Source organism: Callithrix jacchus, chromosome 11, assembly GCF_049354715.1.
Source record: "Callithrix jacchus isolate 240 chromosome 11, calJac240_pri, whole genome shotgun sequence".
In the NCBI taxonomy this organism is placed as follows: Eukaryota; Metazoa; Chordata; class Mammalia; order Primates; family Cebidae; genus Callithrix; species Callithrix jacchus.
Window position 1 is genome coordinate 41,666,644 of NC_133512.1, and position 63,892 is coordinate 41,730,535.

The window sequence follows — 63,892 nt, forward strand, 5'->3', positions numbered from 1 at the left end:
CCCCTTTAAAAGCACTGAAGAAACACAGAGCATGAGTCATTAATTGACTTTGTCCCAGTCTCCTCCACTACTGAGAATTTATCCTAAGGAAATCATTCAACAGAAACAATTCTGTGAAGATGCCAATGGTAGCATTATTTAAATGTACCAAAGAAAAGCAACCTCCAAAAAATATAATGGCACCATGATATATTAAGACAAAATACACTATGTTGTCATCTGTTAAAATTATAAACATAATGGTAAAACAGATAAGGCCTAAGTAAAAAAGAATTTAAGACCCTCTATGGTATATTGCAACTACAGGAAATGTGTACATACAAGGTTAAAAATAGAACTGAGGTCAGTCGTGGTGGCTCATGCCTGTAATCCCAGAACTTTGAGAGGTAGAGGCAGGCAGATCGCTTGAACCCAGAAGTTCGAGACCAGCCTGGCCAACATGGAGAAATCCTGACTCTACCAGGAGCACAAAAAAAATTAGCTGGGCACAGTGCCCCATGCCTGTAATCCCAGCTACTCGGGAGGTTGAGGCACAAGAATCCAAGGGAGGTGGAAGTAGCAGTGACCCGAGATCACACCTCTGCACTCCAGCCTGGGCGACAGAGAGAGACTGTCTGCCCCTCCCAAAAATAGTCAGAAGATACAAACATGGAAATGGTTGTTCTAAACTCACTGAAATATTAGCAATGCCTTTCTTCCTAACGAACCCCTCTATTGTCATCTCACAATCTTTCCTTTGCATTTAAATTTTTACGTGAAAGTATATCTTCACTATTTCTCTGACTACAGAGAAATAGAAGAGTATTAGAAGACTGAAGAGTACTATTTCAAACAGCCAAATAAAAATATGAATAATGTAGTAGGAAAGTAAAATAGTGCAGCCATTTTTTGTTTTGTGGAAAACAATATGGTGGTCCCTCAAAAAACTAAACATAGTGCTACCAACCATCCCAGTAATTCCACTCTTGGGTATATGCTTACAAACTGAAAGCAGGGAACAGGTATTTATACACCCATGTTCATAGCAGCATTATTCACAAGAGCTAAAAGGTGGAAGCAACTCAAGCATCCATCAATGGATGAATGTAAACAAAATGTGACCTATACATACAATGAAATATTATCCAACCTTAAAAGAGAATAAAATTCATGGCTGGACCTCATGGCTCATGCCTGTAATCCCAGCATTTTGGGAGGCTGAGGTGGGAGAACTGCTTGAGCCCAGGAGTTCAAGACCAGCCTGTGCAACAGAGCAAGACCCCAGCTCAATGGAAAAAAAGAAGAAAATTCTGGCATATATAACAACATGGATGAACTTTGAGGACATTATGCTCAATAAATAAGCCAGTCACAAAAGGACAACTATGATACAATTCCACTTATATGGGGTACCCAGTTTTCACATAGAGAGTGGAGTGGAGGTTGCCAGGGGCTGTGGGGAAGTGGGGAATGAGGAGTTACTGTTTAATGGGTGCAGAAGGTAAAAAGTTATGGAAATGCATGGGGGCAATGGTTGCATGACAACATGAATGTATTTACTGCCACTGAACTATAAGCTTATGAACGGTTAAAATGATAATGCTATATATATTTACCACAATAAAAAAATCAGTTTTATCTGATATCCAACAGCTTGGGGGGAAAAAACAGGAATTAACTGTAAAACAAAATGTAGCTAACATAAATCATCTGTACAAGCCATTTACACAGATGGTCAACATGCCTAATTAAACCATTTTTACCTATTTCAGAGCAACAATCTTCTTCAAATGATCAGCTATGACTGTCTAACTCTGTTTTCTTTCTTTCTTTCTGGAATCCAGTAATTCTAAGTAGTCTACTGAAAACCCTCTAACTAGCAATCACTGAAGAATACAAGTCAGGAGAAAATCATTAAAAGCTCTAAGGCAAGAATAGAACTTTCTTCAGTTCAAGGACCTTGACTTCAAAGTCCAACTCAAGTCAACTTACCCTATTAAAAGGCTACTTGTCGGCTGGGAGCAATGGCTCATGCCTATAATCCCAGCACTTTGGGAGGCCGAGACAGGTGGATCACGAGGTCAGGAGATAAGACACCATCCTGGCAAACATGTTGAAGCCCCATCTCTACTAAAATACAAAAATTGGCTGGATGTGGTGGTGCATGCCTGTAATCCCAGCTACTCAGGAGGCTGAGGCAGGAGAATCACTTGAACCAGGGTGGTGGAGGGTGCAGTGAGCTGAGATTGCGCCACTGCGCTCCAGCCTGGCAACCAGAGCAAGACTCCGTCTAAAAAATGAAGGTACTTGTCAAGTTAGGACTCCATGACCTGTGACAAGCAAGATCCTAAAAGTAAGCAAAGTGGTTTCACCCTCCAAGTGATGCCAAAGTCCATTCTTTGACCTATGTTTTAACTCACAGGACTCAAACCCTCATTTGAAAATGAATTCCAAACGCTGGTTTTCAAAGGAGAGTGAAGAGAAGTGGCCTGGCGCATGGCAGAGGAATTTAATGTTCCCCTTTCTTATATTTTCAAGAGGTATTTCAATGACTACAATTTCTCAGTTGTGACATTTAAGGAAAACATTAACATGACAAGCCCCGTTCCCTTCTCTCCCTCTCCTCTTCTCATGGAGTGGAAGTACTGGGGGGAAGGATGGAGTGCCCTCTTAAATGTATTTAGAACATATTCACTAACACATATTGTAATTTCATCTGGCATAGAAAGGCTGGCCTAAACTTTATCTGTTAACCCCAAACGTACCAAATACAGAAAAAAACTTTACAGCAACCCCCTCACTTATCCAGAACACAGGAAAAGTTGGTTTTTAACTTTCTTGTCATCTCTAATAAAATAATTCACATGCGAAGGATCATGTGTGTACAATCACAATAACTAAAAGTGTTTTTCTCCTATGAATACTATGCAAAAAATGCGATTCTAACTTTTTTAGTACCAGCTAAAAATTGAAAACAGTTTCACATATTTAGTGTATTTTCAAAAGAATGAATAAAAATTTTAATAGAGTTAAACAAATATTTAGAAAAACTGTAGAAGGAGGTTTTGGCTCAAGGAAATGAGGAACTAAAAGCCACACTTCTGGTTTCCTTTCCTTCTCTGAAAGGTTCCATTCAGCAGCCTATAACTTAGGTTTAGCATGCAAAACTGGTTTTCATACCAAACACATTGTTGCTTAGATAACAGAGTATCTGAGATGAATTTAAGCCACAATGAGCTCAGATTTTAGAAATTACAGCTGAACTCTTTTTTCCTTTGCATTAGTATTATGTTTTCTATTTAAAATTTAACCCTTAACATCAAGGCAGACTGGGCAAATGTTCCAAGAAACATTCCTCAAAACGAATGTGCAAACAGAGAATAAAGGAGTTTTTTTTTTTTTTTAAGTGCTATAGTTCCTTTTTAAAGAAACGCTAGGTTTGGGAAGAAAGGACATCCAGGGTCTGGGTTTGCCTTACAGCCCTTTGTTGTAATTCAAGGACAGACCCTGATCTGAAACTCACCCTGTCTGACATTACATGTTTGTGGCAGCATTTCTGTGCACGTGGGCAGTGGCCCTCTCTAATCCTGGGATCAAGCTGACCTTTGCAGGATCAGAGCAGGGCCATCTGGGATTCAGGATGGACTTATTCAGAGGTTTTTGTCCACTGAGTATGCACCCAGACACAAAGATCACAGGAAGCATCATAGAAGGTGTTGGGTAATCTATCAACTTCAACTCTCCCTGAGAGAACACAAAAGCCCAGATTTATTTCACAGAGACAACCTTGGTGCTAGAAAACGCATTATTTCTTGAATGGCTGTCATTACCCACTCTTATAATCCTATAGTTTAGTAGTCCTAAAGATTCATACTTCCCAGACCCTGACTTTCTTTTTCATTAACTTATTTTACTAAAATCTGAACATCTTTTTAGATATCTTAGATATCTTTACATATTTATTTAATATTTAGATATACATGTTTTTCTTAGCCACAGCATTTTAAAATCCTAATTTAACGAACTCAATTTCATGAAGCCTTGAGCATGATTCAATGCATTTTGTCAGTACCAGGCTACTTTCAAAAACGTGTTTAGACTTCTCACCCTGACGGCTATTCTCTTTGCACTTTGCTTTTTAAGTAACACACTTGAGACAGGCCGACATCAGTCACTCTATATTTGAATAGAAGAGAGACCTTCCTTTGTTAGAATTTCCAGGATTCATCATTTAACTTCAGATGATGCATAAAGCATCCTGGGTTGACCCACATAAGGCCACTGCAATCAGAGCACAAACCAAGGTGAGGGCTGATTCTCTATGGAACAGTGCTTCCCACGTATAATCATTTGTACCAAGGAAAGTATTACATTAGGAGATTCCAGAGCCTTATAAGAATTTCAAAATGTAACAAAACAAACATGAAAAATGCCAAATGCCTTTAAAAAAGGACAGAATTTTAAAATCTCCCACCTAGATGACAGGTTGATAGGTGCAGCAAACCACCATGGCACATTTATACCTATGTAACAAACCTGCACATTCTGCATATGTATCCCGTAACTTAATGTATAATAATAAAAAATATTAATAAAATCTCCCTTCATGCGCCACTTATAATCAATCACATCTTTTTGTATAAGTGGGGACATTGTTAAGGCTACCCCAGAGCTCACAGGATATCGTGAAAATGGCACAATTCTGTTTTCTTGGAAGATTAGCTAGTGTTACAAAGTGATGAAAGTGAAAAACCTACAAAATCCTCTAAAATTCTACAGATCAATCACTTGGTCTAAAACCTAGTAAGACAATAAAATACCACATGCTGCCTAGAATGTAAAACAAGAAATTAACATTTTTTGGTAATGGGAAAAAAATTACATATTTTTCCCAAATAAATATTAATGGCTCCTCTTTTTAGAAAAACTTTTTCTCACCATGGAGATATTAGCCACTGCAACGTTTCAAGAAAGGATTTGTGGATGACTACCAACAGATACTAATGCTGGAAATTTATTTCCATCGCTTGATTATACACTAAAATAGCAATAACCAGCTCTAAGTCCAACAAAGAGAACACAAGCAAAAAGAAAAGAATTCCACCTCACATAATTCATCAATCAATTCTTCCATTACTTTCTTTTAATTCAAACATGCATACACAAAGAAAGGTTTCTGTCCTTTAATTGTTTAACAGAATATACAGAGCCACACAATACAATTTCCATTTCAAATTATTGGGAATCACATTCAAATATGCTTAGGTTTGACAAGTTGCTGTTACAATACTGAGAAATTTCATGAAAAAGGTAATTAACAATTTTTAAGATAATTGAGTATCTTTTTGCTACATGGGCCAACACATTAATAGTAACTTGTTTAAAAATGCAGTCTCTTAGACTTCAAATTATTATAAAACAATATCAAGATTATATTCCATTCTGATGGAAATGTTATGCATTAGAACATTTCATGAAACCACTTCTCCCTCACACTTACCTGTAAAAGTCAAAAACTGAATCACAATTTCCTAAGACGTAACTATTTCTAGAGTACATTGGTGTAATCATAAAAGACTACTACAAGTAAATCATCATTTTTATACTAACACATTTTATCACAACACCTCTTTCCTAAAAAGACAAAAAAAAAAAAAAAAAACAAATTGGGAATTTGGATTTCCCTTAACATAATAGAATCTCATACTTTGATTTTAATAAACATCAACTCTTTCTCCAGTAGGAACTATCTACACAGCACAGTGCTACATATAATTATACCAGTGAAATGTATACCAGTGAGATGTACGTTTAGATTCACCAAATGATCAACACAGTGGTGCCAGACAAAGTTTTTCTGCAGGTAAAAATGCTAAGAAAGGCCACAGTGGACAGTGCCCAACACTGAATACAATAAATTCCAGGTGCCACTGAGCTTCAAAGACCACAAGTTTCAAATATTTTTCAGCAACAGAAAAAGAAAAAAACATTTAGAGAAACACAGAGTAAAAATATATAATTCCGCTATGTATAATGTAATTTTCCAGACAGTGTTTCCTTCCTTCAACTGGCAAATTGAGCTTAACATAAAACTACAGAAAGTAAACAGGATCAGAATACGAAAGAAAATCTTCTTTGTTTTCTCATCAAAGGAATGCACTAGGATTAGCACGGGGATCTTTCTGGTTCCTGTATCTGTAGGTCAGCCAAACACCCAGGATCTGGAACGGGAAAAAAAAAGAAGAAAAAGAAAGTAACATTTATGTATATTTATTCAGTTTATCAACAAAATAACTCTGGAACCTCTGAATCCCTTTGCTTCTTTTGTTCAAAGGGGAGAGATTTTTCTTCTTTTTGAAATGAAGGAAACCCAACGAGAGGCATTAAGAAAAAATTAAAATGAACACTGTGGTAAACTGCCCTCAAAGGCTATTGTGTCCTAACTCCTACAACCTGCAAATATGTTCCCTTACAGAGTAACACAGGCTTTCCAGGCGTGGTTAAGGGTCTCAAGATAAAGCGATTATTACCCAGGTGGGCTCAATGATATAATTACAGGGTGCCTTATATGAGGGAGGCAGGAAGGACAGAAACTTGGAGAGAAGTCACTGTGATGGCAGACGTAAAGGGAAATAGAAAGAGAAGCTGCAACTCTACCGGCTTTGAAGATGTAAAGGGAACTGTGAGCCTAACCTCCAGAAGGTGCCTTTATTTTAAACTTTTGATCTCCAGAACTATAAGACCACACATTTGTTGTTTGTTTGTTTTGAGATGGTGTCTCGCTCTGTTGCCTAGCCTGGAGTGCAGTGGATCACTGCAACCTCCGTCTCCAGGTTCAAGTGATTCCCCTGCCTCAGCCTCCAGAGTCGCTGGGACTATAGGCGTGCCACCATACCCAGCTAATTTTTTGTATTTTTAGGAGAGACGGATTTCACCATGTTAGCCAGGATGGTCTCAATCCCCTGACCTTGTGATCTGCCCACCTTAGCCTCCCAAAGTGCTAGGATTACAGGTGAGAGCCACCACACCCAGCCAAAATTTGTGTTGTTTTAATCAACTAAGTGTGCGGTAACTTGTTACAGCAGAAATATAGAAAACTAATCCAAAGTCTCAGTAGTCTAAATAGCTAAAATAGCATATATTTTGATAATTCAGGAATAAACTAGGTTCAGTTTATTCCTGAACAAAAATCTTAAAATGCATAAATCTTAAGCAACAGCAAAAATCTTAAAATGAATAAATTTTCCAACACAGAAATTTAAAATTTAAAATGTTGTAATTCCTACCTCTCTTGGTAGGAAGAGATTAAGTTGTTATTGTGCTATTTCCCACACCAAGTCTACTAAACTGTTAGCCAGCATAGCTTTTTCCATTAAGAAATGTGTGCTCTGCTTCCGTTTTAAAGTTGGTTTATTTTAAATAATTGAAAATTCTAACTTTATAGACTAAAAAAGATACAAAATTTTAATAGAATAAAATGAAATTTAAACTATATCTCCCGCTTTACATGTGTGACAACTTTTAACCTAAATTGTTTATGTGACTTCATAGCCACCATTAGCCCTTTTAAACTACTTCTAGAGAATTAGGTAAGTCCCAGAGTCTCCCATTGACCACAATAAAAATCCACGAATCACTGTAAGATTCGTAACTAGCAGTGTTTATAGCTACAATATGTATGGGCTGAGGGACTGAGGTTTGCATGTTGAATCAAAGAAAGGTAAGTCTGATTCGAAGATGTGGAAAGTCATCTCTTTTGGAATCCATCTAATGGGGGAAAATAAATTTATTTAACAAACATAACAAAGAGTTCTTTGTGAAAGGCACCATTCTACAAACTACAAATTCATATAATCCTCCCAAAGCCTTCACAAAATAGACACTATCGATATCGTCATTTTAGCAGTGAGGAAACTGAGGCAACAAGAGGTTAAATAACTGGCGAATAATTACACAGGTCCTCAGTGGTAGAGCCCATGTTCCAACCTGAAGCCCATACCCTACCCCACTTTGGTGGTTTTATGCTGCAATCTGACATATCACTGGCTGTCCTCAGCCACGCCAACTGTTACAACACGGAAATACTTATGTATCTGTTGTAAACTACTTCTTTGAGGCCCATCCCGACCTCAACCTGCCCAACCATCATTTGCCAAAGCCCCTCACCTTGGAAATCTGCCACAGGGAGCTTCTGGTCAGAATTTTTGAAGATGTTAATATTTTGGTTATCACCCCTAGATATATGCCAAGTGTAAATCACAGTCCCTAGGGGAAGCAACACTACGCATGATCTGAAGCCACATTTTACCAGAATTGTATTCCTCCAGCTCAGCTCTTAGTGACAAAACGGGAAAATCTCTCCCCTGCCTTGCCCCACTGTTCAGAGGAATGGAAAGGGAGGCCATACCCAAAATGCAAAAAGATCAGAATTGGATAATTATTGAACTTCAAGCTTACAAAAGTGCTCATGATTTACAGAGCACTTTTCAAAGGTAATTTTCATTAGACATCATCATCAACTTTGCTGTCTCTAGACAGCCCAGTGTGCAAGAGGTCACCAAAATATATTGCTCGTAACATGAAAACGTGTATGTAGAAAAATAAAGTATATGTATATGTAGAAAATATGCAGTAAGTTTGTACTCATTTTATTAAATATAGTACAGGCAGAAGGAAACATGCCAAAATACAAATGATTATTTCTGAGTAGATAATTTTAGTAGCTACATTTAATTTTTCATCTTCCTAATTTCTTGCATTTTCTCAAGTTTCTACAAAGAACATATTTTAATCATCATCGCTTTTTTCAGATTCTAAATCAATGTTTCTCTTCTGGTTTAAATTTATTTAAATAAATACTTCAAATCAAATCTTTCTGTTTCACCTGTGAGAAGTCAACAGCTAAGTAACCTCATCCCTTCAAATTCTCAGAATTCATGATTTTGTGAAATATGGAGCAAAATATGAACTTAAAAAGTGAGAGAGCCTACCAAATATTCACCATCCAAAAAAATACCAGGTTGCATAATATAAAAATCTCTAGCCAGGTTTCAAAAGGAGATAGTATGTAAGATACAAAGCAGGATTCCATGAAGGAACACTTTAGAAATCTAAGACTCATGAGTTCTATTTTTAAAGAATTCATATTTTAAAAAATAGCATAACTGAAGGCAGTGTGATCTGATGACAAGGAAACTGGGCTGCTCAAAAGAACTAAATTCTCAAAATAAATTCCAGATATAAAAAAGAAGCCACGAGGCAAAATTCTGATAACTGCTGACTCTAGCTGATGTGAGGAGAGAAATTACTCCAATTTTTCTCTATCTGTATTTTTAAGTTTTTATAACAAAAATCTATGGTTTTTAAATGAAAAAAACAAAAATGCACAGAATTATTTTCAAGCTGTGTATAATTTTCCTAGAATTTTATGTCACAACAAACTCACAAGTCAGCTTTTTCTGAGAAAAACTAAAATGAAAAAATGGTCAGAGGAAAAACAGAAGTCAGAGGAAACTTTAAAAAAATGAATACTGGCCTGGGGGCAATGGCTCACGCCTATATTCCCAGCACTTTGGGAGGCTGAGGTGGGCAGACCACTTGAGGCCAGGAGTTCCAGACCATCCTGGCCAACATGGTGAAACCCCATCTCTACTAAAAATACAAAAATTAGCTAAGCCTTGTGGCGCATGCTTATAATCCCAGCTACTCAGGAGCCTGAGGTGGGAGAATCGCTTGAACCCAGGAGGTGGAGTTTGCAGTAAGCCAAGATTACACCACTGCACTTCAGCCTAAGCGACAGAGCAAGTCTCTGTCTCAAAATAAATAAATAAAATAAATATTTAAAAAAATAAATACTAATCTTGGTCTCTTTTTCCCTATGCTGTTAATGACATCCAAATGTACATATTTCATTCTTGATGAGGAAAAAAAAACTAAATTTGAATAAAATATATGATAAATACACATACATATATAATGTACTATATATGACCATATATTATATACAATACATTATACATATATAGACATTATGTATATACTATATGTACAAATGCAATTCATGTATTACATACATTTTACACACACACACAATATCAAAACAAGAAAGGACTTTCTAAGCATAAAATCAAAGAAATAACCCATGGAAGGAAAAAATGATCATTTGAATTTACACTTACATGAAAAGTAAAATCTTTATATATATAAAAAGTCATTAAAAAAACATAAGGTAGGTAAATGCCAAAGACACTGAAAGCAGAACAAAGCAAAGTACACGGCAAAATGGAGAGGAAGGAGGAAAGGGAGGTAAGGAAGTAGGAAATACAAGCGGAGCAGAGCCTGGACTTCCAGGTCCAGCCTTCACAGGACAAGCTGTACGTGGCCTCTCACACAGCCCACCTCCAGAGGTTAACCTGGGTTTTCTTATAAAAATTCTTCTGTTTTGCATATGGTATTTTGAGTTTGTTACATGCAATCCAAAGGGCCTAAGACAGACTGGGCTCAGTGAAATAACACCTATAATCCCAGCACTTTGGGAGGCCAAAGCAGGTGGATCACCTGGGGTGAGGAGTTTGAGACCAGCCCAGCCAACATGGTGAAACCCTGTCTCTACCAAAAGTGCAAAAATCAGCTGTACATAGTGGTGGGCGCCTGTAACGCCAGCTACTCGGGAAGCTGAGGCAGGAGAATTGCTTGCACCCGAGAGACAGCAATTGCAATGAGCTGAAATGGTGCCACTGCACTCTAGACTAGGTAACAGGATGAGACTCCTTCTCAAAAAAAGAAAAAACAATTGCATATATGGTCAAATTAATGAGCCTCGTTTTCATAGTGCCTAATAGTAATACTATGTTTACCTCAGACTGTCAAAATATGTTTTATAATAAAAATATAGAGATTCAGTGCTGATTCAAAAGTTGGTGGGATTTCCCCATCAGGCAATTAGGTAAAATTTACCAAAATCTGGCCAGGTGTGGTGGCTCATGCCTATAATCCCAGCACTTTGGGAGCCAAGGCCCACACAGGCAAATCACTTGAGACCAAGAGTTTGAGAACAGCCTGGCAATATGGTGAAACCCCTTCTCTACTAAAAATACAAAAAATTAGCTGGGTGTAGTGGTGCGCACCTGTACTCCCAGCTACTTGGGAGGCTGATGCACAAGAATCACTTGAGCCCAAGAGGCAGAGGTTGCAGTGAGCTGATATGGCACCACTGCACTCCAGCCTGGGCGACAGAGCAAGACCAGCCTAAAAAAAAAAAAAAAAATCCAAAATCTTTAAAAATATCCATATACCGTGTTATATGTTACTTCAAGAAATGTATTATAAGGAAAAAAGCTAGAGAATACAGATACCTTATACAAGGATGTTGACCATGAAATGTTTTTACTATAGTGACATGTTAAAGAGGAAATTAAATGCCCAACTGATTAAATAAACACACTAAACTCCAACCATAAAAATCACTTGCAATTTTTCTGATTTTCTTTTAAAGATACATGCTTATTCTTACAAACTGCCTACCACATATTTCTACAATGATGTACACAATGTCTTCCTTAAAAGAATTATTCTCTACATGTTATTCTGTTATCTGTTTTAAACAGGACTGTGACATGGGCATTTAAGCATGACAGTAATGGGTGTCTCACAGTGTTTTTTTATTTTTATTATTATTATAATTATTATTTCGAGATGGAGTTTTGCTCTTGTTGCCTAGACTGGAGTGTCCGTGGCGTGATCTCGGCTCACCACAACCACCTTCTCCTGGGTTCAAGCCATTTTCCTGCCTCAGCCTCCCGAGTAGCTAGGATTACAAGCATATACCACCACACCTAGCTAATTCTGTATTTTTAGTAGAGACAGGGTTTCTCCATGTTGGTCAGGCTGGTCTCGAACTCCCGACATCAGGTGATCTGCCCATCTCAGCTTCCCAAAGTGCTGGGATTACAGGCGTGAGCCACCGTACCTGGCTCAGTCTTTTTTATTTAATGGGGCATAATATGCTGAGGATTAATTTATTAATGGCCACAAGATGTCACAAGTTTCACAGGTACTGATTCCTTTCACCATCACAACGATCCTGTGAAGTAGAGGCTATCATTAGCCCATTTTTAAAAGTTGCTCTTTTTAAAGATGAGGAAAGAAGAGCACTGAAAAGTTAAGTGACTTGCCAAGTTCACACAATTAATGAGCAGCAGCACTAGGTTTTCAACCCAGACAGTGCCACTCCAAGCCCATGCTTTACCCACTGCTCCTCTGCAACAGGCCTCAATTTAACCAGTGTGCTGCTGAGGAACACGGGCTGGCTCAAATGTTTCCTGTTACAAACAATAAACGTTATTGTGTATTCGTTTTACATAGTTATACAACAGTCTCAATGAAATAAAGTACTATAAGTGGAACTGATGAGTAAAAAAAAAAATTTAATCTAGGCTGAGTACAGTCACTCACACCTGTAATCCTAGCAATTCAGGAGTGTAAGGCAGGTGGACCACTTGAGTCTAGGAGTTCAAGACCAGCTTGGCCAATGTGGTGAAACCCCATCTCTACTAAAAATACAAAAAATTAGCTGGGCATGGTGGTTCATGCCTGTAATCCCAGCAATCCGGAAGGCTGAGGCAAGTGAATCACTTGAGGCCAGACGTTTGAGATCAGTCTGGCCAACATGGTGAAACCGCATCTCTACTACAAATATAAAAACTTAGCTGGGCATAGTGGCTCACGCCTGCAATTCCAGCTACTCAGGAGGCTGAGGCATGAGAATCGCTGGAACCTGGGAGGTAGAAGTTGCAATGAGATGAGGTCATACTACTGCACTCTAGCCTCAGTGACAGAGTGAGATTCAGTCTCAACAAACAACAAAAATTGATCTTGACACATATTGCCAACTCAGTAGCATCAAAAAATGTCTACAGATGCTGAGTTTAATAAAGACATTGAGGAATTAGCACTCCTTAAAATTATCAAATAATGTATGAGTGGTTTTATTTATAGATATATAGAATAGAATGCATTAATTGGTACAAATACGAATGTAGTGTATGATATAGTATATATTAATATAGTACATATATGAATGTATACTATATTCCTATATGAATATAGCATACATTTATGTATATATGCTTATATATACATATATGAAAATGATAACAGTGATCACCTACAGGTTTTAGAAGGCTGGGAACAAAGAAGAGTGAAAAAAGTATTGGAAGGCAATTTTCCAAAGCACATCTTTTTATATATGTATGTCTATGTATTATAGATACTAACATACATATTAAGCAATGTGAATATCCTACCTTTTCCAAATTAAATTTAAAATTATTATTTATCATACAATTCTAGCACCAGAAGAGACTATAGAGATTACTCAGTCTAATCTCATTCATTATTTCATTAAATTTTACATAGAGGAGATAGATCAAGCATTTCACCTGGTCCTAAAGTTGGTGCTATTAATAGATTTGTAAGATCTTCTCAATCTAAACCAAGGTTCCTCTTTTTACAGTGCTAGCTCTCAATGAAAATACTTACTCTTTACAAGAATCAAGGCCCTTTGCCATACGAAACAGGAATCTCTGTGACAAAGGAGGAAAAATGTTATTTGCACATACCTCTGTAAAACTGAAGAACAGGCCAATGCCACCAACAAATCTCAAAACCTCTCCAGCGTATTCTCCTATGATCGGAGCACACGGCGAGCACGGGTGGTCACTTTTAACACAGCTCTGCACCAATTGAAGCAAAAAACTTTTATTTCAAAATACATTTATAAAAAGTGCATAAAAACTGCATACACACAAAACTGGTATCTAAGAGTACTACATCCAGTTTGAGGCCTTGGTTTTTTAGTGTGCAAATCTCTAAGATGGCCCCGAAGACTCCCCCTACCTCCCACCTGTACACACCCCATACGCTCACAGCTTTAGAATATGAGGGGAACTTGTGAATATGATAGGACAGTCACTCCCATGTTACTTTACATTCGATAAGACTCCATTATGCACTACGCAAGATTCTATCGCAACAAAATGGAGAGATTCTCAGGGTGATTTTGATGCTGCTACATTGTGAAAGTAACAAAGGACCTAGGAGTGGCTTCTAGTCTGCAGCAAAAAAAACAGGGATGGTCCCACAGCCACAAAAACTGAATTCTTCCAACAACCACTGAGCGTGGGGAAGAGGACCCCAAGCTCAGGTGAGACTCCAGCCTCAGATCACACCTGATTTCAGCCAGGTGAGAGAGGACCAGACCAACCAAGCCTGACCCAGGGAAACTGTGAGATAATAAACGGGTGTTTAAAGCTACTAAATTGTAAAGCCAGTGTGTTTCTATCGCTGTGTAATAATGTCTTACACAGCAATAGGAACATGACCCAGACGCCCTGCAAGGAGATAATCTCACAAAAGAAGCCTCGCTGAGGAAATATTCAGCTTAGGGCGCAGAGAGGTGATAACGGGTTTCCCCAGAATATGAACCCCTGAACTGACCTACTGCTATTTCTCTTTCACAACTTGTTCTAGGAGGAGAAGAATGGGAATAAATTAGGGACGTCTACTCAGCATCCTCTGGAGTGGGTATTTGAGAACAGGCACATGATATAACACAGGACATGGAAACATAATGTAAATATATATATATATATATATATATATATAAAACAATTCTGAAATACAATTCAGCATCAGAAAGTCCATTTTTTCCATGTTAATCATTATTCATCTGTATGTAATACATTTCTAGAAACATTTATACAATGTACTTACAGCCGGACAGGTGTCATTTGGGTTAAAACTTCGGAACCCACAGCAGTTTAAATTTCTCTGGATGTCATTTCGAGCACTTGCTGTATTGTTCCAACCAACCTCAAGAAGCTGACCCTAGAAAATGTATTTAATATACAAAAGATGTCATCCCCGCATAAAATGTATAAAGCTAGGCCCTCTGACTGTTAGTACTAAGTGTACCTAAAATAAATAATTTTTTGAAAAATAGTTAAAACTTTTCCAAGGCTTACTACTCAGTCGGCAGCAAAAATTAAGGCACTATTTCTATCCCAAGAATGAAAAACTCCTGATTTTTACATGCAATTTAAAAGAAGCACTCAGTTCAAAGGCATAATTCTCAGAGTCTTAACAAGGCAAACCTTCTGTTGCTCCAGGACAGAAACCTAGATTTGTCTCCTCGATTTGTCTGCAAATTAGAGCTTGAAAAGTTCCATTGCTAGAATGGAACAGCAAACATTCTGGAGCAAATGTTTCACTGCATAATAGTGGGAAAAGATTGGGGGAACATCTTTTAGCCATAGCACTTTTTACCCAGTAAGAGCAAAATCCAATTTAAAAGATACAGAAAATGGCAACACTTGATGGTGTCCAGCTCCAACCAGGTGCACTAAGGCAAAGGGAACAAGAGAGTTTTGCTATCCAACGTGAAGGTGGCATTCTGAGCAAGATGAAATTATTTTATACTCCAGTCATTTTTCTCCTTTTTTTTCATTCTCATGCTACGTGGTATAATAAAGTAAAAGAAAAAAGTCTTAGCTTACCTGTTGCTCCTGGTTCAGGGCTAAACAAGCACAGGACACAGAAAACTGGACAATAAATACGAGTAAGAGAATAATCATATACTGAGAGTCAGAAGTTAAGGATACTTCTAAATATTCTTAAAATGGCATAAAACAGAGGTACAGGGGTACTGACAACTTTAGAATGCACCAGAAGCAATTAACCCAGAATACCAGATAGACGGCACTTATAGAAAGTTCAAAAAGGATAGACATATTATTATTTTGGTAATATACAGTTGCGTTAAATTTATATAGAAAAATACTAATGATAATTATATAACTAAAACAGATTCGAATTTCATTTAGAATAAAATGAAAATTCTTACATATATAAAACAGAAATAGGTCTAGATAAATACATGTAAGCTTTTTTAACATTAAGTCTAAAAAACACTGAAATTCTCAACCAAACATTAATGTGTACAAAAGGGCCTAGAAGTCACCGAATCAATTCAATTTAACTCTGAATTTACAAAACATCAATAGGACTATACTGAACTTGCAGAATATATTCTTCAGGATGTCACAAGGACAGAGTGAGAATATAAAAACACACATCACCCTAAGAAATGTTCCTAACGGTTCTTGAACAAACATGCATAAGGCTTGCTGGGCGTGGCTTCCTGGCAATACATTTCCTAGTGATAATATTAAATTAGTTGTAACCATTAAAATCTTAATCAAGGGTAAAATCTTGATTTTAAAAAAGGATACAAAAAATAGCAACACCTGATGGTGTTTTACGGCTCCGATCAGCCCCACTAAAGCAATCAGGAACAAGAAGATGCCCACGGCAATGACCACTCCGACCACTCGGAGACTGGAAATCAGCCCGAAGCCAATGCCCCACGCAGCAATTCCAATTAGCAGCAGACTAACCAACTGCAAAAATACCCGGGGCAGGAGTAGAGGACAGGGAGAAGAGAGAATGGGGAAAATGCCAGTTAATTAAATATCAACATCCATCAGGTACTTCTTTAGTACCTTACAGATAAGCACTAATACTTAATACAAGAACACACACAAGATCTCAGTAGGTAGTATTGTTTTAACAAATTACATTAATCCCCAGTGGTGCTTTATTCTTGCAAAAGAAAAAAAAAGACTAACAATAATACACAAAATTCTCAAAGAGCCTCAGAAGTCATCTGCTTACTAAGCCTAAATGCATGCGACTTGAGATTTTGAAGAGATCATATATGCAAAAACTTATAGATGCCAATCTCAGTCCAACATATTAATCTCTTCAAATGGGTATCATCTATCTTTCCATCAAAGCCCAAATGTGCTGTAATTTTCTCTGGGAAGCCCTCTAGTCCTCAACAGACTGAATAAATCCCTCCAGTTTCTGGCCGATCTCTGTTCCTTGAACATGGTTCTCTCGTTCCCTTCATCACACATTGTGTTTCCAAGCTGGTCTCTCCAGAAGACTGGCAGCAACTTAAGAGTAAGGACTCACATCTTTACACCTGGCTATACAGCCCCAGAATCACAGGACCTATACACAGGACCAGGTCCCTAGGGAATACTCAAAAACTGCTCACAGAATCACTGCTGAAATGAATTGCTTTAAATGTCATCATCTATTTGATTAAAAATCATAAACAGATCATTAAAACTCTTAGCAGCATAAAAAGAACATAAGAGACTTTAGCTATTTAAAGTGAACTAGTATTCTGAGCAAAAAGAAATTATTTTTATATTCCAATTGTTTTATTTATATATTTATAAAACAACCCTGGCTGAAGAAGGCATGGCTAGTGGTTATGACCTCTAAAACTCAAAATGACGTCACTTCTTTAAAATCACACTTAAGTCCTACGTGCATGCAAGTGGCTGCGCTGGGCTGCAGAAGATCGCGGTCTCCACAGAAGTTAAAGTTCCTCCTATTTTGCACTTGTTGGAAGAACTTGAAGAAGGACAAAAAGGAGGAGGCAATGGTACAGTTAGCTGGGCCTTGAAGATGATGAAAATATGACACAAGGTGGACAGGCATGACTACTGGGCCACCAAGGACAAATTATGAAAACAGAATATAAAGGCTGAGTGTAATCCCAGCACTTTGGGAGGCAGAGGTGGGTGGATCACAAGGTTCGAACAGGAGTCTCGAACTCCTGTTCGAGACCAGCCTGGCCAATATGGTGATACCCCATCTCCACTAAAAATACAAAAATTAGCTGGGCATGGTGGCACATGCCTGTAGTCCCAGGTACTCAGGAACCTGAGGCAGGAGACTCACTTGAACCCAGGAGGCAGAGGTTACAGTGAGTCGAGATCGTACCACTGCACTCCAGTCTGGCCAACAGAGGAAGACGGTGTCACAAAAAAAAAAAGAAAGAAGAAAGAGAAAGAAAGAGAAAGGGAAGGGAAGGGAAGGGAGGGGAAGGGAGGGGAGGGGAGGGGAGGGGAGGGGAGGGGAGGGGAGGGAGGGGAGGCGAGGGGAGGGGAGGGAAGGGGAGGGGAGGGAAGGGGAGGGAAGGGAAGGGAAAGGGAGGGAAAGAGAAAAGAAAGAGAAAAGAAAACAGAATATATAGCCTGAAAGTAGAATGTGGACCTAAATACCCAGAAGCTCCTCCATCAGTTAGATTTGTAACAAAACTTAATATAAATGGAATAAATCATTCCAGTGGGATGGTGGATACCTGGAGCATACCAGTGTTAGCAAAATAGCAAAATTCATATAGCATTAAAGTTGTATGATGCTAATGATGTCTAATGATGTCCAAAGAAAATACGAAGCTTCCACAGCCACCAGAAGAACAAACATACAGCAATTAATTTTAGTGGATCTCGAACTTGTCTTAAATCAACAACCTCTACTCATGTTAATGTTTTGATTAAATATCACAATGCAAAATACCCACACATTAAATAAAAGAATTCTAGCTGGTAAACATAACCTATACTTATGTAAGAATATATCTAATATATGTACACCCATTATATTTTCAGGTGACAGGAGGAAAACGCAGCACAATTTTTTTTCTCTTGTTAAGGCACTGTCACTTAAACATAAACCTGGAGTACTCGAAATAGAATTCAGGTTTCCAAGATAAAAGTGTGTAGAGAAGTGTTAGATGGCAGTGGAAGCATGTGTGTTTCTAAAAAAGTAAAAATCTCAAGAAAGAAAACAGAAATGGCATGCTTTACCCATCCTGCTTAGGGAAAGAGAGCTGGAGTTGAAATTGTTTAAAAAGTAGCAGGTACAATGAATGTTGTCACAAATGTGTTAATTTTTGAAGCAATGTGGATGCTGATAACTAGTAGTATCAAAAAATGTTCAGGATTGTTTTGATACCTATATATGCAATAAAAAATGTTGGGGTGAGTGGATGAACTTCTGTTAAAGGCTGTTCTTGTGTGTTACATGTAACAGACATGGTAAATATTTGTCCACAAATATTCTTTGTTTAACAAACCATGCATTTAAGTGAAGTCAACAAAAAGGAAATAGGTGTATAGATACATGATTTTGAGATTAAAGTTAATCCTAAAAGGGGCTGGGCACGGTGGCTCACACCTGTAATCCCAGCACTTTGGGAGGTCAAGGCGGGCTGATCATGATGTCAGGAGTTCAGGACCAGCCTGGCCAATATGGTGAAACCCCATCTCCACTAAAAATACAAAAATTAGCTGGGCCTGGTAGGGCATGTCTGTAGTCCCAGCTACTTAGGCAGCTAAGGCAGGAGAATCGCTTGAACCTGGGAGCCGGAGGCTGCAGGAAGCCGAGATCCCACCACTGCACTCCAGACTGGGTGACAAAGCAAGTCTCTCTCTCAAAAATAAATAAAATAAACAAATAAAGTTAATCCTAAAAGGTAAATAAAATGTGGAACACGTCCTCAGAATAAAATCACGCTTAAAAATGGTACACCACATAAAGATCGTAATTCACTTACAGACAATGAAGCTTAATAGGTATTAGGGACAGAAATAGGGGACAGGCTGTTGAACAGGAAGGAAACCGTATCTTCAATTCACTTGTGGGTCAACCATTTCCTGCAGCAATCTGACAGCATAATATCCAATTAGAAAGACTCAAAACATTAAAAATCTATTTTCTAGCACCGTTGAAAAGCCTGACAAACTTTGCTTAGAAATATAAATTGCCACTTACTCAAATGGATCTTTTTCTGCCCAAATTTGTAAATTTTCATATGCAATATTATAGTTTATCAGGCAAATTTAACATCTACTGGTATAATAAACCTTCTTACATATGTAGCAATACAAGCAAAACTGCTCTATATTGAGCGTCTATTTGTACTCTTATCCAAAATATTTTTTTGTATTTTTTTTTTTTTTTTGCCAAAGAGACAAAACTTGAAAATAAAAGGAACCACCTATAGCATAAGAGAACCAAATTAGAGAGTTACATGGACTTGGTAGGCTCCAGTGCAGTTGGTACACCCAGGAAGCTTTTCTTTTCAGAGGGACAAGGAGAGGCAAAAACTTTCACAAACTTTGCCACTCAGAAATTTGTCTAGTCCTTCTTATGTGCCCAACTGCTCCATATCAGCAGGCCCATTTGCTTCTGTTTGATTTTATCATCCTCACTGACAGTCTTCTAACAACTTCAAACAGTCTTGGACTGAGAAAAAGTTCTCTGCCCCTCCACAAGTGAACTTACTTCTAACTCCGTGGTATTCAAATTTAACACATTTCCTTTCAGGAGCTGTAAAAGACAGAAGCCTGAAGGAGGTGCGAAGGAAGAAGGAGGATGCACGGCAGGAGGGCTATGCTTAGCAACCTTGCTGTATCCTGGTACCAAACACTGAAGACGGTCCACGTGTGCAACACATCACAGCAGCCTGCTGTATTTCTGTTTCCAGAGAAACAGAACCAATAGGAAATATATCTATATCTGTATCTGTATCTAATCTATTGAGTGAATATCCAACACTGAAATAGGCACACACAGAGACAGAGAGATTTTAAAGAATTGGCTCACATGATTGTCGTGACTGGCAAGTCAGAAATTTGTAGGGCTGGCCAGCAGGCTGGAAACTCAAGCAGAATTTCTTTTTCCTCAGAAAACCTTAATCTTTGTTCTTCAGGTCTTCAACCGATGGGCTAAGGCCCACCCACATGATGGAAAGTAGTATGATTTAAAGTCAACTGATTGTACCTGTTAGTCACCTCTATAAAATATCTTCACAGCAAAATCTAGACTAGTGCTTGACCAAACAACGGGGCACCACAGCCTAGTCAAGTTCACACATAAAATTAACCATCGCATTTGCTAACATCCAAGTCCTAGGTGTGAGGCATATTTCCTAATTCAGTCAAGTTCACAGGGAGAACTGCACTGTATCCTTTAACTCTTAGACCCAAAAAGATAAAAAGTATGAATAATCTGATAATATTTCAAACCCAATAGTTCTTTAAAACTTTAAAATCTTTAAAAGATTCTTTAAATCCTTTAGGAAATTATAGTACATCCTTACTATATTACTGAAATTCTTAAATCTGAGAATATTAAAAGTTACACATGCTTAAATATTACATTAAAAGTTAATTATTCATCAACAAGTACTTAATGCTGAGTATAGGCTAAAAGCCAGAAACAAGACATCCCTATAAGAAAAGGGCTTGGCCAACTTTCTCTACAAAGGACCAGATATTTAGCATCAGGCTTTGCAGATCACATAGTCTCTGCCACAACAATTCAACTCTGCCACTGTACACAAAAGCAGTGACAAATAAGTAAGCAAAGGAGCAGGCAGGGCTGTGTTCCAATAACATCTTATTTATACATACTGAAATCTGAATTCATATAATTTTCATGTATCACAAAATATCATTCCTCCTTTTTTTCCAGCATTCAAAAATGTGAAACCATTCTAAACTAGCAGGCTGTACAAAAATAAGTCAGTGAGATGGATCTGGCTGTGGGCTGAGGTTTTCTGACCCTTGCTCTAGAAGTCAGTGTAGAAGAGAATGAAAAATTACAATGGAACAAATAATTGCTACACCAGAGATTTTTTATAAGGTGAGTCAGAGCACAGAACAATAATATCCCCCCCACACACAAAAAAAATCCAGACAAACAGAACAGGCCAACTGACCCCTCTGTGAATATAACCTTATGTAGTAAAGAATAAATATTATCTTATATGGTAAAAGATGGAACTAAACCAAGGATCTTTAAAGGAGGCGCTTATCCTAGATTATGAGGTAGGCCCTAAATGTCATAACAGGTATCCTTATAAGAGAGGCACAGGGAAATTAGAGAGACACACACACAACGAAGGTGAAAAAAAGAGGCAGAGGCTAATCAGCAGCCACCAGAAAATGGAAGAGGCCCTGAGAGAGCCTGACTTTGTGGACACCTTGATTTTGGACTTCTGGTCTCCAGGACTGTAAGGGAATACATTTCTGTTATTTTAAGTCACCACATTTGTGGTAATTTGCTACAGCAGCCCCGGAAAAGAAATACTCAATAATTCATCTATTTGGAGTTTGACAAGTCAGGAACCTCTCACTGTTATAGAACCTGCCTAGAATTTTACCATCAGTGGAATCCTAATCATGTAGCTAGGATGAAGTGTTCTGGTACCCTCATCAGCATCCTCCCAGCGGAGCAAATACATTACTTGCATCATAGTTTTCGCAAAATGAGGAAACTCTTCAACGCTCACTCCGTTGCCAACTAAGAGGCTCATTAATAATTAAAATCTATTAATGTAAATGTAAAAAAATACATATCTCTACAACCAAAAAGAGGGGAGAAAGCAGTAGTTTAGTTCTCAGACTAGGCATTAGGCTATCATTGAGAATGTTATCTAGAATATTCACAAGTATATCTGTTCTGTTTTTTTCTTTTCTTGTAGATAGGGGGAAAAAGAGGCTGCTTCCTTCTTATAACCCTCTGTCAAGGGTATTCCTCACCAAGTTGATTCTGCTGTGTCTTTAATACAGTTTTCAGTATACCCCAATTACCACCACCAGGCAGTCCTCTAAAACCATCGAAGAGGGTTTCCTATCGTTGCTTTAGTAAATTAACACAAGCATAGTGGATTAAAACACCACAAATGTATTGCCTTACAGTTCTGGAGGCTATGTTGGTCAGGCTGTACTCCCGAAAGCTCCAGAGAGAGAATCTGTATCCTTGCTTCCTCTAGCCTCTGGGGGTTTTCTGACTTCCTTGGCATATAGCCTCAAATACGCAGGTCCTTTCTGACTCTGACTCTACTTCCCCTCGTCTAAGGACCTATGTGATTCCGTAAAGATCGCCCAGATAATCCAGAATAATCTCCCCATCTCAAGATTCTTCATTGAATCCTATCTCTCAAAGTCCTTTTAGTTATGTAAAGTAACATATTTGTAGGTTCCTAGGATTAGGATATGAACAATTTTTTGGAGGGTATGGTTATTTAGCTCACCACAGAGAGTTCTTGGAAAATGGGCAACTGAGCTACCACAGAATCTTTTCAGCTACAGATATTTGTAAACACTGAAAAAGACTGTAATATTTTATTTAAATATGTAACTGAGCACAGAGAAACCATATGAAATTCCTACAGGCCAGAAATGAAAGGAGAACCAAAAGCTAGAACTGTAAGCATACAGCTGGTGCTACGGGGGTCCCATGAGCAGGTGGGGAAGGAGTTCCCGGATCAGAGCAGTCCCTAAATGGGATGGACTAAGGTTTCATAGCAGAGCTAGGAAGTGCAACTGAGACGCTTGCATAACTGGGATCTCCAAAAAGCTGTATTTTTAGTGTAAGGGGTTAGAGAAAAACCACAATAATCTACCCCAGGAAGACAGCAAAGACTTTTTAGTCTCTTCGAAAAGTCTGCAAGAAAGAGAAACATGGGCCTATTAAACAAGAACCTATCATGCCCATGCTTGCAGTCTAAGTGTACACTGCCTCAGGCATGCAGGAGTCCTCAAGACAAACAACTCAAATAAAAGCTGATTACAAGAGGTGACGGCACTTGGGGAAGAAAAGCTCATAGAAGCATATTGAAAATTTGCTCAGGAGGGACCCTTCCAAAGCCCAGCTTTTACAGGATTCTCAAAGAAAAAAATATAAACTTTGCTGCCAATCAAAAAAAAAATCACAAAATGGCTAGGAAAAAAAATGTACCATGAGAGAGATGTGACAAATACAACAAAAGGATAAAGCTCCCAAGAACTAGAGATGACAGAACTAATCGAAAAAGACTAAAACAAAATATTTTAAACTGACTAAAAAGATAACAGGGGGTGGGGTGCAGTGGGTCACATCTGTAATCCCAGGATTTTGGGAGGCCGAAGCGGGTGGATCACTTGAGGTCAGGAGTTCAAAATCAGTCTGGCGAACATGGTGAAACTCTGTCTCCACCAAAAATATATTTTTTTAAAAAATTAGCAGGGCGTGATGGTGCATGCCTGTAATCCCAGCTACTTGGGAGGCTGAGGCAGGAGAATTACTTGAATCTGGGAGGCAGAGGTTGCAGTGAGCCAAGATCATGCCACTGCACTCCAGCCTGGGTGACAGAGCAAGACTCTGTCTTAAAAAAAGAAAAATCATTATAATGGTTCAGTCGTTAAAGCCAAGTAACTGATACATATCTAAATAAGCAAACTGCGTAGTCTTTGAGAGAGGCAAAATTCTAAGTCAGTATAAAAAGAGTAGAGAAACAGTGGGCTTTAATAAGTAGCCTTGTGACAATTACCTTTTCATTTGAAAACTGATATTATTAGTCCCTACCTCAAACCATAAACTCTACATATTAAAAAGCACAACTAAAAAGTATAGAAAATATTTTAATGACTTTGTGGATACGGAAAAATTTCTTTGAAACAAGTTTCAAAAAGTGCACATATAACACTGACATGGCATGTACTCTGTTTAAGAATGTATTTTAACAGCTTTATACTTATTAACTAATTTAATCTTCACAAAAATCCTAAGAGGTAGGTAGAACTATTGCTTCCATTTTCCAGAAGGGAAAAGTTGTACACAAAGTGAAATGTTAAGTAACTAGCCCAAGGTTAGATAGCAAGGAAGGGATATAGCTGGGATACGAACCCAGGCTACCTGGCTGTAGATCTGTGTTTTTACGTATTGTATCATCCTACCTGTTACAAATATAAACTTCTGTACTCTACAGTGAAAAACACTAGACAAATGTGGGAGAAGCCTAGGACTAGAAGAATATATTTGTAGCACACATGTGTATTTTAAAATGCCAACAAATGAACAAAGCAAATTGAAAAGTGGTCAAAGGTAGTAAGAGGCAATTCATGGAAGAAGCATTTGAAAGGCCAACCAACACATGAAATATGTTAAATTTCATCAAAAATCAGGAAAACAAAAATGTAAACAAGGAGAGACTATCTCAAATGCACTAGATTGGCAAAATCTAACCTTGATGACACCAAGAATGTAAAGAACCTAGAACTCATGTACAAGTAGAAATTTAAATTGTTGTAGCCATGTTGTATAACAAATTAACACCACTTAGGAATATTAAAGATATGTATCCCTTACTACCCCAGCAATTCTGTTTCTAGGTTAATCCCCAAGAGAACACCTATGTCCCCAACTAGACATATACCAGGATTCTGCTACAGTCTTGTTTGTTACAGTAAAAAATTAAAAACATTTTCAAACATCATGACCTGGGAATTCTCAGACTCTGGTGTGATCACACAATAAAATACAAATGATTTTTATCTATTCCTATTAAACTGACAAATTTCAAAAATATAAAGGAAATCAGACAAGTTACATAAATACAGATAAAACATACTATTTACATAAATTTTCAAGCACAAAAAAATACTATACATTATTTGTAGATGATTAATATATGCAATATATGACATTGTCATAAACATTTATGGAAGTGACAGATGTTGATTTCAGGACACTGAGCACTTTTGAGAGGGTAAAAGGGGAAAGGGACTGGAGAGTGGGCCTTCAGCTACAGTGTAACATTTAACTTCTTAAAAGAGAGACTAGCTGTGTTCAGTGGTGAGTGCCTATGGTCTCAACAGTAGCTGGGACTCTGGAGGCAGATCACTTGAGCCCAGGAGTTTAAGGCTGTAGTCCACTGTGACTGCACCGGGGAATAGCAACTGCACTCCAGCCTGGGCAACAGAGAACCTTCATCTCAAAAGAGAGAGAGAAAAAATACTTGCATATGTGAAATATATAAAGCTATTGAGTTCATAGGGTTCTACCAGATTATTTCCTGTGCATATATAATTTGCTAATTAAAACTAGCCTTGAAAAACATAATAAGCCCCTTCTTACTAAGTCACCAATTCTAAGTTCTTCTGGTTTGCTTTCCTCTCTAAATTGGTCCAACTTTCCTCATCCAGCCTTAGCTCCCACTGTCTCCCAAACCCAGCTACTTAAATCTAGACAGTCTCACTTGTCTCTCAAATATTTCACTTCAGTTCCCATCTGTGCATATTCAAGTGCAGTCCACATTCCCTCCTATAATTTGTTCCTACTTAGGAAAGAGGCGGCTTAGAATGAAGGTGGTATACAACCGAGGGCAACAGGCAGCAAGTTGCTGATTCTCCACATGTTTATAACAGAAGGCGATGCTCTAGGTCCATCACACTCAGATGGTCTCAAGTGTGAACCAAGACACTGCCCTACCCCGTTTTCAAGCCCAGCTCCTAGCTGCACATATGCACACACACATGCACACACAAATACACATTTTTATTTATAAGGGCCATTCCCAAAGGTGAAAGAAAACATAGATTCAGTGGTACAATCCTAAACAAATTTTGCTCTTATTACAACAGTGAAACTGTACATCATAAACTTGTTTGTGCTAATCAATTTTCTAATAAACACCCAAAAATTTGTTGGATTTTTTAATTTAAAAAGGACAAATCAATGTGTTTTCTTGTGTATAACTGGTGTTTCTAACACATTATTTTAAAAATCCCCCATGTATCCAAGTTAGCTTTTTAAATTAGAAATAACACCTAAAGATTTATAATATGCCTCTAATAAGGTCTGATTATCAGTGTATCTTTAACTTTACTAAAAAGAAGCCTTTTAAAGATAATAAAACAATTTATTTCTCAGTAGTGATAATTATATGTTATGGTTGGTTTGTAATTGTGAAGAGAATGAGATTATATGAGGTCTTCCAAACTAGTGATCTAAAAATTATTAATTTAAATAGTTAACTCTAACTGCATAATTAAAAAGCCTAGGTTTGTCACTAGAACTTGGTAGACAAAAGAACTCCAAAGAATCTTTTGTTCTGTTATAATAACAGTTTTCTTATGAAATCAATTGTAATAGCAAGTAAATGTAAGCTTGTGACAAATAGCTTCCTTCCCTTTGGGAGACGGAATGCTGATAAAAAAGGAATCATGCATCTGTTAATTCATTGCTAGTAATGTTCTTATAAGCAGGAAGCACCAACCTTTCCTGTTTTCTCTTTAAAACAAAGAAAGGTGAATCGTATAAAACCAGTTTTAAGAAAAGAATTAAAGGAGCTATAATGGAAAAGGTACACCAAAGCAAGACATAAAGCTGGTCATAAAAAGTGTCCAAAACTGGCATTGCTTCCCCAAGTAAACCCCAAGAGAAAGTGGCAATGGAGAAACTGCAAGTGCACATGTGAGTCGAGTCTAATGAAGGGGAATAAACAGGAAAGTGCTACTGCAAGGAACATAGAAATTCTCAGCCAGGCCGGGGCAGGGTCTCATGCCTGTAATCCTAGCACTTTGGGAGGCCAGGGAAGGGGGACTGCTTGAGCCCAGGTAGTTCAAAACCAGCCTGGACAACATGGCGAGACCTTGTTTCTACCAAAAGATCAAAACATTAGCCAGGTATGGTGGCAACCAACTGTGGTTCCAGCTACTTGGGAGACTGACTAGGATAGCTTCAGCCAGGAGGTCAAGGTTGCAGGAGTTGTGTTCATGCCACTGCACTCCAACCTGCAAGGCAACAGAGTGAGACCTTGTCTCAAAAAGAAAGAAATTCTTAGCCAGGGCTCACAGCACAAACACACACCACCACAGCACAGGTAGAACACGGTGGTTCACACCTGTAATCCCAGCACTTTGGGAGGCTGAGGCAGGATCACTTGAGCCCAGGAATTTGGAGACCAGCCTGAGCACATAGCAAGACCTTGTCCCCCACCTGACCAAAAAAAAAAACAGAGACAGAAAGAGAACACCACGGCACAAAAGTACCTGGCTTTACCACTGAGCAGGTCTGTGGTTGCCTGCAGACTGGGAGTGGGGGTTTAGGGATATGAAAGTGGGATTTCAAGGAAGGATGAGTAGACTTTCAGGGGTCTCGAATGTAATCATGAGATCATAGGTATATGCATTTGCCAAAACCTACCAAACGCTACACTTGAAGTATATCCAACTTACTCTGTCAATAATATTTTAGTAAATCTGTTTCCCCACAAAAGACAAAGCTTTACAAAAAAGGCATTTTAGAGCATCTTCCACCTGGCACACCCTTCATGGTAGCTAGAGTTTTATATGTAATTTGGTGGCATAGCAAGGACAGTTGGGCAGGAAAGTAGATGGAGACTGGGCCCATGACAATATACTTCAATTGTGCACATGCCCAGTGTTACCTACGTCTTGACTTCTTTCTCCAAGAAAGAATAAACCTTATGATTTTAAGCCGTGATAATAGGGTTTCTATGACTTTGGGCTGAACTCTATTCCTAATATTGTGGTCTTTGTTTTATAGCCAATCAGATCAGGTCATTCCTAGGCTGGCTGTCCTTTGTTTCTGATCTCGAGATAAAGTCCAGACTCCAAGGCTGACAAATCCCAAGACGTGAAAGGCCTGGATTATTGCCAGAGGTTATTCATTAAGCACCATTCCTCCTCCCAGCCATACCTGGAATTCTTCTGATGGGCCTTCTACACTTTGAGTGCCAGATAATCAAGGCCCATGGTATCTTATATTCCTAGCACCTGGCCAAGAGTCTGCAACAGAAGAGGTGCTCAAAACATACTGTTGAATGAAACAGCATATAAGATTGCTCATTATCCTTTGAGGATAAGGAAATGCTTATTCTCCAATCTATACAGTATTTGGGGGGGGTGGGAAGTCAGCCTAATGATGTTCCATATTATTCTCTGTGTCCATAACCTTCAATCTTTCATCAAATACCCACCACATTTCAAGAACAAGATGAAAAGACAGACTTTAATATTGTTCAAACAACTACCTTGTTTTTGAGTATCAAAATTCTTACAAGGTAAGTGAATTGCTTTGAGGATGAAAGAATTTAAAACATTTGAAAAAGCCAGATTAGATGTTGTAAATTATTCAAAACTGTTTTGTTAGCACTAAAGCAAGAAAGAAGTTATGATGGTAGTGGAAGGCAAGCAATTTTAAAACAGTAATAAGATACTGAAGGACTATACCAACAAAATGTAATACGGCATTCATAGACATGTAAAGAAAACAAAGGTAATAGCCACGTTCTGTGGGTCACATCTGTAATCTTGGTACTTTGGGAAGCAAATGCAGAAGGATTGCTTGTGGCCAGGAGTTTGAGACCGGCCTGGGCAAAACAGCAAGACCCCTGTCTCTACAAAAAAAAAAAAAAAATTATTTAACTGGGGTAGGGTGGAGTATGCCTGTAGTTCTAGCTACGCAGAAGGAGAAAAGGTGGGAGGATCGCTTGAGCCCAGGGGTTCAAGGCTGCAGTGAGCTATCATCACATACAGCACTCCAGCCTTGGTGACAGAATGAGAACCTGCCCCTAAAAAAAGAAAACGAAGGCCCAGACTACCTTCCTCAATATGCTTCAACATTCATAATGAGGAATTACACACTGACTCTCTTCTGAACTTCTTTTTAATGTGGAAAACTGAAGAGCAATTCAGAAAAGATCAAGCATGTGTTTCCATGATGCCAAACATCTGGATGAAAATAGGAAAAGTCTATAAATAATCTAGATTTTGCTAAACAGCCAGACACTGAGTGTTGAAGCCAAAACCTCAGTTCTTTGATTGCTTTATGATCGTTCTTCAAATGACACAGAAAGCCTAAAGTGCTCCTGTAAATAGTTTTCTTCATTATGGTTCTCTATGATGCTATTGTTTTTATACTTACTGAGCACAAATACAAAGTATATGGAAATTATATAAAGGTGATTGAAAGTAAGGGACTTCAACTTGTCATTTTCCAAGGTAACTTGTTTGAGGTGACATCCACAGCTACCCACAAAGTTCCAACCCCACCCTACCCCTTCCTTCTTTGGAGCATTTCTGGGAGACAAGACATGAAGTATGGGCAGAAGAACTCTGTACTGATTCCTGTGTTCAATTAACTAAATGCCAACCACATGCCAGGGCTGTGCCAGGCACGCAGGAAAGCCAGAATGACTGTGAAATGGCCCTTATTGTTGAGAGGATTATAAGAAAAATAAATGTGTAAGTGCTCTTTTCAATGACTTCTTCACTGACAAATTCAACAATCAAATCTTGGTCCCCATCTCCTTGAAATGGTTTGCACTTGACTTCTGAGACACCAGCCTCTCTGCAGTTTTCCTCCTACCTGACTGGCCATTCCTTTTCAGGCTCCCTTGCTGAATGTTCCTCATCTCCAGCATCTTATCTTTTTTTGAGACAGAGTCTTGCTCTGTCGCCCAGGCTGGAGTGCAGTGCTGCAATCTCGGTTCACTGCAACCTCTGCCTCTTGGGTTCAAGCAATTCTCTGCCTCAGCCTCCCGAGTAGCTGGGATTATAGGCACACACTATCACGCCCAGCTAATTTTTGTATTTTTAGTAGAGATGGGCTTTCACCATCTTGGCCAGGCTGGTCTTGTACTCCTGACCTCATGATCCACCCACACTGGCATCCCAAAGTGCTGGGATTACAGGTGTGAGCCACCGTGCTCGGCCACATCTCGTAATGTATGAACGGCACTGCTTTAATCTGTGAACCATTGCCCTTCTCTATCTACCTTCACTAACTTGTGGATTTCATATAATTTCAACTCTTTAATTGGCTCCCTGAATTTAAATCTCCAGAAAGTACTCTCCCCTGAATGACAGTGTTGTTACAACAAGTGCTACCAGTCATTTCCACTCGGGTTTCTTTGGTATCACATCTAATACTGCATCCTCTAATTCATCCCAAAGCCTGCTCCACCTACCATCTTCTCCATCCTAGCTAATGGCAAATCTATCCTGCCAGTTCCTTGAGTCACAAATCCTGAGTAATTTGTGACTTGTCTCTTTCAGTAAATCAGGTCACCCTACCTCCAAAACAGTCTCAGAATCTATTTCGTTTAATTCTATTGCCACCATACTAATCCAAGCCTCCATCATCTCATGTGTAAATTATAGCAACAGCCTTATAACTAGTCTCAATGTTCCCACCTATGCCATCTATAATCTATTCTTAACTCAAGAGCCATATAACTTTTTAGATAAAAATCAGACTAAGTCAGTCCTCAGGCCTAAACACACCAATGGCTCCCCATTTCACTTGGTATAAAAGCTCATATCCTTATCGTGTTTTCCTGTGTCCCACCCATAACTTCTCTGACCTCTTTTCCTTCATTGTACTGCTTGCTTGCTCTCTCCCACTCATATTTGACTCCTCTGTCCCTTGCATAAACCAGCAATACTCCTCCAGGCCAGGCACAGGTGCTCACAGCTGTAATCCCAGCACTCTGGGAGGCCAAGGTGAGAGGATTGCTTGAGGTCAGGAGTTCAAGGCTAGTCCAGACAACAGAGTAATACCCTGTCTCTATAAAATATTTTTTAAAATTAGCCAGGCATGGTGGCACATGCCTATAGTCCCAGCTACTTGGTAGGCAGACGTGGGATCACGTGAGCCCAGGAGACACCTCTCCAGCAGTGAGCTGAGATCACACCACTGCACTTGGTCCTGAGTGACAGAGCAATACCGTATCTCAAAAAAAAAAAAAAAAAAGCAGAAATACTCTTCCATCAGAGTCTTTTCAAAGACCATTCCCTATATCTGAAACACTCTGCCTAGATAAGTGTTCTTCATCTCCTTTAAGCCTTTTGATATAGTTTGGATATTTGTCTCCCCGAAATCTCATGGTTGAAATGTAATCCCAAATGTTGAAGGCAGAGCCTGGTGGAGGTGATTCATAGGGGTGGATCCTGCATGAATGATTTGGCACCACCCCCTCAGTGATAAGTGAGCTCTCCCTCTGAGATCTGGTTGTTTAAAAGTGTTTGGCACCTCCACTCTAACTCTCCCCATGTGACACAGGGGCTTCCTTTCCCCTTCCGCCATGATTCTAAGTATCCTGGAGGCCTCACCAGAAAATGCCAGCACTGTGCTTCCTGTACAGCCTGCAGAACCATGAGTCAATTAAACCTCTTTTCTTTATCCAGTCTCAAGTATTTCTTTATAGCAATACGAGAACAGTCTAACACCATTCTTACACTGATGTCTTTCCATGCAGGCCAAGTGTGACCACCCTATATGAAGCTGTGTACCCCCCACACATCCAGTCCACTGCCCCAACTATCTTTATTCTTTTCACTCTGCTTTATTTTTCTCCGAAGCACTTGTTTACCATCTGATATGATACATAACTTACTTATCATCCGTCCATCCCCATAAACGTAAACTCCGTGAAGGCAAGCCATTGGGGTTTGTTTTGTTCACTGCTATTGATGCTCAATTAATATTTATGATTAGAATAAAGAACAGAAAGAAAATAACTTGGGCACATCTTATAATATACTTACATTAGACTCATAAGTAACCCTAACCAGTTATAATTATAATACAATTTTACAGGAAGTGGATTTGTTCATGAGAAAGGGTAGAAGAAACCCATAGACATGTTTGAAACATTGGCCAAAGATGAAAAGAAAAAGTCTATAGTGGATAAATAAAAGTAATTCCTACTTAATATTACTACTTTCTAATCTAATGCTAACTTTCATGCTTTAAAATATTTAGCCGTGCTTCTGGATTTACTCTTGATCACTACAGACAAAAAGAAACAAAACACTATTTTACACTAGTTTTCTTTATGCACGTCTTACCTGTGAAGAATAGCTGGAAAGGAAAAGCCACGTCTATAAATTTAGTGTAATTCAACTTTTTCCACCTGAAGCTGTAACAACTTAATTTCATTTCTCTTATACATCTAAAGCATTTATATACTATCTCATTTTATCCTCACACAACTTCATGAGGGGAAGACTGAAAAATATCATCACCAATTTATACAGGAAGAAACTGAAACTCAAACGAAGTAAGCTGTTCGTCCAGTAATAGAGTTGGAAAAGTTCCATTTTATTCATAAATCTGGTGAACTTTCTTCCCATAATTTTGATAAGAAACAGAATTTTCTTCCCATAAATGGTCATTTTGTTTTATCTAACAGATATGGCACACTTTACTACAAAATACACGCCGGGTGCGGGGCCTCACACCTGTAATCCCAGCACTTTGGGAGGCCAAGGCAGGTGGATCACCTGAGGTAAGGAGTTTGAGACCAGCCTAGCCAACATAGTGAAACCTCGGCTCTACTAAAAATACAAAACATAAGCTGGGCATGGTAGCAGGCACCTGTCATCTCAGCTATGCAGGAGGCTGAGGCAGGAGAATCGCTTGAACTCAGGAAGCAGAGGTTGCAGTGAGCAGAGATCGCACCATTGCACTCCAGCCTGGGCAACAAGAGTGAAACTCCATCTCAAAAAAAAATTAAAATAAAATCAAAAATAAAAACTGCATCCCAATGTCAGAGATGTTAAAAATATAAATTAATGTATCTTAGAATTAATGTCATCCCATATAATTTTTATGCCGTATGAGAATATTTCTCAAAACAACCAAAAACATGAGGAAAAAGAATAACAAAAAAGAGAAACAAACAAGGAAAGATGTTAGAAGAATGAACACAAAAAGAAGGAAACAAAACTGCAACTTCTGAAATTTCCCTCCTGGGGATTTTAAAACTGGCAGGGCAACTCTTAAAAGTCCCAGTAAATATATGTTTGGTCATATTTTTCAGTTTGGTTCTATTTAACAAAGTCAGCTACCTTTTTTTGGCTTGTTTCTTTGTTAACAGAGCTTTCTTCCCTGGTTAAGAAGTAGCAGGAGACATATTATAAAGCTTCGAAATATTACATGTCTTAATACAAAATTTCGTATTTCCTAAAATTTCCCAGAAATCACTAAGCATAATTTTCAAGTGTTTTTCACTGTTTGTCAAAATCTTTTCAGCCTACAATATTCTTAGAAACTATTAAAAATAAGTCATTTCCCAAATAGTTTTCATGTTTATGTATATCCTAAATGGTATCAAAAAGACCCACACACTATTTCTACATTTCCTTGATTCAATCATACCTCCGTTATTTCCCCAATCTCTCTAACCCACAAATATTTCCCACAGTCCTAAATTTTACAGTGCCTATGTCAGTATATTCCTTATACATCATTTAATTTTCCCTCTCCATGTCTCTCATCTAGATCCTGTCTTCGCAAGGTATTTGCCTTTATAGGTATTTATTATTTCCCACAGTTCTCAACAGAGTGCACACAGTAGGCAAATGTTTACTGACGGAATACAATTCCTGAAATCATATGCAGAAAAGGTAATAAATAAAAATGAGGCTTCATAAAAGCATATTGATTTTTAAGCCCTGTTTGGTTTGCTGCTGTATTTCCAAACTGAGAATACAGCCTGGCACACAGTAGGCACTCAAATAATTGTTGAATAAAGAAACTAAAAGTTTCTTTAAATGCAGGAAGTTCTGAGGCAAGTCATTCTCTCGCGAAGGTGAATTCAGGACTATAGCTTCCCCCTTTCCTTCTATATTTACAAATTGTTAACACATACTATACTGATTTAAGCTTGTCCAGTACTAGGGATCCTATTAACTAAAATAATCAAACCATAAACAAGCAGAAAAATCAATTGTTAACATTCTGCCTAGTGATCAAATTTCCTTGTCTGGGACTTACAACTTGTTTTTAGTGACATGCTTTCTGAGCTGATCATGAATGTGGCAGGAATCTCAGGCTCATTAGCAAGCCACCAGAGCATGCAGACAGTTCAGATGATAAGAGTCCTCTGTTCCTCCGGAAAATGCCTCAACACAGCAGTGATGATGCTTCAGGCAGCCATGGCCTTTACACCTGCCATTCCCATATGCAATCCTGGTTTAACCAACACTTTTAGAAATGATCTAAAATGGAATCCTGTAGCGTTGAGCAATTTTAGAGGCAGTAACCAGGGTGGGATTAGAAACTACAAAGAATCCTTCTATTCATGACTTAATAGAAAATGTCTCCCAAGCCCTCATGCTCAACCTCATCCCCAATCGCCTCACATTTTTTCATCTTAAAATGTTGAGAAACAGATCAGGGAGAAATAGAAGCTAAATAATGGCCCTGGCACATTTTCAGCATCTATCTAAGACTGGATCCAACTTTTACCTGTCACTTGCCTCCACTTTAAACTACTACATTTATTTAAGCCTAATTACAATGTAAAAGAAGTAGCCACTAATTTACTTCAAGAAATGTCCCTTTGTGTAAAAAGTCTATGATTTAAAAGAGCTAGCCATTTTTATTGTCTCATGAATTCCAATTCAGTGAGTTTTACTGCACAGCTATTAAAATCAATAGAATATACACTTTGAAGGTCAATAATTTAGAATAGATATTAAATAGTCTTAATATGTCCCTTTAGAATATCTTTCTTTTGCCTCACTTTCCTGATAAACTCTAAATACAACTAAAAATGGTATGTCTAGAAAGCAATGGAACTTCATTTTAAAATAACTTGCCTTCAAAAACAAATTATACATTAATTTATACAGACCCTCACTCAAGTAAGTATGAAAAGCAGACATTCCACTCTGTATAACCAGACACTGTAAAATTAAGTGTCTGGCAAATAGATGACTAAATCATTGGCAGAAAAAAAAAAACAGAACTCGGGGCACAAAACAATGAATTTAAAGTTCTAAGCAGGCCATTCACACTGATATTTTTAAAAAATGCCTAGATAACGGGTCAGCATATACTTAACAGCCAGGGTGATAAGCATGCCTCAGGTTAAGACAGATTAATTTTCATCTGAAACTTGACATGTATCTTCAAGAAGTGTATCACGAGATGTTCTAAAAATGTTTGCCCCAAAAATTAATGACCATGTTGACTAGATTCCTAATAACTAGTCATAAAAGCCTGTTTTTATAGCTCAATGCCTGTTTCTGTCTTGCCTTCAAAGCTTGCAATCATGTTCACATACAAAAGAACAGTAATGGTAAAATGACCCAACCTCCTTCTTCTGTTGGGGACCACAAGGCAGCCTCTCTATTCCAAGGATGTAATCTAAGCTTGTACATATGGCCTAGCTCTCTGCTAATGCAGGGGTACTGCGTTTGTTTTCAGGGTGGGTGCTGTAAAGTGCCAGGTATATTTATAGAAGGGAACAAGACTACGATGGAGGGATGATGACAGAAGAGGAAGTTTCTTCCGTCGAGTAGAGGCAGCCTGTGGAAAGATCTGGATTCCACAGCCTAGGTTCCAATCCTGACTAGTCAGCTACCAGCTATGTAAACTTAATAAAACCTTTCTGGTCTGTTACCTCATGTATAAAATGCACACAATGCCCCGTTCCCTCAGGTTGTCAGAATGATGAACGAACATTGTGTATGCAAAACCTGAGCTGTGATAAGCATCCAATAAAACGTCAATCTGTCCTGCCCATCTTCCTGTTCACCCAGAATTGCGCCTCAAAAAAAATGACAAAGATCACCTGCAGCATTAAAACTAACAGACCCAAGCTGGCTGGCAGGGAAATAAACGACTTGGGTGGTGATTCGCTTATTTCCTGGAGGACTTGGTTTAAAATGGAGTTAGGATATTGATCGTGGGCAAGACACATAGAAAAAGCACCAAGTACGAGCAAAACTGACAAGAAGAACAAAAACACACCCCTTTGCTGTGAGCACGAAACAAACTTAGGAAGCAGCGGATATCCTGTGAAGCTACTCAGTGGCCTCAATTAAAATCACGAGGGCACCTAGAGCTAACCTAGAGGCACACCAGCCATATGCCGCCTCGTCAGTTTCAGGCCACGCCATTCCGCAAAACTCTCCGCAAGCCCGGACCGCTCTGGCGCCTCCACGCCCGGCCCAGATGCGTTTGGAAGCCAGGAGCAAGCCGCACAGAAGGATTGGGGTGGGAAAGCGTGGAGGTCTAGTCAAATGTTTGAAAAACAAGGCGATGGGTGAGGGGGTGGGGTGGAGCAATGAGGCAGAAACGCGGCCAGAGAGCCTGAGAGACGACAGCTTCACAATGAACGAAAGGAAGAGACTGCGACAAGCGCCGGCGCCCGGTACCCGGCAGGGACGGATGGCGAGGCCGGGGGCGCGCAGAGCGTGGGAAGCCGGGAAGGGGGCGCGGGATGCAACGAGAGAGTCGCTGACCAGGCAGGAAAGCCCAAGAGCGCCCAAGCAGGTGCAAAGCCCCCAAGCGGGCAGGAACGGACTGGGGATACTCACGGTGTAAAGCAGGTTGAGGGCGCACAGGCAGTTCTTGGAACACGCGAAGCCCCCGCAAACCATCTTGGAACCTGTGGTTGCCAGCAGCCGCACGTAAATTAGACTCCGGCGGAGCTTCCCGGACAGCCGCTTTGTCCTTGTCTTTGGGGCCTGACCCAGGCGGGGCAGCAGCGCGGACGCGGGTGGGGGGCCGGAGCCGGGGGCTGCAGTGCGCGGCGCGCCGGCGGCGGCTCGGACCCGCTCTGGAACCTGCGGCCGCCGCAGCTGAGCAGGAGCCGGAGCCGGAGCCGGAGCCCCGCCCAGACCCTTCGCCTGGCCCCGCGCGCTGATTGGCCGCTGGCCGGGAACAAAGGTAGAAATATGCAAATAAATGCGCTCCGCCCGCTGGGATCCGGGAGGGGAGGAGCGATCCTGGGGCGAGGGGGAGGGGGCCAAGGCCGTGGGGGAGGGAGCCCCAGGCCAGAGCTGGTGTCGGCGGCCTAGGTGTGGTTTCCCCGAGAGCAGGTGAGGAGGGAGGGCGGGGCTCAGAGGAGATCCACGCCGGCAACGAGAAACATGACAGCACCTCTGGATTCTGGCCCTGGCAGATGACGTGGCACCATTTTGAATGAGACTTCAGAACTAAGCACCTACCTGGTCTTGTTTGAAGGAAGGCAGGCAGGAAGTAATGAATGAAAACATGAGAAAGATTTAAGAGAACGAAGTAGAGGGAAATGATGGGGAGAAAATAAGCAAAACAATAAAAAATAAATTAATAAATAAAATCCCTGCTTCTCTCAGAAAGTAAGGTATGTGGCCTATAATTGTGACCTGTGACAGGTCAGACTTATTCTACAAAGATTTGCAAAATACTAATAAACATTATGAATACATGCATGCAAAGGAAAATCAAGAAACAGAGAAGGTGAGATGGTTAATGGGTACAAAAAAATAGAAAGAATGAATAAGAAAACTATTTGATAGCACAATAAGAGGGCTATCATTAATAAGAACTTAATTGAATACTTTAAAATAAAGAATGTAACTAGATTGTAACTCAAAGAATAAACGTTTCAGAGGATGGATACCCTGTTCTCCATGATGTACTTATTTCACATTGCATGCCTGTATCAAAGCATCTCATGTACCCCATAAATATTTATACCTACTATGTATAAAAAAAACTTATTTTAATTTTTTTAAAGAAAATCAAGAGAGGTTATTTTTGTGTTCCGGTCTTAAATTTCAGTAAACTTACTTTTTCACAAAAATAATGTGAAAATCTTCAAATAACTTAGACTTCACCTCAATTAATTCATTATCACTTTACTGCTTGTCTACTATAGAAATGCATCTTGTATCCTTAAATATTCACCTGTAAATTGGGATTTTAAAAGTATGTCAAGCACTTTCTGCATAGTGCGTGGCACCGGGTAAGAGCTCAATAAATGTCAGCTAGTATTTGCAGATCTAACGTGTTGTAAAGGCCTACTGTGTTCCAGGCACTAAACTAATGCAATAAAGGTTTAGTTATTTCATAGCAGCTTCTACCAAAGAAAAAGGTTTTATAAGGAGATTTGCAAGTTTACAATACTATAGCTAACCTAAAGGTTCATATGGAGTAAATTACGTAATTGCAAATGCCAAATCTGTATTAAATTAAACATTGCAGCTGATTAAAATAATTTATTTTCTTAGAATTCTCTGCTCCCTCTTCCAGCTTCTCCTTGCCTCCCCTGACCCCAGCATACCAACAAGACCTCATTGATCTATTAGGTTTTATATTCCACACTAGATATATTCCAAAAACTAACCTGGAAAACGATCCTCAAACACAAACAATGTTCTGATGATGCTCAACCTTCCTGGTTAATAGCCAGAGGTTTACTAAAGACGAGGCATTGGCAGGGAAATCTATTCATTTTCTTCCCATTCCTGGGTGTCACTAGCATTAGTACCACTTCAACTATTACTCAACCAACTATTGCAACTCTCTTTTTGGCTTCTGCATAATACTCTTCACTATCTTCCTATAGGCTGAATCACTTTCTTTTCTCAGAGAAGTACCACCTATCAGTCAGGGCCCCAGCAAAAAGGAGATGACTCGTTCAAATAGCATAATTGAGAAAAGTTTAACAAAGGGACTCTTTTCAAAAATGTGGACAAAGTTAAAGGAAATCGGCCAGGTGCAGAGGCTCACACCTGTAATCCCTGCACTTTGGGAAGACAAGGGGAATGGATCACCTGAGGTCAGGAGTGCGAGACCAGACTGGCCAACATGGTGAAACCCGGTCTCTACTAAAAATACAAAAGTTAGCCAGGTGTGGTGGGGGGACATCTGTAATCCCAGCTACTTGGGAGGCTGAGGCAGGAGAATCCCTTGAACCTAGGAGGTGGAGGTTGCAGTGAGCCGAGATTGGGCCACTGCACTTCAGCCTAGGCAACAGAATGAAACTCTGTCTCAAAAAAACAACAACAACAACAAAGGAAACCAAGAAAGAATGATGAGGCAGTTCAGAGATACAGAGACAGTAAAAGCAGGAAATTCTGATTTCCCCTAAGACTAAGAGGGTAATTTAAGGGAGCAGTTACAGTAACCAGGCAAGAGCCTTAGTTGTAGTAGGATTGTCTGATAGGAGATATGGCTTTTGATAGAGGAAACAGAGGAACTACTGAAAATAGCAAAATGAAACAAATGGATACATTTCAATTTCTCCTGATACAGATATAGAAATTTTCAAAAGACCATTTGCTCCCACCCTAATAAAAACAAACGGTCTGGACAACAAAGTGAGGCCCCATCTCTACTAAAAATTTAAAAAATCAGCTGGGTGTGGTAGTGCCAGCTATCCCAGCTAGTCAAGAGCCCAGCGGGCGGTTGGGGTGGGGGGTGAGGGACAGCAGGATTGTTTGAGCCCAGGAGATCAAGGCTGCAGTGAGCTACGATGGTGCCACTGCTCTCCAGCCTGGGTGCAGATCAAGACTGTCTCAAAGGAAGTAAGAACAATCTAGATATGCTACAAATCATACTTAAAACAAAACACAAAGCGAAACAAAAAACTATCAAAGAACTGAGGGGCTAAAGACATCTAAAGGAACCAAAATCCAGGAAGTGATGAGACATTATTAGAGAGGGGAAAAAACCCACAGTCACTTTCATCTCTTGTAGACTGGCTGTAGAAGGGAGACGCTGCCTTTAAGAGGGATAAGGAGAAACTAAATGACCATATTTAACTATCTTCTAATGACCCTACCTGGACTCTGTGACAGTTTATAATCCACAGAGCCCCAGCTACAGAATGACTCTGCAACTATTTGCCAGCTCTAACCCATGGCCCTTCTCTTAAAAAAGGCGATATAAGCTACAAAGGCTGTGGTCAGGCAAGAATGGCTGCATTTGTTCGTTTTCACGCTGCTTATAAAGACATACCTGAAACTGAAAAGAAAAAGGTTTAATTGGACTTATAGTTCCACATGGCTGGGGAGGCCTCAGAATCATGGCAGGAGGCAAAAGGCACTTCTTACATGGCGATGGCTAGAGAAAAATAAGGAAGAAGCAAAAGCCGAAACCCCTGATAAACCCATCAGATTTTATGAGACTTACTCACTATCACGAGAATAGCATGGGAAAGACCGGCCCCCATGATTCAATTACCTACCCCTGGGTCTCTCCCACAGTATCTGGGAATTCTGGAAGATACAGTTCAAGTTTAGATTTGGTGGCAACAAGCCAAGCCATATCAAGTGCTAATAGAGAGTCTTCATCTACAACTATTTCAAGGTGCATAGGCCTTCCCCAAATGCAAGATAGTGGCTAAAAGCCAGAGTAATGTGAGAAAAAATGAGAAAATTTCCAACAAAGCAATCTGGTTCTTCAACTCCAGGGCTAATGAAGCAGGAGAAAATAATAATTTTTTTTTTTTTTTTTTTTTTTTTAGACGGAGTTTAGCTCTTGTTACCCAGGCTGGAGTGCAATGGCGCGATCTCGGCTCACCACAACCTCTGCCTCCTGGGTTCGCACCACCATGCCCAGCTAATTTTTGGTATTTTTAGTAGAGACAGGGTTTCACCATGTTGACCAGGATGGTCTCGATCTCTTGACCTCGTGATCCACCCGCCTTGGCCTCCTAAAGTGCTGGGATTACAGGATTGAGCCACCGCGCCCAGCCAATAAATTTTTCTTTTTTTCAGACGGTGTTTCACTCTGTAACCCAGGCTAGAGTTTAGTGGTGTGATCTCAGCTCACTGCAACCTCCGCTCCAAAGTCCCAGTTCAAGCAATTCTCCTGCCTCAGCCTCCTGAGTAGCTGGGATTACAGCCACTCACCACCATGTGCAGCTAATTTTTGTACATTTTTTAGTAGAGACATGTTGGCCAGGCTGGTCTTGAACTCCTGACCTCATGACCCGCCCGCCCCAGCCTCCCAAAGTGCTGGGATTACAGATGCGAACCACCACACCCAGCCTAATTTTTGTATTTTTAGTAGAGATGGGGTTTCACCATGTTGGTCAGGCCGGGAAAATTCTGCAGTATACTGCAAGAGCCCTCCAAAGGCTGGGGACAGAACCATGGGATAGCAAGAGAGCTCACAAGATACAGAAAGCCAAGGATGTGAGTGGAGAGCAAAAAATATTCCCCAGCAAACAAAAGTGTAACAGGTTGTAAAGCACAGAGATCTCCCAAGGCTCAGATTGCTGGTGGCTAGGTTACTAAGCACAAAGAAATCTGTACACAGACCTCCTTTCTGTAAAAGGAAAGTCTTGATCATGTCTTCAGGAATATTTGAAGTCAATAATGAACGAATCTATTAAACCTATAACCAGCCCTGATCCAGCTTAACTACAGTTCAGACGGACTTAGGCACCCACATCAGCAGCCTGACAGAGTAAGGGATGTGCCATTTTGTGGAGGTAAATATTATTTACTTCAGGCTCTATTTTTCTTCAAGTTTGCAAGGCCACATTTTGGAAGAGCATGTGTGATGACACACACTGTGGTGTCTTTAGAAAATAAAATCTGCCATAGGCAAAGGCCTTATTTCATATTAGGCCTCCATATTGCCCTTTTGATGAAAAACTGCCTTTTTTAAGTGAAAAAAAGAATGGGACACTTGACTGCAGTTCTTCCCACAGAGTTATATTGGAGACTAAGCTATGAGTCTCCAGATTATGTATTTTGCTGAGTGGGAGGAGAGGGTTTATTTTATTTTAATAGAGTTTCACTCTTGTTGCCCAGGCTGGAGTGCAATGGCATGATCTTGGCTCACTGCAACCTCTGCCTCCTGTGTTGAAGCAATTCTCCTGTCTCAGCCTCCCGAGTAGCTGGGATTACAGGTGTGCACCACCACACCCTGTTAATTTTTTGTATTTTTAGTAGAAGCAGGGTTTCACCATGCTGGCCAGGCTGGTCTCTAACTCCTGACCTCAGGTGATCTACCTGCCTCAGCCTCCCAAAGTGCTAGGATTACAGGTGTGAGTCACTGTACCTGGCCAAGGTTTTATTTTTATACAATACATTTGTCTTTGTCTACAAAATCAATAGAATGGATAATTGATTTTTTTTTTAACTGGGTCTTCTAAACTTTTAATTTAAGATCTTTAAGATGTAGAGTGCCCCTCCAATGATTAGAAGAGATACAAGATGGAAATAAAGATTTTGTTACTTACTGGGTACCTGGCAGGCCTGGGGGCCACACACAGAAATATCAGGGAGTGTGGGCAGGGACAGAGAGTGGGGCCTGTGGGCCAGTGCCCTTATTGGGTTCAGGGGTTTCCCGTGGGGAGTTTTAATTGGTGAGTTCATAACAAGCAGGCACAGCTTCCAGGAGATCACACAGTGACTGACAGGCAGTCACTGTGGCATGTCTGCACAGTCCATGCGGGGTGTGAGGATCAGCAGGCCAGTCAGGCAGGCTGCATCTATTAATAACCGTCCCACTGGGAGGTGGTCCCAGGAGGAAGTTGTATAAGGCAGATGTCTGGATTGGCCACATTGAGAAACCCGGAAGGTATAGAACTGGAAATTGTGTCAAGGGTGAATGAACCCTACTTCTGATGTGAGTCCAACTTCAAAATGTATGCCATGGCAGCATAAAATTATAAGAATATACTACATAAGCCAACTATTTTTAATCATTTTCAACTAGGAATAACAAAGACACATACCAATTTTACACATACCTTCTTAGTCTCTGAATAAATCTTTAAAATGAGATGACCGGTCAGGCATGGTGGCTCACACCTGTAATCCAAGCACTTTGGAGGCCAAGGCGGGTGGATCACCTGAGGTCAGGAGTTCAAGACCAGCCTGACCAACATGGTGAAACCCCATCTTTATTAAAAAAAAATAATAAAATAAAAATAAATAACATGAGATGACCTTCTAACAATTTAAGAGATTGGCACACTTTCTTTCTCCTCCTTCTCCTCCTTTTCTTCTTCTTTCCCCCTCTTCCTCCTTTCTGTCCCCTCCTCCCCTTCATCCCCTCCTCCTCCTCCTTCGTCTTCCTGCTCTTTTGATATGTTTTTGAGGCCAGGCACGGTGATTCACGTCTATAATCCCAGCATTTTGGAAGGCCGAGGCAGGTGGGACACCTGAGGTCAGGAGTTCAAGACCAGTCTGGCCAACATAGTGAAACCCCGTCTCTACTAAAAATACAAAAATTAGCCAGGTGTGGTGGCATGTACCTGTAATCCCAGCTACTTGGGAGGGTGAGGCAGGAGAATCACTTGAACTCAGGAGGCAGAGCTTGCAGTGAACTGAGATCTCACCATTGCACTCCAACGTGGGCAACAGGAGCAAAACTCTGTCTCAAAAAAAAAATTATATATATGTTTTTTAGTCAGGCAAAGAGAGAATTCTTATGCATTAGTCCAGATCTTCTGAGAAGCAGATGCCAAAAGTGGGTTAGGTATGCAAGCAATTAATTAGGAATGTCCGTGAAAGGACATTGACAGGGAGCTCTTGGAGGCTGGGAGGGCTAAAAGACCACAATGCAGGTTTGACTTCCGTGTAGGAGAGAGGGAAGAAGGGAAGAGAAAAAAGGAAGGGGAGAGAGAAGAAGGAAGGAAGAGTCTTAGATTGCAGCATAGTTTTAAGGAGATTTGGCAAGGCCAACAGGGAGTCCTTGAAACAAAGCCAGATGTCAGAGAAATCCCACAAACTTTCCTGGAAGGACCCTGTCTTAGTGTCCCTGCCACACTGTCACAGGCTGGAAATATCAGCACAAATGCTGTGATGGATTTCAGAGCATAACATGGGACTGGCTTTATTTATGCTTCCCATAATACATCTGAGAAGTACATTTTCATGAAAAATAATTCTGATTACATTTTTTCCCTGTATTCTACAAACATTTCTCTAGTCACATTTCAAACCATCTTTAATTTTCAGAATCTTCATCATTTTATCAGAGAAGAAAATTCTCTCACTTCACTGGGTAATCAATTTCAGATTTTAACAATTTTTTTTTTTTTTTTTTTTTTTTTTGAGACAGGGTCACGCCCTGTCACCCAGGCTGGAGAGCAGTGGTGCGATCTCGGCTTACAACAACCTCTGCCTCCCGGGTTCACGCAATCCTCCTGCCTAGCTGGGATTACAGGCAAGTGCCACCACACTCACCTAATTTTTGTATTTTTAGTAGAGATGGGGTTTCCCTATGTTGGCCAGGCTGGTCTTGAACTCCTGACTTCAGGTGATCTGCCCACATCAGCCTCCCAAAGTGCCTGGCCAGATTTTCAGTTCTTATTGTAAACCTCTTTTCATGGTTTATGTTTAGCTTGACATTAACTTGAATTGGTAAAATTCTTATTATTCAAACTTAAGGTCAACATTTATTTTTAAATAATTCAACATGACAGTCACATGTAGTGCCACATGCCTGTAGTCCCAGTTAATCAGAGGGCTGAGGTGGGAGGATCACTTGAGCCCAGAAGTTTGAGTTCAGCCTGGACAACATAGTGAGATCCTTTCTCTAAAAAATAAATGAGGGATCTGTGGGGATCGCTCCCGTGTGAGGCCCCTAGGAAATGGGCCTCGCCATACGGTGAGCTTCAGCCTGGACACAGATCCCCAGTTGGGGGAGTCGAGCTGAGGGAAAGCAGGAACCGAGAGAGGGACTATGCTATTCAAAATAATTAACAGACATTACTTTATGGATATGAGGATTTGGGAGGCATTTTGTCCACTTTCGGCTCCTGATGGTTTATTGCTTGATTGTATTCATTTTGGACCCTTGTTACCTTCATTGTAAAATATTAACTTAAGTATTTACACTTGGTAACTTACTTACCATAACTTACTGGGTGTAACTGTAACTTACTTACCATAACTTACTGGGCGTAACTGACTTACTGGGCGTAACTTAGTGGTCGTAACTTGCTTACTGTAACTTAAGTATGTTGATCTGGCATAAACAACATTAACTTCAGAAAAGTATATAATGGAACATATTGCAAAAATAAAATTGCTGCTTGGACATAGCCTAAGCCAGCCCTCCAGACTCCGCTTTTCTTTTTCTTTCACTTCAGCACACTCTCTCCCTCTGGTTGAACGAGACATCTACGTTGGCGGTCTCGGGGACTCCCGCAGGTCGGTAGGCCCCCAGCAGACTTGCTGGACCCCAACAAATAAACACATACAAACAAAAAACATTCCAAATATTATTCAATCCTTTTCAGACAACACCATAGGAAGAAAAAAATAGTAATAATTGAACGCTAGGACCCAATCATCCTCAATAAATCCTAAGAAAAATTACCCTTAAAATGTTATACAGCACTGTTACCTACCTTGTCAAAATACTTTTTTGACTTCTCCAAAATATAAACATGAAATTAGATATACTTATAATTGCTTATCTAATTGTTATAAGTTATAGCCACATAAAATATCAGTGGTATAGTTAATTTTAAATTGCTTCAATTATAGTCAGTATTGCTATAGCTAAACTGCAGTATAATATTTCCTCAGCCAATAAAATATTATTATTAAATAAATCAAGTGACAATTTTAAAAAAAATCTGTCAGTTATTTTAAGTGGATCGATTCGGTTAAATTACCTCTAATGACAAATAGATTTTTTATTACATGTTTTTCCATTTTTCCTCTGATACTTCTGCTTCCTAAGCAAACAAAGAAAAGGGCTGAAAACTTTCCTTTGTAATGATCTGCGATCTTTTTTGGTTTGAATGAAGCATGGGCAGGGAGCTTCTTGGCTGACAATGAGACAAAGAAGCTGATCAACAACAGACGTCTCTCTCCTTCTAAGTCTGCCCATTGCTTTCTTTTCTCTGTGTTATCCTACTCTTCTTGATGTATTGCCAAACATTAGCAATTAAATGCAACACATTCATCGCTCCTACAATAATATTCAGTCTCCCTTTTGCTATGCAGGATGTTTCACTGTTCCTACCAGAGGACTTCAAACCGTAATTCAATTTCAGAAAATGTTTTTCTTACAAACACAAATTAAACGTGAAGCTTTTTTCTGGCTTTTACTAGCCAGTTGTTGTATGCGAATTCCTTTTTTTTTTCCTCCATATGATGCCAGCAAGAGTAAAACATACATATATATTTGACCATCTGGTTAGATTATATTAGCACTAACATCTCAATTCTATATTTCTAGAAGTGAGTATTTTTAGTGGTATATTTAGCTATTACAGTATTACATATAATTCCAGAGCCTAAAGAGCAAATCCGGCTTGACAACCAGACAAATCCAGCCTGGCCACTAACAACCTGCCTTCAGTGAGGAAGAAATCAGCTTTAATGACTGAAGAGTCTATTTACTCTTTGCCTTTTTGTTCTCTGCATCCTCCTTTTCCACTGTTCTTTATTCACATTTGGATTCTGAGGCCTGAATCTGTTTCCACTTTGAATATTGTAGGCCAATGTGTTGTATTTATTTGTCCAAGGGCCACTTCAATAGATGCATGTTGTTTGTCTCTGAAAGCTAATAATACTGATAGTGACAGGAGGCAGGCAAATGCCTAGGCAGATAGGTCCCTAGTGAAACCCCACCTTTAAGCCAAAGACAGTTTAATTCCTAGCTATAACTCCGGGGTAAATCCACAGACCAGATGAGAACGTGTCTTCCCATTTGGCACACTTTCCTCTGATTGATCTCCACCCTTCACCTATTTTACATGTACCTACCCTTTCCTAATCGGTTTTCTCCACTATCATGCCCACCTTTGAGTGTTGCCTTTGCTTTAGGCTTTCTCTGCTTACTAATCAGCACACACTCCCCTATTCTGAGCCCATAACAGTCCTGGATTCAGCCACACTGGGAGATAAATCACCTGACTGTGGGGGTAGGGAACCACCTCCCCTACCGCTTCCCCTCTCCACTGAGAGCTGCTCCATTGCTCAATAAAATTCTTCTCTGCCCATTCCCATCCTTCAATTGTCAGTGTATCCTCATTCTTCTTGGACAAGTGCTCAGAAGCCACAGAACATGGGTACAAGCTATAGCACCTAATGTACCAGTAACCTGAGATAGGCCAACTGGGTGAGGTGCCTTCAGCAGCAGGCCTGGGGCTGAGTGAGGCCCAGGTGAGGGCAGAGGGGCATCAAAAGCCATGGAGGTCACTGGATGGCAAAGTGGCCAAGAAAAATCCTGCATCAATACTGCCTCAATTAATACACATAAAGCAGAGAGTAATAGGTAAGAATGAACAGGAAAAAGTACAATTAAGGTCGCCAGCTGAGTTTATTTAAATAAGCTGTCACTGTGTTTAAGAAAATGGAAGTAATCCTGGCATTTATAAGGATGATTAAATGTTTTTAAATTTTTTTAAAACATCTTTCTGTCTCTTATCTATGAAGAATTTATGAGTCCTAAGAGTGAGATTGATCAGTCTAATGCAGCTCTTGGTGTACTGGTAATCCTCCAAACTGGAAACAACTCAAATATTCATCAATAATAGAAATGAATAACTAAATCATGGTACATTCGCATGACAGAAATCTATCCAATCCTAGAAACAACAAAACACAACTATGGCAACAATATGATTGTGTCTTACAAAGATAGAGCTGAGAAAAGAAACTAGAAATATAAAAATATGTGTTGTATGATTCTCTTCATAGAAAGCTCAGAAACATATAAATGTGCAGTGTTTAGGGATGACTGTTAAAAAGTGAAATTATAAATAAAAGTGAGGGCTTGACAATCATGTAAGTCAGGGGAGTCACGGGTTTGGGGGGCCTAGGGGTGGGAAAATAGTGATTGGAAAGGACCACAGGGTCTGAACCCCTGTATGTTGATAATATACCTGGATGATCACTTTGTGATTAAGCTATAAAAGAGACCAGCGAAGACAAATGAAATACTTATAGCCTATTGTACTGGTATCTGAGTTTTAGATTATATAAACAATGTTCTCATAGAAAAAAGTAGTGAAACCATCTGTGCCTTTTTTCAAACTTAATTTCTTACACACATTTTTCTTTAGAACAGTAGCTACTTATTAGAGAATCCAGATGGTAAAGTGACCTTTGTCATTTCACTCAGAGGACTTTGCATGTTGGCTGTTACTGCCAAAATGTTCCAATTGTGCATCAGAATTTTTCCAACAAACTCTGCTAGATACAACCTACGGCAAAGTCACAGTTTTTGGAAATAAAAGTATGTCAGAGTTAAGTCACATCCTGTTTATACAAGTCCAAATACACTGAAACACATTGTTTAGTATTTTCCTGAAATAAGGTTAATGGTTAAAATATTTAAAGTCCTATGTACCAGTCAGAAAATATTTTTATTCTTTCTCTTTTGATCAAGGGTTTCACAGTATATTAAATTCCACACCTGTCGGAAATTATTTCCTGCTAGAAGTCTGTGGGCTTTTCTCTATTAAATTTTACCTTCCAGTGCTGTAGGAAAGTCTAAAGTCATTTTGGTTCTTTGTATGTGGCAATTCGAGTTTGGGTTTTATTTTCCCTTTGGAAGTTTGTAGAATCTTGACTTTCATTGCAGTGTTCTGAAAATTTGCTGAAGCTCTTTAAGAAAAAGAATATAAAGTACAAAATACAAAATTAGGTATAAAGTGAATGTTTGTTTACATTTAAAAACAGCAAATTATAAATTTTCAAAACAAATGTTATAATGATATATACTAAAAGACCCCTTCAAAAAACCGTGAAAGATATTATATAGTTTGTACTAATTAACCACTTTATAATATGCAAATAGCTCTATAATACGTTTTTTTCCTACTTTTTTTTTTCTTTTCTTTCTTTCTTCCTTTTTTCTTTCTGAGACATGGTCTCACTCTGTCTCCCAGGGTAGAGTGACAAGATCATGAAGCCTCAACCTCCTGGACTCAAGTGATCCTCCCAGCTCAGCCTCCTGAGTACTGGAACTACAGGTACATGCCACAGTGCCCAGGTAATTTTTTGATTTTTTTCAGAAATTTTGCCCAGGCTGCTCACCACATTGCCCAGCCTGGTCTTGAACCCTAGGCTTAAGCGTTCTGCCTGCCTCAGCCTCCCAAAATGCTGGGATTATAGGCGTGAACCACCACACCCAGCATTCCCTACTTTTTTGGCTGCTTACTTTTTCATATCTTCTTCATATGACAATAGTTTTGTAGTATTTTCCAGAGAGAATAGAAAAATAATTAAGTCTTTCCTCTAGCATGTTTTGATTAAAACTTTTTATTATCTTTATAGTTTATACTTTATAATACTTTATATTAATTGCTGCTTTACAACTTATACTCACAATTCATTATCGGTGATACTACATAACTTTGGGGAAATTCCTTGTCTCAATTATTTATTGCTATATAATACATTACCCCCAAATTTAGTAGCTCAAAGTGCAAACCATATTATTACACCTCACAATGTTGTAGGTAAGGAATTTGAGTAGGGCCTGGCTGGCCAATTCTTACCCTGTGGTGTCAACAAGGTCACTCTGTGGTATTCAGGTGAGAGTCAGGTTGGTTGGGAGGGTCCAGACTCACACGCCAGGGTTCCACTGGGATGTTCTCACTCTCCATGAAGGCTCAGGACCTCTCCGTGTGGTTTCTCCAGCAAGGTTGTTGGACTTCTTACACAGTGGTTCCTTGTGCTGAGTCAAGGTGGAAGCTTCCAGTACTCTTAAAGACAGGCCTCAGGACTGGCATTGGGTCACTTCTGCTGTACTCTTTTGGCCAAAGCAGTCACAGGCCAGCCCAGGTCCAAAGAGAGAGGAAATAGACTCACCCTCTTGGTAGGAGTTGTAACAGAGATTTTGTGGCCAGTGATTTGGTTGCAGTTATCTACTGCTACCTAGCAAACTACCTTCAAAACACAGAAGCTTAAAACAATTTAGTATCATCTTTCATAATTTTGTGGATTGCCTGGACTGAGATCAGTGTTTCTCACTTGTGGTTCCTCATTCTGCTCCAGTGGTGGAGGCTGGGGTTAGAGTCCTCTGAAGGCTGTAGTGGGCTGGATGTAGAAGATAGCTTCCTTACTGCTTCTCTGGAGCCTGAGCTGGGATGGCTGAAATAGCTGGGGCATACTGGCCTTCTTTATATAAATGGCTTAAGCTTCCTCATAACGTGACCATCTCAGGGTAGCTGAACTTCTTACACGATGTCTTGCTTCCTCTACATGTTTCAAGAGATCCAGGCAGAAGCTCCAAGACATTTTTAGGACTTAGTCTCAGAAGTCACCCACCCAATCCTTCTACCACAGTTTTTGGGTCAAAATCAAGCAATATGGCCAGCCAAGATTCAAGAGGAGAAGACTACGTGACAACATTAATACCAGGAAGCACTGGGGGCCATCTTTGAGACTAGTTACCACAGCCTAACATTTATCATCTCTGGCACTGCACCTTCCTGTTTCACCAGATGAACCAAGACAGTGGAAGTACCTTAACACACAGAACGAACAATAACTTAACTATATATGGAAGTCACCGTAGGCTATATAACTACATTGTACTAAATCCAAACTAAACATATCCCTAACTCAATTTACCCCTAACTAAATCCCAATATGTTGACGGCCTCCAGAAAGCCACCTGGCAGAAGTGAAGTTGTAGTAGTGTCAACAGCCTTAATGGTTTGAAGTTTAAATATCTTAAATTTGCAAATTTTACAAAAACATAGGACTATGCGAACACATTCCCAGAATCCCTCAAGGCCTTGAAAGAGACCTATTTATAATCTTTTAATTCCTTCCTGTTCTCCACTCTGAGTTCCTGCCTATTTCAGGATCACTTTCTTCTGACATGCTACTATAGTGTCTATAAGTAGTCTTCCTATCTCACATTTTAGTTGCTTCAATCTATTCTCTACCCTGCAACAAAAGAAATCATTCTAAAAATTAATTTTGACCTGTCATTCTAGCTGAAAATCCTCAACGGCTCTTTGCCATTTTAAAAATTCTTTAACAGAGTTTACAAGATTTTTCAAAGCCTGGACCATATCTATCGTTCAACCTAATTCTTCCTACTGACCTTCAACACTCTTTGACCCAGTTACAACTGAACTATTTTTAATTCTCGGATATTCTTTTCACTCTTAGTCTTTCTAATTCCTAGGTCTGCGTTAAGCTCTGTATTAGTCAGATATGGTAGACTATGCTGTAATACAAAGTTTATTCCTCCCACGTGCAAAATTGAGTCAGAGCAGCTGTCCCTCCTGTAGCGACCCAGCAATCTGAGCAGCTTCTATCTTATCACACCAGAGGGAGAGAGCCTGGAGAATACACACATGCTCTTAAAAACCTCCACTCAAAAGTGATTCATGCAGTTTGGTTCACAGTCCTTTGGCCAGAATGAATCAAATGGATGGAATAATTGGTGAGCACCACTAATTATACTAGGAAGGAATTAAAATGACCTGAACATTATCTTTAAAATATGGCTACTATATCATGGTGTAAATTAGTGGGAAAAATCAAGTTGGTAAAAATCTTCTCCCAAACCAGAAATCCTCTTCAGAATGGTAATAAAGGGAAAAAAAAACACTTTTATTACTGAATAAACATTAAACCAGAATATGATGTACATCATAGGCAATCTGCTAAGATATTGCAAAAACAAAAAGGAATCTCACTCCTTTACATTGTCAACCAGATGTAATCCACTATATGCATGCTTTCAAGGTAAGCAATAACTACTTTTGTTTTGAGACAGGGTCTCCCTCTGTCACCCAGGCTCAAGTGCCATGGCATGATCTCGTGTCACAGCAACCTTGACCTCCAGGGCTCAAGAGAGCCTTCTATCTCAGTCTCCAGAGTAGCTGGGACTATAGGTCTGTGCCACTATGCCCGGCTAATTTTGTTTAGTTCTTGTAGAGATGAGGTGTCACTATGTTGCCCAGGATGGTCTCGAACTCCTGCACTCAAGTGACTGTCCTGCCTTGGTCTCCCAAAGTGCTGGGATTACAGTCATGAGCCAGCCTGCCAATTAGTTGTCAAATAAGAGGACTGTCAACACCATTTGTCACACCATGTTCATCCTACTGTTAGCTAGCAATTGGGGTGACCATCTGTGTTTTTTCTCTGCTCTCATACAGCAATCAACACAGAATATATCTCTGAACAACAGGGTAAGGGGTTCCCCCCTACACCAAGCAGCAGACACCAGCAGGGTGTCCTCTTGGTCCTCCAATTCAATTCTTATGCTATCTACCTGGAGATAGCCTCAGATCCCACATGTTGAGGGTTCAGTCCCCAAGAGTAATCCCTCCTTCCCACTAGTTGCAAGTCCAGGCTTCCAGAACTTCTGACTGACCAGTTTTAAGCTGGGGTTTCTATGACCCCCTCTTTGGGTTCAGTTAATTTGCGAGAATGGCTCACGGAACTCAGGGAAAGTTACTTGCATTTACCGGTTTATTACAGAAGATATTTTAAAGGATATAAATGAACAGCCAAATGAAGGGGCACATGGGGTGAAGTTTAGAAGTGTCCTAAGTGCAGGAGCTTCTGTCCCTGTTGGGTTGGGTTGCCACATCTTCTGGCACATGCTTGAGTTCTTGTTCACCCTCCTGTAAGCCTCCATATGTTCAGCTGCAGGAAGCTTTCCAAACCTTGTCCTTTTGGGTGTTCATGGAAGTTTCATTACATAGTCATGATTGATTAAACCACTGGCCATTGGTGATCAATTTAACTTTCAGCTCCTCCTTGCTCCCTTCAGAGTTTGGGTGGGAGATGTTTCTGAAAGTCCCAGTCCTCTAGTTTTGCCTTAATATTTCCAGTGACCATTCCCCATCCTGAAGCTACCTACGGCCCGTCAGTCAACTCACTAGCAGACAAAAAGACATCACTTAGGAATATCTAAGAATTTTAAGAATTGTATGCCAGGAAATAAAATAGAAAACCAAATATATATTTCACCATATCATACTATCTGTATTAGTTAATTGACTTTTTCCAGCATGTCATCCAAAAGACTACCAGGATGGCTAAATAGTAGAAAAGAGAGGTTTTTGGCAAAATTGGTTTGCAAACTGGGAAGAGACATTCTGCTCTTTGTGAATATTTATGAAATGAGAAACATGCACGTGTGCAATTGAGCTTCATGCCCCTTCATGGGTTCAATGTACAAAAAATGGTGGCATTAGCATGGTCCAAGGGTAGAGTTTTCTGCCCTCTGACATCAAAAGGTGAAGCAGAGGACTTGAAAATCGTTATCCAGGATGTGCCAAAGGTGCTTTCTTGGAAAAGGGGAAGGACAGGTTGGATTTTGTGCCTCACAGGGCCTGTATCACACAATAAAGTCATTGGGGGTTGGGGGGAAAAGCTACCCACATTTAGGAGAGAAGCTGAGTGCATGCACAATGAGAAAACACATGTCACATACGTTCTGTGTTCACTTTGTGGCAAAGTTTTACCATTAAAATGAAGTGAAATTTGGCTCGTTTATGTCAAAAGATGAACTATAGGACACAAAGACAGTTTGTGTGCAGCTTCCAAAAACTGGATGAAATGGCTTTAAGTCTGCAATAGCTTATCAGAAAAGAACATCTGCCTTTTGTCTAGTCAGTTGTAGTGGTTTCGGTTGTAAATCACAGGAGAGGTCCAATAGTTCCTATTGTTAGTGAGTTTAGATCTGTAGGGATTTAGAAATCTGCCTTGCAACCAAGCCTTGAACCCTCAACTCCCATAGGTGAGTTTTGTTTCCTTTGTTTCCTTAACAGTAGGGTTCCTCTTAGTTGGTTAAGGGGCATCCGTCTTGGTCTCTCAGATCACAAGATGTTTGAATCCCTCCCCCCCCCAAAAAAAAGGAAGAAGAAAGAGAAAAGAATAAGATCACAAAGGGTCTGGGCAGGGTGGCTCACGCCTGTAATCCCAGCACTCTGGGAGGCCAAGGCAAGTGGATCACTTGAGGTCAGGAGTTCAAGCCCAGCTTGGCCAACATGGTGAAACCCTGTCTCTACTAAAAATACAAAAATTACCTGGGCATGTTGGTGCATACCTGTAATCCCAGCTACTCTAGAGGCTGAGGCAAGAGAATTGCTTGAACCTGGAATGTGGAGGTTGCAGTGAGCCTAGATTGCAGCCTGGGGATTAGTGAGACTCTGTCTCAAAAAAAAAAAAAAAATCATAAAGGGAAAACAAACAAACTTCTATCTTTATGAGAAGAGGTAGTTTTGCAAGTTGAAGCAAGGTGGCCATCTAAACAATCTCCACTGAAACCAGTATGTATGTAGGGTACTCTCTCCTTCGATGTTTACATTTCAAAGAGATGGCCCCCAGTTCCTTGAAAAAGGCATTCCTAGGTCATAAGCTAGAAAAACCTCAATCTAGTCTTCAAAAGGATTTATATACATTTCAAAAGAAGAAGAGAGTATCTACAATTACAAGGTTTTTTTTTTAAGTAAATGCTCAAAACGAAAAAAATTCTTTCTTGTTCAATAGGGAGAAATAAGTCTCTTATTTTTCATTTGTATTTGTTCTTTCACGATGCACATATTTTGACTCTAGGTATCTAAGACAATTAAATAGGTGAAATTCCATTCAACAAATATTTCTAAGATTGCTTACTACTGTCAATTGAAGAATGATGAGGTTCATACAAAATTTGGAAAGGAGAGCTTTACTTTTCATAAAGGGCTGCAGCCTGCAGGTTGACTATTCTGACAAGAGGGGAGGCATAACCTCCAACCGGAAGTCAAAAACAGGCACTTCGAAGGAGGAGCAAGGAGAACAGGAATTTATGCTGAGCAGGGTGGCCAGATATACATATTCAATAAGCTAGAACAGAAACACGCATGTGCGCAGTTGAGCTTCATGCCCCTTCATGGGTCCAATGTACAAAAAATGGTGGCATTAGCATAATTCTGAGGAAGGAGACCCAGGCATCTAGGATGACCTCCCCGTTGACCTCCACACTGCATTTCAATAGAAGAAAAGGCTGGCTGACTGGTGGCACCTCTTGAATCACCTTCCTATAGATAGCAGACATGGTATGGGGGAATCTCTCTGAAAGACACTGTTTTTACTTAAACAAGATCGAACCCCTACCCCACTCCTCCATCTGGAAAACCAAGACCCTTTCACATGTAATTCCTAAAAGTGTAAACTCAAGACCCTTTCACTTGTAATTTCTAAGGCTGTAAACCTAAGATCCTTTCACGTGTAATACCTAGAGTATAAGCCTATATAAAAGCAGAGCTTCTCTTTGTTAGGGGAGCTTGGCCATTTGAACAAAACATAAGGCCTTGTTCCCAGGCTGTAATAATAAAACCCCTTCCTTTTTTTTAATTGTACTTTAGGTTCTGGGGTACATGTGCAGATTGTTGCATAGGTACACACGTGGCAATGAGGTTTGTTGCCTCTATCCCCCCGTCGTCACCTACATCTGGTATTTCTCCTCATGTTATCCCTCCCTGACCTCCCCATCCCCTGCTGTCCCTCCCTTGGCCTCCGCCAACAGACCCCAGTTTGTGATGCTCCCCTCCCTGTGTCCATGAGTTCTCATTGTTCAACACTGCCTATGAGTGAGAACATGCGGTGTTTGATTTTCTGTTTTTTCGTCAGTTTGCTGAGAATGATGGTTTCCAGATTCATCCATTTCCCTACAAAGGACACAAATTCTTCATTTTTTATGGCTGCATAGTATTCCATGGTGTATATGTGCCACATTTTCCTTGTCCAGTCTATCGTTGATGAGCATTTGGGTTGGTTCCAGGTCTTTGCTATTGTAAACCGTGCTGCTATGAACATATGTGTGCATGTGTCTTTATAATAGAATGATTTGTAATCCTTTGGGTATATATCCAGTAATGAGATTGCTGGGTCAAATGGAATTTCTATTTCTAGGTCCTTCAGGAAATGCCACACTGTCTTCCACAATGGTTGAACTAATTTACACTCCCACCAACTGTGTAAGAGTGTTCCTATTTCTACACATCCTCTCCAGCATCTGTTGTCTCCAGATTTTTTTTTTGAGGTGGAGTTTCACTCTTGTTACCCAGGCTGGAGTGAAACGGCGCGATCTCAGCTCACTGCAACCTCTGCCTCCTGGGTTCAGGCAATTCTCCTGCCTCAGCCTCCCAAGTAGCTGGGATTACAGGCACACTCCACCATGCCCAGCTAATTTTTTATATTTTTAGTAGAGACAGGTTTTCACATGTTGACCAGGATGGTCTCTATCTCTTGACCTAGTGATCCACCCACCTCTGCCTTCCAAAGTGCTGGGATTACAGGCTTGAGCCACCACGCCCAGACATCTCCAGATTTTTTAATGATCGTCCTTCGTGTGAGGTGGTATCTCAGTGTGGTTTTGATTTGCATTTCTCTAATAATCAGTAATGATTAGCATTTTTTCATATGTTTGCTGGCCTCATATACATCTTCTTTTGAAAAGTGTCTGTTCATATCCTTTGCCCACTTTTGGATGGGTTTGTTTTTTTCTTGTAAATCTGTTTCAGTTCTTTGTAGATTCTGGATATCAGCCCTTTGTCAGATGGGTAGATTGCAACAATTTTTTCCCATTCTGTTGGTTGCCAGTTCACTCTAATGATTGTTTCTTTGGCTGTACATACAGAAGCTCTGGAGTTTAATTAGGTCCCATTTGTCTATTTTGGCTTTTGTTGCCAATGCTTTTGGTATTTTAGTCATGAAGTCCTTGCCTATGCCTATGTCCTGATGGTTTTGCCTAGATTTTCTTCTAGGGTTTTTATGGTGTTAGGTCTTATGTTTAAGTCTTTAATCCACCTGGAGTTAATTTTAGTGTAAGGTGTCAGGAAGGGGTTCAGTTTCTGCTTTCTGCACATGGCTAGCCAGTTCTCCCAGCACCATTTATTAAACTTTCCCCATTGCTTGTTTTTATCAGGTTTATCAAAGATCAGATGGTTGTAGATATGTTGTGTTGCCTCCAATGCCTCTGTTCTGTTCCATTGATCTATATCTCTGTTTTGGTACCAGTACCATGCTGTTTTGATTACTCACAGTATAGTTTCAAATCAGATAGCATGATGCCTCCGGCTTTGCTCTTTTTGCTTAGGATTGTCTTGGCTATGCACTCTCTCTTTTGTAAAACCCCTTCCTTTCTAGTTTGGTGTCTGAGAGGTCTGTTTCTCGCAGCCACTCCTGCTTCAGTTCAAAGGTAGAGTTTTGCCCTCTGACATCAAAAGATGAAGCAGAGGTCTTGGAAATCCTTATTGTGTATTCTCTATAGACTGGCCAGACCACTTGATTGTGGTCTCTCATAAGGCAAAAAAGGAGGGACAGTATCAGGTGGTTGATTGATATCTGTGGTGGAATCTTTTGAAAGGGCTGGTTTCTGTTTAGCCCTTAGGGAAGAAAATCTAATCATAGTTTGCAAGGGAAGGGGTATAAGAGGTGTGTCTTACCCCTGTCCCATTATCTCTAAGAACTCAGTTTTTAAGATAATTCTGGGGTGCTTTTGGCCAAGAAATGTTGTGTTCAGTTAGTTGGGGGTCTTAGAATTTTATTTTTAGTTTATATTATGTACCAGGCATTCACTTGGCAAATGAAAAATCCTTTATGCTTATTCTAAACTAAAAAGCTCTGAAAATTTTAACAATTTTCTATGTCTAGTGCTGAGATTGTTTTGGTAGCAAAATTTGACCTAAAATGACATGAAACTAAGTATAACCTTTATTTAGTTCACTTAAAGTGACCTTAATCCATTTTGCTGAGAATTATCAATGTTCTTGAATCTTGGGCAAGACCCCAAATCCTGGTTAATTAGCTTTGGTTATCATCTTACTTTGATTTTTGAAGGAAAAATGCATTAAAGTGTGGAGCAGGAAGTAGAATATTAGATTCAGTATAGATATGTGGTACAGTGGCTCACGCCTGTAATCTCAACACTTTGGGAGGTCAAGGGTGAATCACCTGAGGTCAGAAGTTTGAGACCAGCCTGGCCAACATGATGAAACCCCATCTCTATTAAAAATACAAAAAGTAGCTCAGTGAGGTGGTAGGCACCTGTAATCCCAGCTACTCGAGAGGCTGAGGCAGGAGAATTGCTTGAACCTGGGAGGTGGAGACTGCAGTGAGCCGAGATCATGCCACAGCACTCCAGCCTGGGTGAGAGAGCAAGACTTCATCTCAAAAACAGAATAAAATAAAACAAAATAAAAAATAAAATTTTAATTTCACATTATACCCAATTTTGAATTTGGAAGAGTAGAATGAAAAAGCAGACAAGCTGAAGAAAAGGGGAAATGCAAGCACCTTGTATCCAAATAAGGGCAAGAATCATATTTGTTTTATTTTTAGTTAGATATCCAGAATTTAGCACAGAGGCTAATATAAAGTAGAAGCTCAATAAATATTTGTTTATCTGTTTAATGGGAGGGACAGGAGGAAGTACAGCAGGATGGGCACAGAAAGTAGAAACAGACAATCACAGGATAATCACCAAAGGAAAAGAAACAAATATCATATTCTGAAAACTGGAGATGGGGGAAAAGAGAGAGAGACAGAATACAAAGCTACAAACAGAGAGAATGAAAAAGACAGAAAAGAGAGGCTAAGAGTGTCTGAGCTATCAGCTTGGTGACAGCTCAACAGAGATGAGAGGGACTTTAAGAGACCTATTATCTTTGATCCTTGAAATTCAAACTCACTAAAGACTTTCCTCAAATTATTTAAACTTCAGTTGTTAGAGGTGGCTTCTGAAAGACCTGGCCACAGCAGTTTACCAAAAGCGAAATCATTCTTTTGGTTGAACTGACGTGGAAAGATGACGTGATGGGGTTATATTTGCTTGGTGAGTTCTTCCTGCTCACTGCACAGACAAAATCAATTCACTGAGATTGGTTTTGGAGCATTTCAGTAGAGAGTTTAATGGACACAAGGTCAGCCAACGCAGAAGAATTGGAGTCATCACTCAAATCAGTCTGCCCAAAGGCTTAGAGGTGAGGGTTTTTATGAATAATTTGGAGGACAAGGAGCTAGGGAATGAGTACTGCTGACTTTTTTTTTTTTTTCTTTAAGTTGGAGTCTTGTCTTGCACTGTCACCCAGGCTGGAGGGCAGTGGCACAAACTCAGCTCACTGCAACTTATCTCAAATAGTAAAGGTTCAGGGTGAGTTAATTCTACTCACATTTACGGGAAACCCAAATTAGATTTAGCAGAGAAGAGCGGTTAACATTTCCTGGTAAGAGTCACTAATTGAGCTTCGGTACTGGTGTTCCTTGAATTGTCCTCTAAATTGTCTATCTTAAGATTAATTTGTAAGAGATCTTCTGAGACACACTGGGGACCAGATATAGAATCCTGCTTGTCTGTGAAATGCAGTTAACACATCAGCTGGACCTATTTCCTAAATGCAGGGTGACCTTTCTGTTATTTAAAGATGTCAAAAATGCAGGAGACTTGAGAAGGAAGGCCATGGAAGGGAACATCGATGGATCACTGATAAATTTTACAGTGATTGTGGATCCAGTACAGATACCTGTGGCAGCAAATAAAGCAGTTCACCTCTACAAACTGGGAAAAATGAAGACAAGAACTCTATCTACTGAAATTATGTACAACCTTTCCCCAAATAACAATATTTCAGAGGCTTTGAAAAAAATTGGTATCTCAGTAAATGACACTTCAATTCTAATTGTTTACATTGAAGAGGGAGAAAAACAAATAAATCAAGAATACCTGATATCTCAAATAGAAGGTCATCAGGTTTCTCTGGAAAACCTTCCTGAAATAACAAAAATTACAGAAGTCAAAAAGATATATAAACTTTCTTCACAAGAAGAAAGTATTGTGACATTATTGGATGGTGTCATTGTAGAATGTCAACAAAAGATGTTTTGTGAAATGCCAAAATATTAACAGAAATTATCAGCATTAAAGAAAACATTGATTTTCCTTGCCTGATTATTAAACTAATATGTATACATTATAGAAAAGTTTAAATCACATAATGGCGTAAAAAAGAAAAACACTTCTCCTACCTCATATTATTTTAAAAGATAACCAGTTACTATTATTTGTTATTGCCTTCTTGAGTTCTGTTTCTATTCAAATATATTTTATTTTTATGTAATTGGAATACAAATTGTACACTTAAATATTAATTTGTTAGTGATTTTGTTCTAGTGAACAAGCCTTCTGATCTACATCTTAGCCACATGTAGGAGAATCCTAGCATTTATTTATTTATTTATTTATTTATTTATTTGATGGAGTCTTGCTCTGCCGCCCAGGCTGCAGGGCAGTGGCGTGATCTTGGCTCACAGAAGCCTCCTCATGGGTTTTTGTACCTAACTCCATGCTCACATTTAGTCATCAAGTCCTGTTGCTTTACTTTCAAGAAATGTATCACAAAATCTCCACTGCTTTCACAGTGCCCAGTCACCCCTCGTATTGCACCTGGGCTCCTGGCATGGTCTCTGACCAGCTTCTCTTCTTCCCCTTATTCTCTTCACACAAACTTTATGATACAATCTTGCTGAAGGGCTTTCAGGAGATTTTTAAACTCTAGGGGTAAAATCCAAACTGTGTAACTTGACTGATTAGGCCCAAACCTCTTGTCCACTGCCCTCACTTGCCCTGCTTCAATCTCTCCACTGGCCTCCTTTCCTTTTTTTTTTGTTCTGAGGATGCCTCAAATCTCTGGTCTCCTGAAGCATCTTCACACAGACTCATTGGTCATTCCACCATAACTGTCCACTCTCAATCATTCGTCTCCTACTCTCCCACCCTAAACCCCAGGTCCCCATACCACTTTCTTGTCAGTGAGGCCTGACTACATTTCTTTTACCCTTTAGTTATCAAGTTAATTCGCCAACTCTGCGTTTTTTTCTTCAAAGCATTCCCAACAATTGCAATGGAAGAGTTGGCTCTGCATTTATGTGTTCGTCTTGCCCAGGAGAATATAAGCTCCATGAGGTCACAGATTACATTTGGTAAATTTCAAAGATAATCTTCATTTTAAAGTTTTTTGTTTGTTTGTTTTTGAGACAGGGTATCACTCTCTTACCCAGGCTGGAGTGCAGTGGTACAATTGTAGCTCACTGCACCCTCGACCTCCCAGGCTCAAGTGATCCTACCAGTTAGCCTCCTGAGTATCAGGGACTACAGATGCGTATGCCTCACCACATGCAGTTAATTTAAAAAAAAATTATTTTGTAGAGGTTTCACCATGTTGCCTGAGGCGGGTCTCGAACTGTTGGGCTCTAGAGATCCTCTCACCTGGACCTCCAAAAGGGCTGGGATTCCAAGCATGAGCCACTATGATCAGCCCATTTGTAAAATATTTTATTAATATAAGAATAGGCTTACAAAACAAACTTATTAGAATTTGTACTTTGAAAGTTATGGGCCGGGCGCAGTGACTCATACCTGTAATCCAGGCACCTCGGGAGGCTAAGGCAGGCAGATCGCTGGAGACCAGTACTTCCAGACCAGTGTGGGCAACATGGTGAAACCCTGTCTCTACAAAACACACAAAAATTAGGTAGTGTAGTGGCATGTGCCTGTAGTTATTCCAGCTACCTCCAAGGTTCAGGTGGGAGCATCACCTGAGCCCAGAGAGGTCAAGGCTGCAGTGAGCTGTGACTGCCCCACTGCACTCCAGCCTGGGCAACAGAGTGAGACTCTGTCTCGAAAAAAAAAAAAAGTAAGTTATGTATTTTCTTTAAGGGTAGTAGAACATATACTTAAGTATCCTGGAAGTCAGGTTTCCATGACTCAGTATCTTCAGCTTTGAATGAGTTACTCAGCTTTGCTAAAATGATTCATCAGCTGCAAAGTCAGATTAATAGCTCTGCCCTACAGAGTGGCAGAAAACTGATTTTTTGGCCATAGAGAATTTAGAATAATTACGGAAATCATAGTTATGTTTGCCTACTCATATTTACAGAAGCCTATGTATTTATTTGATTAGTATATATTTTAATTTGGCAAATGTTTAAGTTACAGCTGAGTGACAAGATTCCTAACATGGAAATATTATAGAACACAGTAGTGCACTGCATATTTAATAGTATTCATTATATTAATCTGTCTCTAAAAGTAGTTCATGGTCAATTTTAGGATGCCCACTTATTAGATATTTTATCATAATTATCCCTTAAAAACATCTTGACTTTCATCTTACAGTGTCCCGAATACTAGAATAAGACATTTTGACTTATTTGATATTTTATCATAATTCTCTCAAGTACTGTAAAAGACATTATTAATGTAAACTTGATTTCAGAAAATCAGCAGGAGCTAGGCATTGGGCCTCATGTCTGTAATCCCAGCACTTTGAGAGGCCAAGGTGGAAGTGTCACTTGAGCCCAGGAGTTCAAGAAGAAAGAGAAAAGAAAAGAAAGAAAAAAGAATACTTGCCGAGCTATTGTGCTTCATGCTCAACCTGGACTTCCTTGTGGAATTCATAGTGTATTTACTGGCATCCTGGTATCTTAGTTTCAGCTACTATTAAAAAAAAAAAAAATCATAGAGTGGGTGGTTAAGCAACCAATGTTCATTTCTCACAGTTCCGGAGGCTGAGAAGTCCAGGATCAGGAGGCCAGCATGGTTGGGTTCTTGGTGAGGGCCCTGTCCCTGACTGACAAGGCAGCTTCTCGCTATCCTCACATGGCAGAGAGTGAGCAACCTCTCTGGTATCCTCTGTTATAAGGACACTAGTCCTATAATAAGGACCCGTTGGTTCCTACTGAGGGCCGCATGGGAGAATCTGTTCCACACTGATCTCTCAGCTTCTGGTGGTTTGCTGGCAACCTTTGTTGTTCCTTGTCTTCTGCTGAATTATCCCAGTCTCTATCCCCATCAGCACATGATGTTCTCCCTCTGTGCATGCCTGTGTCCAAATTGTCCATCTTCATAAGGACATACGTCAGTTTAGGAGACCATCCTATTCCATTATGGCCTAATCTTATTTTTTTTTGAGACAGGGTCTTGCTCTGTCACCCTAAGGCTGGTGTGCAATGGGGAACCTTGGCTCACTGCAACCTCCACCTCCTGGGCTCAGACACTCAGGCGATCCTCCCACCTCAGCCTCTTGAGTAGCTGTGACTACAGGTGCATGCCACCATGCCTTGCAATTTTTTTATTTTTTATTTGGAGAGATAGGGTTCATCATGTTGCCCAGCCTGGTCTTGAACACCTAGGCTCAAGCCATCAGCCTGCCTCTGCCTCCAAAGTGCTACGATTATGGGCGTGAGCCATTGCACCTGGCCCATTATGACCTCATCTTAAGTAATTTCATCTACAATGTTCCTATTTTCAAATAAGTTCATATTCTAAGGTATTGGGGGTTAAAACACCAACATATAAATTTGGAAGGGATGCAATTCAACCCATAACACCTGGTTACCTTTAATTCCTACATATACAAGTTAGATAAGGATACAGTTTTGAGCTTTCATGAGTTCATAGGCCAAATTAATTTTCATACTATTGTGAACTATTATGTGGTCTAAGTTTTTTACTTGATATCTTTCTTCTGTGA

At 39.8% G+C, this 63,892-nt stretch overlaps 1 protein-coding gene and 2 pseudogenes across 1 annotated transcript; 2 read left to right on the forward strand and 1 right to left on the reverse strand.

The window, feature by feature from the left end:
- Positions 1-5,148: 5,148 nt before the first annotated feature.
- Positions 5,149-37,269, reverse strand: TSPAN13 (tetraspanin 13). The gene is made up of 6 exons (XM_002751535.6): positions 37,026-37,269; positions 16,269-16,436; positions 15,534-15,614; positions 14,752-14,865; positions 13,599-13,712; positions 5,149-6,200 (listed from the first exon to the last, which is right to left on the reverse strand). Exons 1-6 carry the CDS (start codon positions 37,086-37,088, stop codon positions 6,126-6,128), a joined length of 615 nt encoding a protein of 204 aa, XP_002751581.1. The 5' UTR covers positions 37,089-37,269; the 3' UTR covers positions 5,149-6,125.
- LOC118143827 (ubiquitin-conjugating enzyme E2 variant 2 pseudogene) lies at positions 18,018-18,332 on the forward strand (annotated as a pseudogene).
- Positions 37,270-59,681: 22,412 nt separating the features above from the next.
- Positions 59,682-60,248, forward strand: LOC100385603 (EKC/KEOPS complex subunit TPRKB pseudogene; annotated as a pseudogene).
- The last annotated feature ends 3,644 nt before the right edge of the window (positions 60,249-63,892 follow it).

Bases quoted from the DNA above. Each gene is read 5' to 3' on its own strand.
- TSPAN13 (XM_002751535.6), bottom strand. From the start codon at position 37,088: ATGGTTTGCGGGGGCTTCGCGTGTTCCAAGAACTGCCTGTGCGCCCTC. The intron at 14,866-15,533 runs GTAAGCTAAGAC...TACATTTTCTAG, and splicing joins CCCTGAACCAGGAGCAACAG to GGTCAGCTTCTTGAGGTTGG. The intron at 6,201-13,598 runs GTATGTGCAAAT...TTCCCGTTCCAG, and splicing joins TGTTCTTCAGTTTTACAGAG to ATCCTGGGTGTTTGGCTGAC.